Source organism: Diorhabda carinulata, chromosome X (genome assembly GCF_026250575.1).
Source record: "Diorhabda carinulata isolate Delta chromosome X, icDioCari1.1, whole genome shotgun sequence".
Lineage (NCBI taxonomy): Eukaryota > Metazoa > Arthropoda > Insecta > Coleoptera > Chrysomelidae > Diorhabda > Diorhabda carinulata.
Window position 1 is genome coordinate 21,070,587 of NC_079472.1, and position 72,089 is coordinate 21,142,675.

Below are 72,089 nucleotides of genomic sequence, written 5' to 3' on the forward strand. Positions count from 1 at the left end.
TCACACATTTTTACTTTTTTATTAATGGCGAGCAAAATATTCCAATTAAATAAAAAGTATTTAATGTCAATATTTTTTTCCAATTATCTCATAAAGACATATTTCCCAAAAGTGGGTACATAATTAAATAAACTCCAGCCGAAAATATCAAAGTCACTGCAAATATCATAAAAAGTGGAATATAAGAAATAGGGAAAGTTTTTAAATTAAGTAAAGATGCCAAAAGAGCGTAGATAATTAAAAGTATTAAAATAAAAAGAGGGCATATTTGAATATGTAATTTATTCAAAATTTCAGTACCCTCCTCTTTCAAAACATCACAAGAATTTACATGTAATTATAAAACTCGAGGTTTGTATACGTAAATTTGGACTTCTCTTTCTCCAGAATCGGCTTAAACTTCACAACACGATAAAGGCGACTGGAAAACAAAACAGAAACCACGCACTGCGTCATGTGGAAAGCAAGTGGAAATAAGAATATCCGAAGAAGTGGTAATCCGAAAAGAAAACATATAATTAGTAATCACAAAGCAATCTAAAAATCAAATTTCGGTAGTAGATGTATACTTCTACTGTATGGAATAATAATAAGAAATAAAATAATAGCGGCCGTTCGTTGTGTCAACATTTCTTTAAAAATATATCAGTCTTCATTGTTTTTCGAAACACTTATGGTATATGTTCTTGGATACCTCTATCCAGCTAAAAATTCCAAAATAAGAAGTAAAAGCATAATAGTTACTTGGAAATAGTAATAATAATAAATACGTGACTAAACATAGAATTTATTGTACGGTAGACTAAGAAAGAGCATCACGTGTCGCAGAAAGGGCTAGAAAGAACACCATCAACGACCCTAATAACAACAAAAGTATTTTGCTTCTTATACAGATCTACTTGCGATACCCACTACAGGCAGTTATTCTCAAAGTTTGCTGATAATATCGATTACCTGCAATCAAACATCCATACGCAGATATTGTTGTCGCTGGTGACTTTAATGTTCATCACGTCAGCTATTTGAATTTTCTGAACAGCACCGACGATGAAAGGTGGGAAGCTGAAGATTCATCGACCGACCCAACTTATCAATGAACCAACCAGAGTCTCCGAACGAAATGATATAGTTCAACACAATGTTTCCTTGGAATGATGTTCTCTTCAATTCCAATGACCCTTCAATGATCGGGAGACGAGATTTCTTGGCAGGTATGAAGCCTATATTCCTTACGCCTTCAAAGGCTTTAAATACAACAATCCATGGGTTGGTAAAATCTCCACTAGAGCAGTCAACAACAAAAATGCTGCTTATCGCAAATTGCTCTCAAAACCTAGTGCCGAAAATCATACAAACTTTGTTGTTACGAGATATACCTGCGAACATACTATAGATATGATATAATGAGAGTGAAAAACAAGCTTCTCAATTGTTGAAATGGATCGAGATCTTTCTGGTCTGTAATAAAAGCGGTCAGCCAAGGCTTTTTTCAGTGAAAAAATTTAATGCAGCAAACACCAAGGCTGCTGTTTTCACAAAGAAGGCTGGCAGTGCAACTCAGGATTTGCTCCTGTCTGGAGATAAAATAACACCATCATCGCAAATTTGCTTATTGAGTATTGAGGTGGGTTTATAATATGTCTACGCGTAGTCACGTGACTTAGCTAAGACAGGCTCACAATAACTTGGAACCCTCTTTAAGAATAGAAAGCTATATACCCCGCAAGAGCTTCTAATGCTCTACAAGTCCCAAGCATACCCTTAATATGCTCGAATCTATATATAAGAAAACAATTCGACTTATGAGCGACCAAGAGTTAACCGGAAACTTGAACAGCTTAGAGCATGAAAAAAGATCTCTGTTTTACTGATACTACTATGGCGGATGCTTTTCCAAGCTGTCCAACATAAACATAATTTTACGCCTACTTTTGAACCGAGCTGCAAATGATGCAATTCTTTTGATGGTTGATGAAATGGATTGTTAAAATTTCCATCACGTTTTCCAAAATCTAGCTTCCAATGAATTTAACATTTAATATGAAAGTGAATGGAATATAACACAAAACTGCAGAAACGGTTAATCTGGCTGAGTTCTTACCACGCTTAGCACAATTTTGACTAATCACGAATCTTAGCGATAAGAAATGGATTTGTACTTGAGATGAATTATGACAGGGCCATAGATGAGTTTGCCGAAAATATGCTTCAAAGGTGAAATTATGTTGATTGTCTATATTTATGATCGGATTACATCATTTACCTATAGCGTATGCTGTCATTTTCGTGAACATTCATATATCTTTGCTCTATTGAAACATGCTCTTTCTCAGAAATTTCATTGATCAATACTCAACCTTTATAAAGAGTACATCTCTTCAAATCATTGATCATCATAACTTCTTAAAATTATGGTGTTAATTGAAGTGATTTAGTAGTTCTGATATTTACGTAAATAAAAAAAATAGTTAAGAACGAAAATAAGAACCAAAAGTCAATCAAGAACCAGTGCAAGTATAAGCAGCTTTTAATTTTCATAAGGATCAATGAAGAAAGAGCAGTCGGTCTAACGGTTGTTCTGTCGGCCTATGATCATCAAAGAGGATCTTAAGGCTATAACGATTATGTTTAGAGTAAAGAAAGAGCATTAGTGCCAAGGGATCTCAACTGCTACTACTACAATGAATGTTTTTGCTTTTCGTCAAATTGACATAGATATAGAAAGATATCTCTTTCGCTGACTCCAACTCTGTATGTACTGTTTATACCTGTCTCTTTCTGGCTGAAAATTCATTTGAAAACCTTTCAGCGTGATACTTGTTAGAGCTTTCATGTAAGTAAATTTAATATACCCCTTACCTATTCAAGTTCGTTGTATAAAAGTTTTGTAGAAATTGTAGATGGAAATCAAACTATCGCTGCTAAAATGCAATTTCAGGTATTTGCATATTTAAAGCATATTTTAAATAGTTTATGTGTATCCACTTATTAGTTAACGGGTTAACATTTTTTGTATTTTTCATAGAGATTGGGGTCACAGAGTAATTTCCAGAAGAAAATCGATCACAAAAAAAGTACCTACGTAATGTTCTCTATTCATGTGTAGGTTTTGATGTTTGTTTGAAAAACAAGCTACATTGGGTTGGGTAATAATTTGGTTGTACTGGATGGAATTACAATTATTGATCGGACGAATTTTTGATTGATTCAGGATTACAGCACGACAGCTTGGTAGAAGATAAAACCATACATAATCTCTTTTGAAACATGTCAATCGGTTTGTTATGATTTTTGCGAAATATTTCTAAAATTTCGTTAATTAATTCGAAGTGTCTATTGGCACCCTTCGCGGAAGATTCCGTGACTATAATTTCAACCATAGTGACACGGACATTTTTAAAGAAATGAGCCGAAGAAGCTTTATTCGTGTCTCTCATTTCAGCCGTGAATAATAAGTTTTAACTCACGGATGAATCCTGTCCACGGATAAATACCTTTCACGGAAAAATACCACCTACAGATGAGATCTGACATATATGCCACTTCTAAAATATATTTTGTTCATTCATTATACAAAAAAATTTATTAATAAATAATTTGATTGTAAGAATAACCTTATGTATATCTCAGAATTTATTCCCTGACTCTTATTCTTAGCTTGCTGATTCTGCTCATTCTGATCCGTTTCTAAGATAATTTCCGAGTCTATAAGGTTAAAATGATGACCACGGATTTTTCCGTGGGGGGTGGCCATTTCGGATCACGCGGTAAGACTTAGAGATACGGAAAAAACGTCTTTCTGAACCGTGTCTCCAAAAGCCACGAAAATTACTGCGCAGTAGCTACTTACGGTATTTAAAAGAAATTAATTTGTGACTCCCTACTTAATACGAGGAGTTTTAAATAGCAGGGGCAACAATAATTAAATGTATTTGTGTTAATATTAATCTTTATATTCGATGAGGACATTTTTTTAACATATTTGCAACTATATTTTTATGTCTAGTACTCCCAATCTATTCTAATACCTTGAGGAAAAAATACCGCTGCTATGTCACGCAAAGGCTACATCACCTCTATATCTTGACCACAGTTAGAGTTAGAAACAATTCCTTCTCCAATTCATAATAAAGGCAGAAAGGTTTATCGTTGTTTTATTTTGAAGAAGCACTTGTTTGTTCATGAGATAAAACTTTTGAATACTTAAATGATTTACTTAAATATCTATCTTTCCACTAAATTTCAATTATTTTTGTCAATACGTTGTCAATTGAGATATTTTTGGGTCATTATTAAATTTAAATTCAGTTTCTCGTAAATACTCCGCGGTACTTTGGCTAGATGCTTCGGTAGGCGTTAATAAAGAAGCAGACCGATAATTTTTATATAGAATGTGCAATTAAATTGTATGTAGTTGCAAACTCAATATCTAATATTTTATTTTGAATAGGAAATTAATTCCTTGAGCAGTGATTCTATTTGCACTATAACCAAAACGATATCAAATATCTGAGATACTATTAGGTGAGTAGATAACAACAATTTTTTGTATGAGTAAACTTCATCTTCATGTTATATGTCTCATACGGGAATATTTGTCCCAACCGTAATCTCCTTTGGGACGAATATTGCCTGTCGTGTGTAAAATTATCATCATCAACGTATAAAGATAATTTTTTTTATAATAAATCGACGTAACCGTATTCTGGCATAAAAGGAGGTGGAAGAAATTTCTAATAATATTAGTGATTTATCAGAGGAATTGGAGGAAGATCCTTTCCATTATTCTGATAAGGTAAATATTTATTATCCTCCAGGGGTATGAGATCGCAAAAGAAAAGGTGGACAAAAAAACAAAACAACCACCTCCTCCTCAGGTCCAAAATGTATTGTGTAAAGGCCCCCTACAACCATTTTCAGTCCAAAATTTCTATTGAGATTAAGAGTTCACTTCTTCTGAATTTAGACCATCTGCCACTGAATTAGACATATTTTTGAAGATATTTCCTCTAAGTTTGATTGCTCATATTGCTGATTTCACCAAAAATGCCTTCTTGTCATGAACAAAAATATAAAGGAAACTGAAGCACATGAGATTATGCTGATCATTCGGTATATCCTGATGATGTGTTATAACCGAGTACCACAATTTTATCATTAATGGTTGTCTAATAAATATTGATAATAAAAAGGCTATTCGAAAAGATCGTTGTATTTTGATTTTATCAAAAATGTATTACGCAGATCCAGAAAATCCCGATGTTTGTCAAAAGCGGATGTTTCAACGCGCGAGAACGGACAGGAAACTATGCCGTTCAAGTGTGAAGCAGTTTTTTCCTAAGAAATCAGTGAAGAATCAGTAATAACTCGATTCACAACTTGAATACATATATGATTTGAATATATATAATTGTTTTTAGCAATTAATGTTAGTTGTCCATGTAGTTCGTACTTATGAGGAGATTATTAAACATGTTTTATTTTTTTAATTTTTAATTTTAACTGTTGTTTTTCATTACTGACTTGTAAATGAAACAAAGACTTTTGTTGATGTAGAATTATTAACCAAGGTAGAAAAATGCAGAGCCTACTCGATATGCAAATAAATCCTTTTTTGAATTTGTAATCAGAATTTTCTTTTTTAAGAAATGGGACAAGTTTAAAATATTAATACCTTCTCTGATGATGAGCACGAATTTTATCATTAATTACCCAGCTGTATGAATACTTTGTAGTTGCTCTAGATATCTTTTTATATTTTCAAGTATCCTTAAGTATCCGAAAATATTGATGAAAGTACTAAACGTGATTTTATTTTTATAGTTTTTGCATATCTTATATCTTGAACAATTACCTAGCTTTTCCCATTGCTTTATTTTTTTTATTTCCGAATATATTCCCTTAGGGAACCTCATTTCTTTTTCATATCTTCTTATAATATTGAAAATAATTCAAAAGAAAATTTGCACGTATCTCCTAGAAGTTCTGAAATCATTTTAATATCACCAACCTGTCAGTTTCTTTTTCCTTTTTTTTTTTTTCAAAAGAGAATAAATTCTTGTTCCACTTTCAAGGAAAAAACTCATCTTATTCAAATTGAATTTCAATGCGCAATAAGTATCGATGTTTCAAAGTTGTTTGATATGCAAAGAAGGTTCTGAATGTAAGTAGACACTTTCTTGGAAAAGGTCCTCTCACAGACTGAATCTATTTTTATTATTTTGAAATTTCTCTTTGAATATATATTTAAGCTAACCATTTATAAATTATTTCGCCTCTACAGTGCCTAGTTGCTACTAGACTTAATATTAAAGCAAGGTTCTATTTTCACTTTCACTGGTGTACTTAAAAATAATGGATATGAAATCCACTCGGATTCGGAAATTTAGAACAAGTTAAAGTTTTGCAAATTGTTGTAAAAACCCTTAAGAGACTTTTTCATATCTTCACAAATCCCTCAGATTCTGAAAACAAGAAGGTTTAAACTTGTGTATTTCTACAGTTTCACAAGATATAGTTTGAGAAATAATAAACAATTGCTAAGCAATAGAAATAAAAGTTCTAACAAGAAACATTAAAAATTTTATCTTAAACGTTATAAACTTCATAAAAAAATAAGGCGAGAGAGATTCGGACTACCACAGCAGATTTGCCAATGTTGCACTGAAATATCGGAAAAATCAGGTTGTGAATTTTTTTTTAAATATACTAGAACTAATTCATACAAAAAGTGCGATCAGTTATCCGATAATTTGATATCATATATACAGTAAAAAAGTTTCTGGCAGAAATAACAATAACAAAAGCTATAGTCATCGGAACCCTCTAGGTTTTCAAAACCAACAAAATAATAGATCATGAACATCAATTAGACCCAGATATATAATTTATCATATAGATCTGAAGAATATTGAGGAATCACTATTTTAATCCCATATACAATGTATTTCTATTGAATTATTTGAATGTGCAAGCATCGCATTTCTACGTCTCAGACATTTAGATGCCGAGGTAGTTATTTTACAGGATAAAATATGAAAATATACTCACATTGATCAATTCATTTAAGAAATTGAAAGAGGGAAACAAAAACAATTGAAAAATGGTTTTATGAAAGACCGTTTAGAACGCGACGTATTGACTCTTAGTTACGATCAACCGTATCATATTATCTTTATTCAAGAACCAATATATATTCGGTTGTACATTCCAATAGGACTAGTAACCGCTCAATCAAGAACTTTTTGACTTATTTATGGTGATAACTCAATCTACGTTCTAGCCATTTTCTTTTTAAACTAAAATTCAGGGTTTCCATTCTGTTATTTTTCATCCGTTTTACGTCTCCTATCCATCGTATTCGCCGTGATTTCATATATCTGGTGATAGTCTCTTCATTTAAGATTTCTCTAAATCAGCGTTCATTAAGATTCTATATTGTCCGTACTTAACTAGTTTGGCCCATATATTCTTCTTATCATTTGTCTTTCGAAGCTTTTCTTCATCAGCTTTTGTTAGATTCGTCGTTTCTCCTACATAGGTTACTGTTGGCCTTATTGCTGTTGTGTAGATTGTCATTTTAGTATATCTACTGATTAGCACATCACTATATTAGAAGCCGAAAATTTATGATATGCTCGGTAGCCTGCTTAGATCCTTTGTGTAATTTCCTCCCCTCGTTCATTATGGTTATTAACTGTTACTCCCAAATAAAGGGTTTTACAATAGGGAGTTAACAGTTTTGAATTTACTTTGGGAACGCACCTTTTCACTTAACATCAAACTGTCACTGTCAGTTTATTCAAAAGACATAACCTTTTCATCATAATTGAGGGCACGAACGAACAACGTCTGCAAATCTTCAAAATTTACTACAGAAAGTCGGCGGCTGCTACTTTAAGAGCGTTAACTCCGATTTTCGGTGGTAATTCTCGACCTAGTAGACAGCCAATAAGAAGTTTATTGAAAAAGTTTGAGTCTACATATTCGTTGGATGATGTTGCAGTGCCAGTGAGCCCACGGGTTGGTCGAACTGTCGAAAATATCTCTGCCGTTGAAACGTCCGTAGCAAATGATCCAAATCAGTCAATTCCACGGCGTTCTCAAAGAGTTGGGTATCGCCAAGACCACTTAATGGCGAAGTTTGCGTGAGGATCTTACTTTATACCACTACAAGATGAGGCTCACTCAAGAATTGAAACCGATGGACCATTCAAAGTGACGTACGTTCTCCGATTGGGCTCTGGATGAGATACGCCAAGATGATCAATTTCATTGCAAAATCATCTTCAGTGACGAAACTCATTTCTGGCTCAATGGGTTTGTCAACAATAAAATTTGCAGTTTTGGGCAGGTGAAAATCCACATGTGCTCAATAAAAAACAACTTCATCCACAAAGAATAACTGTTTGGTGCAGTGGACGCCACGTTACTGTGAATGGTGATCGTTATCGTGCCATGATTATCGGCCACAAGCCACACAACACACGTTACAATCGATTTATTGAAGAACAATTTTGATGATGATAAAGAAATGGACAAGTCGATTGACCGCCTCATTCGTGCGATTTAACGCCTCTAGATTTTTTTCTTTGGGGCTACGTAAAGTCATTGGTCTATGCTAATAAGCCGACGACGTTGGAAGAGCTCAAAGCCAATATTGAACGAAAAATAGCAGCAGAGTCATGGAAAATTGGGTCCAACGAATCAATCACTGCAAACGTGCCCGCGGTGGCCATATGCGCGAAGTCGAGTTCCATTCATAAATTTTTTGAATATAATTCAACTGGATAATTAAATTTTTGGAAATATCTCAAATGGTTTTCATTTTATTTTGAAAAAAATTTGTCAAGTCCTTATTGTAAAACCCTATATTTAAAATTAACCCCTTCGAATATATATTTTCCTGTCTTCTGTTTGGCTCGAGTTTTTTTCTTCTTAATTCCATATACTTAGTCTTCTTTTCATTCAGTTCTAGTCCCCTTTTACTAGCTTCTTGCTCTATTTTCAAAAATGTTTCCTTTAGGCTCTTCACACTTATTATTATCGCCAGATCATATGCGTATGCCAATACTTGGATGTTTTTAGTGATAATTGTACCTGTCAGCTTGCAGTCTTTTATTACTTCATCTAGTGAAATATCAAATAGAGTTGTTGATAGTCCATCTCTCGTAATTACATGTGATTTACACTCAGTCATCATGATTCTGGTGAGCTCTGTTAATGTTTGGGTGACATGCAATTTTGACATGCCTCTTTTCAAGCTGTCGAAAGCTTGTTTGAAGTGTATAAATAGAATGTGGATATTCATATCTTGATCGTAATATTTTTCTATAAAATTTAAAATATGACTCCCGGGCTTAAATCCATATTGACATTATCCACATCAAATGATCTAAAACAAAGCTTATCGAGTTTTTATTTCATCTTTAGTATTGAAATTTGAAAAACTACTCTGAGAAAATATTTGAGGATGTATTGATATCTAGTTAGCCTAGACCAGTTCCATGCATAAACAAATTGTGCGTTACCATAGCAACAAACAATAATTTATTAGAAGTGTCAGTGTAAAGTTTGTCGTCAAAACAGTAAACCCGAGTTACGCAATAAATTTAAAGAAAAAAGATATCCACCGAAATTGTGAAAATCGAAAAATTCGATAGAGAGGAATTTAAGATATTGTGAAAAAAAATACGTGGCAACTATAGAGCAATATGCTTATTTTCGGTAAAGAGAGTTCGGCTCTATAGACAGAAAAATATATAGAAAAAAGAAATAACAGAGAAAGCAAAGCAAAGAGAAAAGGTTCATATAGACGTGAAAACATCGAAAATGTTTGGGAAGGAGATGGCGGAAGGAAAAGAGACAGTCTTAGTTCACTGCTGTTTATACTAGTCATGGCTTAGATCTGTCATGTCAAAGATCGCGATCGCAATGTGTCACAGGAAGAAGAATCAAAAATCAATCTTTGGACCATTTCCGTTGTTTAAAATCATTTGGCACAGTGAAGCAAAAAAATTGGATGAATATTCTAAACCTCCGCAAAATTTGATTACGGAATTCAACATTCGTTTTAAAGACTTTTTCAACAATCAATTCTATTTTGAATCTTCACAGGCAAGTTCATTTGCAAATGGAGTTGATTTTGAAAGAAATATTGAGATTGAGATTAACGCTCTTACATTTTATACACAATATTGCAAGAGTTTGGATAATTACCCAGAATGAAAAAAGCATGCACCACGCATTCTCTACCTGTTTGATAGCACTTATTTATGTGAGCAGATGTTTTCCGTAATAAAAATAAACAAGAACAAACATCGTACAAGACTTACATATATCAATTCTAAAAATAACTAAAACGAATATGGTATCTGATATCAATGAGCTTGTCAAAAACAAGAGAAGTCAGGTATCTGGATCCTCGAGATCAACATAATTACCTACCATCTTTTATAACTTTAATATGATTTTTTACAACCGTATATTATATACTTATATAATTTAATAAATAAAATGTTATAATAATTCAGTTCATTTTTGTTAATTTCAATCTGGCCCACTTACGAATTTAAAATTTAATATATGGAACTCTGCAAAATTGAGTTTGACTCCTCTGGCGTAGATGATTAAAACAGAAGGTAACCATAAACTGGAGACAATAATAGACTGGCTACAGAAGCCTAGAAAGGGTGAAAATAAACGATTTGGTATATGCAGACGATATGAATACATCAACCAAAATGTATAAACATAATTAAAGACAATAGAAGACCTGAGGGTGAGAGTGAATATAGAAAATTGTATAATGAAGATAGTAAACCACAAAAAAAAACATCTCAATCATCTAATAACGAAAAGAAAGAGAATATGTAGAGTGACATTAATCGATTATCTGGAAGTCATCTTCGTAGAAGATGAAAAAAAAAATATAGAGATAGCGAACAGAGTAAGAAGCACCACAAAGCCTAATAAGAAAAGTAAGAGAAGCAAAAAGAAGAATTAGAGGAAGACCGAGGAAAACTTGGCTAGAACAAGTAACACAGGAAGAAGAAGAATAAGGAAAAATAAAATCACAAATGAATGAAATAATAGAGGACGAAAAAGAGTAAAGAATGGAGAATTGAAACTAAAACTTAAATACTCTGACGCTTAAATTTGCATAAACTCGTCAGTCGATAAATAATAATAATTGGTAATTAAAAGCTACTATCTTAATCTTAATATACAAATTAAAACATAACAATATATAAATAAAAATAATTTCAAATCTGTTACTATCCAATGATTAGTATTTAATGATAATAGTTAAAGTTTTATACAGAGGACATTAGCGTCATTATCACTAATAACAAGGCCGTAAAGCTAACTCGCTCAGTTCCTTTGAGATGTTTAAACGGTGTCGCGACCTGCATCCCTAAAGGATTTAATACTGAGAAACATTTATTTAGGGTTCGCCTACAAGAACCAGTGTCAGCGGACAACTCGGAAGGGATATGATCAGATTTTAAATTCATTTTATAATTCATTAAACGTAAAATACTCTTGAGGTGATCGATTAATAATTTAGAAAAGTGTATATAATCTGTTTAATTTTTTAAACAAAGCGGCTACTGAAGTGTGTGCTGAAGCAGAAGAATGAAGATTCAGAAGTAGATTTTGGGTTTATGAGATAAATTTGGGCAGAGAAAAAATATTGATTTCCATAATTTATTCCTAGATCTGTTGGTTATTAGATCTATATTTCCTAATTTCCTTTTCCATATTAAAATATAGTCGCAGACCGTCGATGGTTTGCAATCCTCCAAGAATACGAAGCTGATTTTAGTAATTATCATCATTAACCGATACAAAATTTCTCACAAAGTCTGTGTTCGTATTTGAATAAACATACTTTGAATAATGGAAATTAATTGTATCCAAATTATATAGTTTATATCATGAATGCATACCAAATTACTTTTCTAATAATATTTTGAAGTATAACATTGTATCAATATTCCAGAATTGAATAAAGAAAAATAGTACATTTAGAATCACGCCAATACCGTGCACTGATTCTGAGCGGATTCTATGTTAACTGTATATTTGGGCTTTTTGTCATTAAACATTTCTAAGCATCGTGAAAATAAATGCATATTTGAAAGTATTTGTGTCGAAATGACCGGGTAGAATATTCTAAGTAGTCAATTAAAAGAATTTTACTCATTGTGTCTGATACCGCCCTTTACATGGTTAAAGCTGAGCAACAACTTCAAGTGTTGACTAGGTAGGGAATTTGGTTGAAAGCGGCTTTTATGTTAAACATTTCGATGCTGTTAAGGAAATGATCTAAGAGATTAATGGGAAAGACAGTACTGTTATTCTAAAGGCACGAAGCATTGTAACAAAAGATTCATTAGCAAATTAACTAATGTTTATCAAAATGCATTCAGCAATTTAGAAAAACAAAAAATGTCTTACAAGTAAAATTGGTAAGTTAGTAATTGAAAAATATTTTAGAAAAAAACAACGGCCTCAAAACCCTCGAGGAATTTTTGAATTTAATTTTGAGGTTGAATTTTCAATGTCACTTGTCAGATAAAAAGTAAAATTTCCGCAGAGATAACTTGGAGGAACACAAAGATTTTTTGTGAATGTAATGTAAAGTGAATGTAAAGAAATCGTATTCTTTTAAATTAAAAATACACAAAATGTGTATTTTTAATTTTTCTGTTTATATTTAGGACATTTCGACATTTCAAAATGTATATATATATATGCACATATTTCATCAAAATTTATTGCATATGAATTCACTCTGTAAATATAATTGAAAATATATTGCCACTAAATATTCCAAAAATTAAAAACAAGGGTACAGGACACCGAATATCACCATAACTATTCCACTCAAACCATCAACGGTTTTGAGAGAGAGAGAGAGAGAGAGAGAGAGAGAGAAAGAGGGAAACGCGTTATTGTCAAAAAGTTGTTGCAATTTGTAGACAAATGCTTGTAAAAACTGAAAAACCAAATAAAATTTTAATATACAGAAGAAAACCACAATGAGTAACAAAATAATAGATGAAAGTAATAGGTAATAATTAGTATATAAAATTAAACCAGTATGCAGCATGTTCGGAATGAAATATTATTATTCGAATAGAAGTTGCTTACGGAGTAGAAGACACTTTCCAGTAAATATGCCCTCAAATTATTGCGAAATGCAAGAAAAGATGATATCGATTTGATTTCAATTGGCAAGTGATTGTGCATTTTTTTGCATTGTAAAATATTGAGCCCTTAACTAATTCTGTACGTGGAGTAGGTAGTTAAAGGTGGTCGTGCTTCGCATTCCTAAGTGGATTGCCGTGCAACGTCCTTTGTGAAAATGGAGAAGCGTGCTTTCGAATTAGACAAACGGATAAATAAGGCAGGAAAAGTTAGAATTTTTAATCTTTTAAAGAATTCTTTGCAGTGAGTAAATATCTAAGAGCTTTTTTTTTGTAGTTTGAAGATTCGTTCAAATTGGGTCACACCACTCGTGCCCCAGAAGGGAATTTTACAGATTTAACGACTTCAATGGTGGTGTTATTTGATAAAAAAAGGTTGCAATGTATTTTTATATAATAAAACTTTGGTTTTAGAAACGTCGAAACAGAGAAGGTTAGAATCGCACCATGATTTAAGGTCACCAGATAAGGTCCTATGAAGTGCCGTGAGATCCAAGAGAAACTAGTGTCGTCTGCAAATAGATATATTTTACCACTGATATCTAGATACGCAATGTCGTTTATAAACAGAAGAAACAAAATAGAGCCTAGTAATGAGCTTTGTGGCACTACACATTCTAATGGCTTGCAAGAAGACAACAAACAGACTTCTGTTTGTAAAGTATGACTTGAACCATGCGAAAGGTGTTCCACTGAAACCGTAGTACTGCATTTTATTGATTAAAATATTATGAATAACACAATCGAAAGCCTTAGAAAAATCACAAAAAGTTGTTGCAGTTGAGTGATGGATGTTTAGGCTAGAGTAGACATTATTTGGAAGGTAGAAAATAGCATAATTTAAAGGTAGGGAGGAAGCTCCTTGAATTATTAAACGTATCAACTTGTCGGTATTTGAAGGGTAGTTTTTGAAGGGGTATTTTTCTTTCAAACCCTATTCGATACATCCTCAGTTACCTCTCTGGTGCAAATATTGAGGGTGGATAAACTTGGAAGATCATTCCCCTTCCCATCAGATTTTATTTAGGGAATGCACATCAATGAATTATTAATGTTCGGGGAATAGGTTTGATTGTGAGAGATGGTCGAAGGGGGCTTTTATGATACGAAATAAAAATTCTACTAAATTAAAAATTATCAAAATTCACGTAGACATTGAAGTCAACCCGAATTTGATTATTTAAAATTGCTGTTTGGAGGATTTATCGCAACTCTTTTCGTTCCAAGTTGCAACAATTGTATGTTGTATCGAATAGTTTGAAGAACGTTTCATTCATAATAATAGAACAATTAATTTGCTACCTTTGTTCTTGTGTTTATACAATATATAAAAAAGTACTCGTTTTTAGGGGAAACAACTAATTCAAAAAACTGATATTTTATTACCTGTCAATAGGAATTTCAGTATAAAATACTTAACCAAATTATGAAGAACCTCTACTGGGTGTTGCATAATGACAACGCACTATGGGTTTAGTCTGATGCATCTTTCAACTTCTAGAGAGGATTCTATCCTTACTTATAACCGGATCTATCACCATCTGTCTTCTTTTTACTGGCGAATTTCATGCTATTTGTTTATTCCAATGCTATTTGACAATTACAAAGATTTTGTCATGAATTTGGAGTGCTAATAGATTTTTATTGATAATATTGCAAATGGCTGGGGGTGTTTAGACATTAACAGACTATTAAGTGTGATTGAGTGTATCCAAAAATAATGAGCAAATGTGAAAAGATTCCCCTCCTTATGAGTGCTCTTGAATATAGCTCAAGTAAATAATAAAAAGTTCTGTAATTTAGATAAATACTGAAAGTAGTTGAAATGTTGATATTATATGCTTTTAAACGAAATTTTGGTTGATAGACACCTTAAATGATAATTTATTTTATCAACAAAACCAAGAGAATAATATATTAATCGAAAATTTGGTAGAAGCAGATTAGTACTAGTTTTTATGATTATTTTAACATGAAACGCGTTCGAGTTCCTGAAGTTAATTCCATCGACAACATTAATGTTGTTTTCGTTATCATGAATGTGCTATCTTTTGAATCTTATTATTATTGATGTTATTACAATAATTGTTATTTGAGAGTCTGAATCTACAACATTCAGATTCAAATTTTTTTTATTGTAAAGAGGCTATACAAATAACGCGTTGTTACTAGCAATTGTTGGTATAGCATTTTCATCGAAAGCGCTTTGATAAATTCTTGCACATACAAGTAACGGCAAGTAGAAATAGGATAGCGACAAATACCAAAATTAACGTTTCAATAGACCATCGGGTAGGGAGACAAAAATACAAATGACAACAGCAAAGCAATCAAACATGTTTGTGTTCGTTTTGTTAGACATGTTACAGATCAAACTTTCGAAAAACAAACCAAAGCTTTGATATTCAGTGGGTATTCAAATGATACTGATGAATAGCAAATTTTTTTCTTTTTTTCTAAGTTTGTATTTAATAAGTTTTCTTGGAAGTTGAGCTAGTTGCTCCTGCTAGTTGTATCAATCAGCATCAGGTATCTGATTTCTCAATTTCAAGAATTTTCTTAAAATACATGTGAGCACAGGTGAACATTAGAAAAAAGTAATATCTTGTACATTTGATAAACTCAATTTAAACAACCTTATTATGTATTAGACCTTAAACTAATATTTGAAATCACTTTATCTTTATTATCTGAAGTAGCTTCAGAGTCGTATTTTTCTTAATAGAAAAAAAACTGTAGATAAAACAGTACTTACTGAACAATGAAAAGAATCAATGAGTGAGTAATTTTGAAAGTTCAGATAGAGTTTCATTTGGTAAGCAACTGAGTTTATTTTCAAAGAAAAAATACAGTTTTTTCTTCTAATTTTAGAATGTTTTAAGAAAACGTAATATTTGTAAAGATATTACATAACGTATGTAATTTGGAATAACAACTATTCCCAATCGGTTATTTACGTACAAGAATAATATATACATGTTGTCCCTCTTTAAACGTATGAGTCACCGTCGATTGTTATAAGGTAACAATGACATTTTAATTGCTATTATTATAGATCGTGTAAGCATAGTTGCCAAATATCAAGTTTTATTAATTTCAACCTTTTTAAAAAAAATCTAACGGATCAAGATCAGGTAATCTCCCGGGCGAGCAAGTCTTTTGAAATGGGAAGCCGCAACCCTGTTGAAATCCGATGCCTTAATTCGTGACTTTAATATCTATAAAGCTATAGAGCAAATTAACTAATTGCGACGTTAATTCGTCTTGCAAGTGTTCCGAATATCATAGTCCATTCACGTTTTCGTCGAAGGTTATTGGTACCATAACATTTTTGTTAATTTACTTCACCATTTAACAAAAAACGTAGATTCATTACAAAATAGAATGTTTTTTGGTAGATCGTTGTTTGTTTCTAGTTGATCGATAATTTGTTTCCAAGTACACTCTTCTGTCAATATCTTCGAATAACTTCTGGTGGATTTTGAGTTTGTAAAGATGCAATTTATATGCTTTAAGAATACTTTCTATTGACCACTGTCTAATTTCATGATTATTAGTTATGTACCTGTTGATTCTTCACTATGATCAGTATTTGTTTTCCCTAAATTGTCTTTTTATTTCATTCAGTACTTTGCTATATCATAAAAATTCCAATTAATGAAATAAACTGTATTAAATCAATTTCTCCAAAAGAACTTTTCTAAAGAGATAATTCCCCAAACATCAAAACATTTAACTATGTTAAGTTAGTTGTCCAAGTATAGAGACATAACATTTTACAATCTATTTAATTATTGTTAAATTGAACTTTATCGATTTATCCATTACAATACATGGAGTTCACTTTCTATAGATCATTATTTTGCTTTAGAATATACCTATACTAGTAAGGCTAGTAAGGAGTAGTCTAGCATCTGTTCATGTTCATGACACTTACCTTAATAAAATCGTTTAATGTTGATGATATAATAAATGCATTTCTTATGAGAATGTCCACTAAAAGAAGTAGATATTTTTTTTCGGGACATTTTGAAGCAGTCAATAAAATATATCAATATTATTTCGAAAACCTTTGTAGCTGGACTTAAAACAGCCTAAGAGTAAAGTTTTCTTGACCTCTCGCCTTGTTTTTCAAATAAATCTTCCTGTATACATTACACTGATTGTTCTCTATATTTGTTTCACTCAAAATAGTTTTTCCTCGTCGTGTCCCAGGTGCTTGGCCTTGTTAGTTTAGGTGATTTCTTCGGGATGTTAACTGTGTAGATATTATAGTGTACCGAGAGAAAATTACTTCTGGTGTTCCGTTTTTCTCAATCTATATTAGTTCGAATATGATCCTCTTAAGCTTGATCCCAAATTCATGAAGACTTTGGAAAATCCAGTTCTTTCTTATTGAATACCAGTTAATGGTGCCAGATATAGTTTAAGGCTTTGCTGATATCCAAGAAGCTGACTCTAGTGGATTGGTTTTATGTGAAATATTTGGTGGCGTCTACAAGGATTCTACTTCGGTGCATAAATATAATTCAAATTGCTATAGAGATAATTGAAAATATCACAGAGCAATCTGAAGAAGAAAAACAAATAATTTCTCAAGCAGTGTTTAACCGAAAAACCAAATATTGCAATTATTGAAACTGACCTATTTGAAGGGTGTTCCAGTATATTTGAATCAACTATTATAGAGGTAAAGCTGAATTATAGAAACTGAATGTAACCAATTTTTTTGCATATGTCTTCTAAAGGGCATCGCATTAACAACGACATCCAAGGTCGACCCCATGGTTTAACAACCTATATATTTCTGATAGTTAATTCAAATTCTTGATACGTTACTTATAATAATTAATTACTTTCTATCAACCAGAAATAATTTTCGAATATCTACTAAAATGAATTGAAGTAGAAATAGCACGATTCTGCATTATTCGGTGCATGTATGCTAATCATTCTTGTTTATTCAAGACTATTTACTGAAGCTGAAGTGTACTTCAATTTCAACCAATCGATTATCTTGAAGCTATTGCTTTTAAATTATCCCGTCGTTCAAAGTATGACGATTTAATTCGTGTTTATGATTTTATAATGTTATACAGAAATTGCTACTAATATTGCTTTTGCTTATGTGTGATTTTTTCTATATCTAGCTCCGAAATCTAAAATACTATCTTGGTCTTATGATTTTATCCAATTGTTGGGAATTCGACTAGCATATTAGCTAGAGAAGTATTTTTTCGAAATACTTCCTACTATTATATATTAACCAGATTTATACCAACTTTTAATATTTTTCTTGCCTTATATAGTTATGAGGAAATGCAAGACCAGTTTAGTGGTGTCTGGATCTTTGTTTTGTATATATGATCGTGATCTTGATCTTACAGTATGATGAGTAGTCTCGGTCTTGGTGATATAGGATCTAGTCTGGGTCTTGATCTTGTCTCAAGACCCTTTCACTTTTTCGCAGAATTTTTTCGACTCAATTTTTCAATGAAATATTTAAAAACAAACAGTTCTCAAGCGATTCAAATTGAATAAACGATTATGAAATGAGAAATAGACAGTATTTGTCAACATTAGAATTGTAATGTGAAAACACTGGAAAAGCATTTCGAATCACGTTAGTGTTTATTTGAAAGTAATTGAGATATTAACATGATTGCTCATAAGTATATCCAAACATAAGCATTTTGTTGGTTTCTTCGGAAACCTAGCCTTTTCTATATTATGACATTTTTTCCTCTCAAAGTAAGATAATGAAACTAAAATTATTATTTAATTATGAAAAACTGCACATCTGTCTTGAAAATATCAGAAAATAGCAATTTTGACAACAATTTTATCTAATTCTTTGTGGTAAATTTATCTTTTCTCTCACATATTCGGAGTACGCTATGCAGGAAAAAGAATGTTCAAAAACCAATAAAAATGCAATTAGGGTAGGTGAACATTACTAAAATTATATGTAAATATTTTAATCAAATATTCAACATCACACAACTAAATACTAAGTTTTAATAATCCTAAACTATTTATAAACTTGCAATACTAGGTCTTGGTCTTGTGTATGTTTTGAACTGCCCGGTTTTGGCCATGGTGTGAACCTAAAGCTGCTTTTGATCTAGCTTTTTCTACAAAACTAAGAGCGCAAGATCAAGACCAACCTCTCTCATCACTAGTTAACTGTTCGTTACAAAACTAGCTACAATCATATTGTAATGAGATAAGTTGTTCACTTAATTTATTGTTCTCTTCCTCGAAACTTGCTTGCTTATTGGTTTTCTGTGAAGAACTAAAATACGAATTCCTTAAAGGAAATTGACAGGTATATAAGTTGACATAAGGATTGGAAACAGCCTTAAGTTTATAAATAAGCAAAGCAATTGTATCTTTACCGAGGCTGAACATACTAAAAATGCAAAAATACGTATAGAAGCAAATTTCGGCTTTCCGTGAAGAACTCAAATCTGTACTTGAGAGGTAAACTGTCGTTACCACAATATTTTCGATTTTGGGGTTAATGATGTAACTGTACGAGGTGTATATTTTTCAGTGGATAGTTTCCGTATCTACACAGCGGATGAATGGCGTCATAGCCAATGTGAATTCAATGTAACTGTCATGATATGATAGAGGTAAGCTCAAGTAACTTGAGTTACAACTGTATTACTATTGAATACTGATTGTGGTGGAGATGCAAGTGTGTTAAGACAATTCATCCCCTGAGAAAAAAAGCAACACTGTCAAAAGCTGATAGAAGGTAACAGGAAAAAAGTATAGGAAAAATCGCTACTACTTTTTTTGTTTACATTTTTTATGGTGTTTCTGTTTTGTTTTACAAATAGTTTTGAATATTAATAATTATACTCCATTATTTAATCTTTTATTTATGATTCGATTGATATTTGTAAAGAAACAGTTATTGTTTTCAAAATGAGTGAAAAAGTCACTGCGCAATGTGGGATGAAACAGTGGGTGCTCGTGGTGGTTGTGAAATAGCATCTTGCATTTGTAAATAGGCACAATAAAATTCAGGTGCTGAAATAGTGGAGCTGAAAGTTTAGTCAGATAGTTGCGCAGGTCAAAGGGCATACTCATCTGGAAGTCGATACAGTTCTTTCAGTGATTGAGAGGGCCAAAATGCTGGTTGGTCAGACACAAATGATGGTACCATGGGACTGGCAACAGTTCGTTCGCCAGTGCCGATTCAAAGATTTAATAGAGGTGTATGACATGACCCTCAAAGACTTTAAACACTTCATCGTCGCTTTTTGAAGAAAAAAAAAGAACCTCTTGAACACAACAAATCTAACACCAACAGAGAAAAGTTTTTACTAAGTGAAGCAACTCAGATCATCTGAACCAAACAAGCTTCTTTATAAAACCAACTTTGAAGAAGATTATAAAATTGTGGAGCTAGAGCGTAATCGGCGGAGGAAAGAATCCAACTAAGTGTGGCCTACAGAACTACCAATTATGAATGCAAAGCCTGGGCCTATCAACAAAAATAAATTTGAGAATTTACAAAAACTGCTGATATGTGTTCCTTCTTGCTTTCAACACTTTTATAAAAACATAAATTTTTCTGCGGCTGCCCTAGATTATCCAGATTAATGAGGATTTTTTATATTTTTGTCTGTACAGTTTTAATACACAGTTTTCTTCTAATAAAATGAGTTTTTATAACCTTCTTTTAATATTTAAGCAGTTACGACATTTGCTGCTCCCCCTCAAGTTAGGGGGGAGAAATCATATGATAATATTCACTACTACATAGTTAGTTCATAACTTCTAATTCATCATTGAAAATCATGAACAAAAATAAAAAGAAAAATTTAACATTAAAACACTAAACTCTTTAAAAAGTTTGCAAAATGTCAGTTACTATAGTTTACCTCTGATAAATACTACTGGAGACATCGCAGGTATTCTTAAGGACTGGGAATAGCTTCAATTTTAGAAATAAATGAAACAATTGGATATTTACCGCCGTGGAACAAGCTAAGAATGCAGAAATTTTTCGGAATTCTGTGAAGAATTGAAATATGAGATTCTTAAAAAGACTTCGCAGGTATTGGTAAGAACTGGGCTTCCAATATAAAGCGAGTTAATAGCACAAGATCATCACAAATTACTTAAAATACTTCTACGTTCATTATTAATATAAAATAATAGATTGAACAATTAAAAAATTTATAATTTCCAATGATGTTATAAGTGATTATTCCATTTTATAATATTTATAAACTTTCCACTGATCCATTTACGATATAAAGGCAGCTAAGGAAATTAAAAACTTCCTATAACTAACTTCAGCACATCATATATCATCTTACAAAAATTACCCTAATATCACCCTAACCGACTATATAAATATTCCAACTTTATGAAACCTCCCTTTGCCATATATTTTCTCGTCATCCTGTAAGAAATCAAATAGAAAATATTCATTTTCCTTGCTATAGAACTAATATAAAGTGGAAGGGTGAGGGGAAAGGGGTCGGATATGGGTGGTGGGATACATGGAATGAGGAAGAGGCACGTGCTGCCATGGAAACAGCCTAAATGATGTATCGATCGGTTCTATCTTTGTCCGTTTCATAGGATAGCGATATACTTCATCTCGCTTCACGACGGGCACGACATCACATATTCAATGTATTACTTTTTATATCTCCTTGTTTTCTTTGCACTATTTCTGCTTTAGTGCGAGAAAAATTGGTAGTTATTAGGAAAGATTTTATAAATAGTACAGTCATTATTTAATAAAAACTGTTAATATTACACAAGTTACGTATCTAACAATATATTGTAATTAATTCAAAATATTGGTAAGATTTTTATTGAGGATAGCCCGAAAGAACATCAAATAATTCAAATACAAAAAATACTTTTTTAAACAACTCAAATTTTAGCGGTGATGTCACAACTAACTGTCACTATACATATTCGAGGTTTGCGACGTCGAATACCTCGAAACTTCACATATTCAGGCTTTCACTTAGATACCTAGAAAAAATATTTTTCACAAAATTTGAAGAGATAGAATATTTTTATTTAAAATGAACAAATTGTACGTGATTACACACTTATTACATGATATTTTAGTTTGGATAGAAAATTTAATTCCTTGAACAGTAATTCTATTAATACTATGATGATATAATAATTAATACAAAAGAATATTTGAAAGTCCAACTCCATATGATGTAATTTTGATATTTAAAATGTACGAGGTATGATGAAAACTACGATGAATCAATTTTTCTATCAGCAACATCTACATCAACTAATATGTCTCATAACTCGTTAAAACATGTAGTGCCGATTGAATGACAAGTGTCAAATAAGATATTGAAAGTCGATTATAATGATAATTTAGTAACTTCGTTACTACATTTGTTACCAATGTAATTAGCAGAATAATAAAAGAAAATGAGTCGATTAAAAACTATCTTCGATCTCAAAAACTGTTGGGATTTTGAATGAATATAAAAACTTGGAGTGAATATTTGGAAGTGCAATAAAGAGACACAAATCTCAAGCGAGTAATGAAAAGACTTGGAAATGGGCTCTCTTTTTCATCATGACAAAACACTTTGCTATACATTTCTTTGCCAGTTTTAATACCTTATTTGCTATATTTCATCCCATCAATAGATACCCAAAAATAGGAATATGCTAAAACGGAAGTGATTTTACACTATTCCTGATATTGAAAGGACCATGATAAAACAAATTTCAGAAAAAAGCTGACATGTTTACAACGTTGTAATTAGTACATTCCCAAGAGCAGATCTTTGGAGGAAATTAATTTAAATTTCACCCTTTTCAGATCGTTAAGAGAAACTGTTGGTTGCTAAAATTTCATTGATATTTTTGAATTATTTTTCAGATTCACGCATAGATGTTTGCGATTTTTTCCACGTAATTAACAGCTTTCCTGATCTGTGGTAAAGTAATAATAAACAGAAGCAACTTAGAAACACCAGGAGATAGATTCTAGTTATAAGTTCTGTAATATAATTATTCATTATTTTCCTTATTTCCAGAAGCTACATGATATTAGCATGGACTGAAAGTAGCCTTGTGCTTTATTTATAATCACACAATCACCTTCTCCATTTTCATGCTTCTATTGAGTAGACTCCAATCACAATCTGTTCCGCTTCCTATTTAGTATGGGTAATAAACTCTCGATAGCTCAAACAACTTCCACTGCAAAGATATCTTTGATTACGCAAAAAGAGAAAACAAGCCAACTTATTTTCGTTTCTGAAATGATAGATACCTTGAAGCAAATAAATCATGAATTTATAAAATTGAGAAATCTATCCATTTAAGCAATGCAATGAATCTATTACTTGTGAATACCAACAAGGGATGCTGCAGGTAAAATTCTAAATTTAGTTTTCTAATATTGACAGAATGAAAAGCAAAAACTTTCTTTAATGAGTATTACTGTATAAATGATTTTTCATACCATTTCTCTTCAAATACGCTTCTCCTACCATTTTTCCATTTAATGCATTAAGAGCTTGACATAAACTAGAAGTGAAAGAATTTTCTGTTTATATTTGAGATCACTGTAAAATGATGATTATATGCAATAATAATTAATACTAAAAATATTTTATATAAAAATAACATAATATGCATTATATTATGTATTATGGTACATTATATTTTACTATTATATTATATTAAATATCTATATATATATATATATATATATATATATATATATATATATATATATATATATATATATATAATAATAAGTTTATTCGTATACTTGAAATTTGAATGTTCAAAAGTCAAATTAATACATTTAAACAGGTTTGTATACTCCGATATGGTCTAGTGGCTAGGATACCTGGCTTTCACCCAGGAGGCTCGGGTTCGATTCCCGGTATCGGAATTTTTTTCAAAAATTGCTTATTGCCTATTTTTAGCTGTATACTTTGAACTCCTGCGAACTCGTTGACAAAATACATGTACTCCGATATGGTCTAGTGGCTAGGATACCTGGCTTTCACCCAGGAGGCTCGGGTTCGATTCCCGGTATCGGAATTTTTTTCAAAAATTGCTTATTGACTATTTTTAGCTGTATACTTTGAACTCCTGCGAACTCGTTGACAAAATACATGTACTCCGATATGGTCTAGTGGCTAGGATACCTGGCTTTCACCCAGGAGGCTCGGGTTCGATTCCCGGTATCAGAATTTTTTTCCAAAAATTGCTTATTGCCTATTTTTAGCTGTATACTTTGAACTCCTGCGAACTCGTTGACAAAATACATGTACTCCGATATGGTCTAGTGGCTAGGATACCTGGCTTTCACCCAGGAGGCTCGGGTTCGATTCCCGGTATCGGAATTTTTTTCAAAAATTGCTTATTGACTATTTTTAGCTGTATACTTTGAACTCCTGCGAACTCGTTGACAAAATACATGTACTCCGATATGGTCTAGTGGCTAGGATACCTGGCTTTCACCCAGGAGGCTCGGGTTCGATTCCCGGTATCAGAATTTTTTTCCAAAAATTGCTTATTGCCTATTTTTAGCTGTATACTTTGAACTCCTGCGAACTCGTTGACAAAATACATGTACTCCGATATGGTCTAGTGGCTAGGATACCTGGCTTTCACCCAGGAGGCTCGGGTTCGATTCCCGGTATCGGAATTCTTTTCCAAAAATTGCTTATTGCCTATTTTTAGCTGTATACTTAAGACTCCAGTGAACTCGTTGACAGTATACATGTACTCCGATATGGTCTAGTGGCTAGGATACCTGGCTTTCACCCAGGAGGCTCGGGTTCGATTCCCGGTATCGGAATTTTTTTCAAAAATTGCTTAGTGACTATTTTTAGCTGTATACTTTGAACTCCAGCGAACTCGTTGACAAAATACATGTACTCCGATATGGTCTAGTGGCTAGGATACCTGGCTTTCACCCAGGAGGCTCGGGTTCGATTCCCGGTATCGGAATTTTTTTCAAAAATTGCTTTGTGACTATTTTTAGCTGTATACTTTGAACTCCTGCGAACTCGTTGACAAAATACATGTACTCCGATATGGTCTAGTGGCTAGGATACCTGGCTTTCACCCAGGAGGCTCGGGTTCGATTCCCGGTATCGGAATTTTTTTCCAAAAATTGCTTATTGACTATTTTTAGCTGTATACTTAAGACTCCAGTGAACTCGTTGACAAAATATACGTACTCCGATATGGTCTAGTGCTAGGTATAGATAAATTCGTTGAATTCTGTTATGTCTTCTCGCATATAAGAGGTAAACAGACAAAAAGTTTGGTTAAATTTTCAGCGTCTCCACAACAAAATATAAAATTTCAAATTATCAGTTTGTTGATGTATTTTGAAGGAACTATCATAACCTATAAAACATTAAATAAAATATAACTCTTCTCACAATAAGATTTGTAATAAAATGTTTATTTCTTTCACAACCTTTATCTAATGCTGATTAGAAATATAAAAAATTTATTTAGGTATAACAAATATTTCTTCACAATATACTTAAGCTGTACCCACGCCTATGGAAGAATAAATATTTTCCCTTCAATTTCCACCATCCCTGTTCCATTAAAGATCGTATCTAGATCTATCAAATGGCTGATAATGTTAAATTATTGTGACATTTTCATTAACTGATATAAAAAGCTAATATTACATTTTCAGATAGGGTTTAACGTATCAAAAGATTGTATTGTAATTTTAAATGTGACAGGCTTCATTTAATTTTGTTCAATATGTGGCGAAGTTTCATAATTAAGTTGCAACCATGCAACTGAAAATTATTTGAATCTTTTCTCGAAAACATTCTAATGACAAGTGTTAAATTTTGCTTTTGCAGTGCTAATAAAACACATTCGAATGTGTTCTGAATACGTCCAATGTACCCTCGGACCATCATACTCACCATTTTTGTCATATTCACCATGAACAAACCTCTAACCAATGTGTTTTTCTACTTGAATTGGAGAAGTACCTACCTCAAAACTAGAATCAAAATTGTATGGCAATATTGCGGATTCACTTACAAACATTCAAAAATCGAAGTTAAATGAAGAGAAAAAACTAATGATAAAATATATTATTAAAGGACTTGTTCCTTATGTTTCGAAATTTCCACCATTTGTAATTATTATGAATATAGGGTGGTGGGTAGTGGAGGGTGATTTAACAATTTCAGAAGTTGTCTCCATGTTAGAGAAACTTTGTAGGTATGCAGTTACTATACCAAGGAAAGCAAATTCATCATATACATTCATAATCACCTTTTACCTATATTTTTGTAAATAAAACAAAAATTCATATTAAAGTCAGAATTTAAACTCATTTTTCAGTTATGTTTCAGGAGTACTCGTCCAGTACACTAGTGACACTTGACCAGGTATATGGGCATCGTGTTTATAGCTACCGAGGTGCCACGTGTGACGTGACCAGGTGAAAGTTCATCATTTTTGATTTGGTATACAACGCATTTCTTATTATAATATCTATAACATCACTTTTCTTTTCAAAAACCGAGCTCACGTTGTTCATTAACGTAATACAAGGAATGACTTCGAAGGAAAAATTTTCAAGATGCTTCGATTTGAACACCACTACTTTCGCTGATGACACGGTAGTTATAGTCTCGAGAGATAAACACGAAGAAGCTGCCGAAAAGTTACAAACATCCATTTACCGAAATAGCAATTGGATCAAGAGATGGCTTATGAAACTGAATGAAACTAAATTATTTTACATCAACGTTACGAATAAAAAATATTCCAGAATAAGATACTGAAGAACATTATCGATGCACCCTGGTACTGCCGAAACAGTCCCATCCATCGGGATGTTCAGATGAGACTAAATCATAATCAAATTTCCCAGTAGCCACGAACATCGGCTCCTTCATCATGTGAACGTCAAGGCAATCCAGTTCCTAGACAACACAAACATGACTAAAAGACTTAAGGGGAGTAAACCCTTCGATTTTAGTGCGGATAAGTGTACCTTGCTGGTTTTAGTGTTATTAAAACATAATCTAAGGTCAACTAGTGAGTGAGAGAGAGAGTTTTAAGTTTTCCAATCTTAGTAATTTAGGTTAGAATAATATTGCTCATTGATGTCTTTCTGATCAGATTGTAAAATCACAATACATTATAAATTGAAAAAAATTAGAAACTTCATGCATTATTTTAAAAATACTGCTTATTACCACTATATTAATTCACACAAGTACACTGTTTGATGTGGATTTCCATAACCAAGTTATTCAGAAGCTGAAGGTTGAAGGTAAATAGTTTTTTATCGAAAAGTACTGTGGTCAATTCGAAATCAGTATCAATGTATTAGAACATGCTCAAAAGTCGATACATCGTAACATAGTTATTTTAAAATTCGATGTACAGGTATATATTAACATGCGTAAGAATTCGCGAAAATTACGAAGCGACATCTGTTAATTTTCTTCAAATCTTCAATAGAGGTGAACAGTCATGCCAGAATAGGAACTAATTTTGTTGTTTTATAAACAATAGAAAGTGTTATATGAAATTTTATTCTAAATAGTAAAATAATATACCTGCTTTTCTAGATAAAAACAACCACACAAGATGCACTTCGAAAACAATAAAAACGTGGTAAAAGTTGTTAAAGTCTTATTCTAGTAACCAACAAAACTCTTGCTCACGTTTTTGGTAGTTTCATGTATATATTCAAATCTCTTCCTTCCGTACTTTACATGAACAATTGCATTTACAACCTTTAACTACATCATTCAGATTAAATATTATATTACGAGGCTGTTAGATCTAACGACACAAACTTTTAATGGTTTTTGAATTTGTTCCTTCTAGTTCACATAATAGTATATATGTTGCTGTAAAACAGTATATTCCATGATTTAAAAATGGTTACTTCAATTTTCGTTATTTTTAGACCGATTCTTAAACACAACTTTTTGTTCTAACCACAAAAACACGTTTAGGGAATAACGGAAATTAAAAAAATAAAGAATATTCTACTAAAATCACAAGTAACACATAAAAAACTAAACAGCATCACCCTTTCATATGTACGACCCTCATTTTAACCACGAAGATTTCACATTAAGTAACGAAACATTTTTGAGAAAATATAAATTGATCTATCATTTAAGAAAGATTAAAGAAGAAAACTAAATATTTCAAAAATAAATAACACGTTAGAATCTAATAGCATTACTTAAAAGTATCCTCGGTATAAATATAACTTCTAATGCCAATTAGCAATCGAAATCCCACAACGAAACATTCATGCCGGGCGGTAATCGCGTTTAAACGTTATCAATCTTTTTCGTCGGTCGGTAAGTCATCGGTTTTTTTTTCTTGTTTAGTTGGTAGTTCTGGCGGCGAATAAGCTATTGTTAAGTTACACAATAGTAGGTATTATCGGAAAAGGATCTACATATTTATTGTGTCATTAACGCGAAGAACATGCCATAGAATTTTAAATCATTCAAATTAAGTGCCTTAGGTTAGAATATTGTTTATTACATATGAAAAAAATTAATTGTTTTCTATTCCTATTAATGGGGATAAGAATAATTTAATCATTGAATTTTTTAATTTTGAAAATTGTCAAATTTAATAATATAAACAATATTTGAATTGAGAATTGAACTCAAAATAACTTTTAGCTCAGATTTCATTTAATTAATGAAATATATTTTCTTACCACCTTATTTTGGACCTTTGAGTCACTGTGGGAAATAACCACTCTAAGGTCACGAATAAAAATAATTTCTGAAGTTTTTTTTTCGACTCCCTGGAGAAAAATTTTTCTCTCTGTAACATTATTACGATTTTTTAATTTGTTTTTAAAAAAATATACGGAAACCTTTATTTGAAAACATTTTATTTTTTTTATTATAACAATTAAAATTGAAACAACAATTTATATTATGAACTCTTATTCCTCACGAAATACGTCTTTGTGTTAAAATATTAATATTTCATTTCATCTAAAGACTCATTAATGATGCTTCTTACGAGGTTATTTTCCAATAATTTTAATTTTCAATTTCCAATTTTCTGTTGACTCAATATAACCCATTGATGTACTTGGAATTAATGTTAATTGCCGACCAATCATTATTTGCCTAGCCAGTTCCCTTTTTCTCGTGAATGATGCGACATTTCTTAGCGATCTTCTCAGAATTCCCACCTCCACGCTGCTTGAGTTTCACCAAATAACCACCAGCATAAGTAATGTAACCGAAGTCCTTAGGAAACAATGAACTGTACAGCTTTACGGATTCTTTAGTTTTAGAACCAATTTTTAATGGAATCTTGACCATCGTGCTCTTTCAAATTCAAACAGATGATTTAATTGCATTGATGAAAAGTCTAGAATGCGACGTTTCAGTTTATATGGAAAAGAAGGTCAAACAACCACACATCCATAAGGGTGCACTTCGAAAACAATAAAAACGTGATAAAAGTTGTTAAAAATTATTCTAGTAGCCAACAAAACTCTTGTGCACCTTATTGATAGTTTTGTATTTATATTGAAGTCTCTTCCTTCCCAACTTATATGAACAATTGCATTTACAATCTTTAACTACATCAGTCAGATTAATTGTTATATCACGAGGCTGGGAAGTTAGACATAACGTCTGTGGATACAAACTTTTAATGGGTTTTGAATTTGTTCCTTCTAGGTTACATAATACAATATGTCCCGCTTTAAAAACTGCTTCACCTTCTTTTAATTGTCTGCTTCTGACTCCAGTATATTCCATGATGTTGTTCTAATCACAAAAACACATTTAAATTAAAAAAAGAATAATCTAATCAAAATCACTAAAAACCCTTACAGATGTAGTTATTATTTGAGTAGCCAGTTCCCTTTTTCTCTTTAATGATGCTACATCTCTCAGCGATCTTCCCAAAATTCCAACCTCCATGCTGCTTGAGTTTCACCAAATAACCACCAGCATAAGTAAGTAATGTAACCGAAATCATTAGGAAACAATGAACTGTACAACTTTACTGATTTTTTAGTTTTAGAAACAATTTTTAGTGGAATCTTGACCATCGAGTTGATTCAAATTACATTAACTGATTATATACTTTGATGAAAAGTCTAGAATGCGATGTTTCAGGATATATGGAAAAGAAGGTCGTCTGTCATGAGTGTGACCTTTTTATTTATTTGTACAGTTCGTCAATGTATAATATAATAATAAAAAAATAGCCTTTTGCACAGCCGTCCGTCTAATGGTAACAACGATATCTCCTCACAGGAAGCATGCAGCGACCTTGGAATTTAGTATATAATTCCTATATAGCTGTAGATGTGTTGAAAGGAAAGAAGCTTTGGGAATTTTAGTAAAAAATTTATTAAAATAATAAAAATGTAATCCCACTTATCCAATTGGCCAAATGACGTGAATCAATATGAATCTACATCAATTGATATCATAAGACATCAATCAATATCAAATGACACTAGACTTGGCTTCAACGGACGTCAATTCATGTCATTTGAAGTCATTTTTCATCTCAGAAATCAATTAGCGTCAAGAATGTGATGACTCTTTTACTTGTTATAACTCTAAAGTATTTAAAGCATTAAGCAAATATTTTTTGTTCGTGCCTTTTGCACCCTTTCGCACAAAGGGTATTTCTTTTCAAACATAAATACAATTATTTCTGCTGTATCTTACAAATTCCGCCATCACTAACTGTGGTGGAATGTTAGATGGAACTTCTCAATATTCAATTGAATCTGCTGTCATGTCTTCCTCATCCTTCAAATCGTTGCTGGTTTATCCCTGTATACATTACGATCTAGGCTCCAAACGTGAGATGAACTGTTCACCGAAGGCGGCTCTCATTTTGGCCATTGTTTCTCGTGCCATGTGGCATGTGGCACCGTCTTGTTTAAACCACGTGTCAGGCATGTCCAATTCTTCAATTTTGCTTGTTGGCGTATCCATTCAAACAGAAATGAGCTTCGTCGCTGAACACAATGTTTCGAAAAGTGGATCTCTCTCCAAATTTGCCAGCGCCAAATGTTAGACGTTGTGGGAGATTGTGTGTCTTCAATTCTTGGACCAGCCGTATCTTATAAGGTTTTACAGCCAAACCCTTTCGCAAAATTTTCCACGTAGTTGGAGTAACAGGGGCCCAATTGCTGCGGCGGCGAATCGACATTTCACGGTCAAAAGTAACACTGGCGGATACAGCTGCAATATTTTCTTCGGTCCTCACTGTCCGTTTGCGTGTTAGTGGTTTAATGTCCAAGATGTAAACTGGGTTCGAAATTTAGTCACTAGTTTCCCCAGTAGGCCGACCAAACTGCCCATAAATTGGAAGAAGCGCGCGATGCACTCTCTTAAACAAGTCGATTCATGATTATATAATAGACCAAACTGAACAGGTTTGACAATGACACAAGACATGATTCACGCGTGATCTGTCAAAACAAGTGTTGCCTAAAAGATACCAGCAAAGAAATCGGTTGCTAAAAACAGTTTCTGCAATTGTTATAAAAATAACTACGAAACTAGATGTTTTTGATTATAATTATTATAATTGTTTCATATAGTGACGTTGAAATATTGATATTTTTAATGCAAATATCAATGTAGAACCCACACTACATATAATTATAATGTAGTTAACCTACGTGTAAAATTACTCCACAATTATATCGAATTAAAGTCGATATATAGTTCGCAAATTGAATGATGTGTGACAAAATTTACGCATCAAACTGTTGATTTAATGGAAACACGTTTATACATGAAAATTTTGAAGTAATAAGCTATTTGGCGAATAAATCAGCGATAGCACCATTTACACCCGAAATCCATTACAGTGGCGTACTCTAAAATAATAGTGGCGTTTTGGAATCTATTGGAATTTGAATTTTCACAAATTAACTCATTAATGACTTTTATTTTTGAATGAAACTGAAGGAATCGCTTACTTGTTAATTGTCAATATTCGTAAACATCTCATAGAGAAAAAATGTCGTTTACAAGATAAATAAATAATCTATTAAAATGTTAGAATTTTAGTACCCTTACCTTCCATTTTTCCAAGGACGTAATTTTATTTACCCGTATTTTATTAACCCCATGATTGTTGGGTTCTACCCTTGCCCCCCGACCACCATTTTAAATAAAGGGGTGAAAAGCTATTTTTGACGAAATCTCGCGAACTATTGTCCCTACAAAAAATTCATCAAATCGTCAAAAGATAAATTGTGGCAAATCGCTTTGCCTACAATTTTGTTTTGCCATTAACCGCGAATTTAATAAATTATGAGCAAAAAAGGGCTAAAAGTTTGTCAACAATTTCTTTTTTCGCTCAATAACTTTTTATTTTTTGATTTTTCAATAAAATTACCTCAGAACAATCTTTTAGAATGTTCTTTGAGGATTAATCACCAAATTTTGATAAAAACAAAATATTTGTTAAGCTTTCCTTCACCCACCCACCTCACACATCCCTCCTCAGAAAACCGCAAGGTCTATTGTAACATTTCAATGGACTAAAAGTGCAATTGTATGAATGACATTTACTGGAGAACGAGATATAAAGCTTAAAGATAAATTAATGAAAAATGTGTACCATCCTTTATGTTCTGTCTTAAGAAAACTTCCTAAAAGCTTTGATTTTGCTTAAGAGAGTAGACCTTTGGATTCTTGTTTGCAGCGATAAAGTTTGTCTATTGATTCATATCAACAGATTTATATTCGCTATGAACATTCACTACGTTATTCCGCCAATAAGAAAAAGAAATATTCGTATTCATCAACTAACATCGTTTCAATGATGGTTAGAAATATAGACGAGGTTGTGAGAGATTATCAAGAAAGCTATTAAGAAGGCTGAACAAAAAGTGCCAAAACATTTACATTGTTCCGATGAAATACCGATAGAGCAAACAGCCGCAAACAACCGCAGACACAGTACAAGTGTGTAAGATATCAGATGGACATTATCGTCTACTTAGGTTATTAACTTCTTTCTTTCCCTAACCTAAACAAGAACAATAGAAATTCACCGGTTTGCACAAAATGGAATGGTACTTAGAGTGCCTAGTTTCTAGAGACAGATAAGAAGTTTTTACATACATGGGATGCAATTGATCATGGCTCAAACATCACCTTCACTTATCATCAAGGACAATATGACAGTACATCAATCATTCAAGATATATTGGACGCTCGATCTAACCAGACAAACTTCTAATTCCCCCAGGCTCAAATTCATTTTATTTCTTTGCCCCTAAAAACACCGAATCTATCCCGAATTAATGGGTGAAAGGTTAAGGAATAAGGTTAAGGAATAATATATCCTGAAGGAAATTGATCAAGTGATTATGTGAATTCCCAGACTCATACATAACGTATGCCTTTTAAAAAGTATCACGTGAAGTTATCGCTTTCACCACTTTTAAATGTCAGTTGAAGATTTTTTTTATCGGCGCCTCTGATAAATCCACACAACTGGAGCTACATAATTTTCGCGCAACTTAATAGCCCGACGCATTATATTTTCCAAAAGCCAGTTAATCCGACATAATGGAATATTAAAATAAATATAGCCTACGGTATATTCCCAATTTAAATGATTTAAAATTCAATGGCATGTTCTCCGTATTAATGGAACAATAAATATGTAGATCCTTCCCGATAAGATTACTTATTATTCACTTTGTTGTTACCTTTCGAGCGCAAGAAGAGATGTTCAAACAGGCTAGACATTTCTTTTGATTTTTCTTTTAGGAAAAGATGTTTTAAATAAGTAGCTTAAAAAATAATACTCTGTTGAATTTCAATACTGTTAGTATTCTAAAAATGTTCGCGGTTCGAAAATCTACAAGTCAAATTGCCGTACATCAATTTCCTCTTTTTTTTAATTCTAGAATAGAGCAAATTACACGCAAAAAGCGTAATTTGATGAAAAGTATTAATTTGAAATAGAAAGTAATAAATTGCGGGATTCGGAACGCAAATTTACTAGGTTATTAGTTTACATTATTGGCATGTCCATCTCTACACTCTTGCCTCAGATGAGCCTCTCCTACATATTCCATCCCAATTTACTTAGAAGATTTCCGAAAAACGACCATAAATTGTGAATTTAAGAATTAGTTAATTATACTTTTGAAAAATTGTCACCAAGTAACGAAAATTTTCTCACTTTGTAAAACTATAATCGGCTAATAAACGTATATGAGGAATCCATTATTAAGAACTGTACAGAGCTGGACTTAATGTAAAAGCGAACATAATTTCAGTAAAATTAAATGTAAAGATGAATTTGTTGTTTCAAAGATGGAAAGTTCCATTTCTTCCAGAGCTACATAGCACTTTTTGATGAAAATTACTCATAAAACTAAAAAATCTTTGGTAGATAAAATTGTAAAGATTATTAATTGATTTTTCTTGTTTTTGTTGCTATAATATATATATATATATATATATATAAAGGATATTGAAACAAAAAGATTGTGAAGATTTCGCTATTATACATTTTTTTGTCCACTAAACTTCCTTGTTTGTTGGTGACTCAATTCGCAGCTTGAAATGAATTTGCTGGTATTGAAGCACTTCAAATCCTGTCCAAACACTACTTTACTCAAAATTACATAGATACTTTCTTTTTCACAAGGGTTTATCAATTTTTTTGACTACGAAAACAAAATGAAGCAGACAGATGATTTTCGGCAAATACTTTACCCAATATTTTAGTTTGGATAGGAGAATAATTCTTTGTACAGTTATTCTGTTTGTACTGTAACCAGAATTATGCTGTACAATAATAAATTTAATTCCCTTAACTGACATATGAAAGAAGAGAATGTCAAGAAATTTATTTCGCCAAAAACTGCATATACATTTCCAAATGAACATTACATTAAAGATGTAACTTATACAACGTTTTTAAGTATTAATTTCATGCTCATAATTATTCATATATTTTAATGAAGATTGTAAGTAATAATAAATCTATTTTCTATTTTAAAATGCAAATGTATAATTGCAGAATGACTTACAACATATGCTAAAGGATATTTGATTTTGAATAAAATGCGTTCTTGTGATTTATAACCTCACATCAGTTGCGTCTGCCTTCTTAGGGTAAGATGGAGGAATGGCGGTCACTTAAGCATTGATCCGTTTTTCAATTTATTTTAGGGACTTACGGCATAGTAATCATCTATTTAGAGAGGCTATATATTGGACCAAAGATATATATCAAGCACATTATCAATCTATCACGGGTTTCATATTTTTCAATAATTGTTTAAAGCCCTTAATTGACCACTATGGCGCGGTTCATGGCGGTCTACAGTTGGGGTATTACTGGTCATTCAAAATTAATACAGGTTTGATTCTAGCATGTACTAAAATAAAATAAAGCGACATTTATTTTATATCATTTTTATTTTTTATAATGTAATCATATTTATCTATCAACTCTTGTTAAAATAAACCAAATATATTGAAATTATTTAAATTTCTACTTCAAAAATCACACATTGAGGCACATAGGAACTGTCTTTTACTCAGTTCTTAAGTATATTATATTTATTTCTTATATTTCTACCATAATAAACAGCACACTCTGCTCATCCGATCTTGTAGCGTACTGCAGTAGGTTGGGCAGTACTTCTTGGCTGAATTTCCTTCACTAACAGCTTCAACAGCATTTTCTAACTCCTCTTTTGTGCATTTCCCTTTCGTTGTGTTACTTTTTCCTGTGTCGCGTCATCTAGCTAGTATAAAAATCAGTGGATAATCAGATATTATTTAACAAACTTATATTAAGAAGTCTTATAATTCCATACGGGGTAATATCGGCCACTGACCAGTATTTCCCGCTTAGAATGATTGCCATAACCCCAAAATATGAAAACAGTTTCTTTTGTTTGTCACGAAAAACGTTAATAACTTTCACAAAATCTAACTAGCACATGGGATACTATAGTAATTGTTTGGTAATGAACTTATTCAACGGTATAAATCACTTTAAGCTTACCTTTAACTGAATTTTCGATTTTATAACAACAAGTACCTTTACACAACTGTCAAACTCACTACGCGCGATACAAAATGGCACCGATTGGTGAATAATTTAACTCGGCCTCATACTAGATGGCAACATTAGTAGCAATAGCAGAAAACTTTTAAAAGTTTAAGATTTTAACGTGACCGGCATTGCCCACTGACCACCATTCCACCATCTTACCAAACAAAATGAGATTATCTATGAAAAATGAACATTTATTAGAAACTCCAAATGTTTAGCAAGAGACGAATTTAAAGTTAATTACGAGGTAAGTATAATTAACATTGGTATACAGTTAAATTGTAGGATTGACAAAATAAAATTGTGAATAATTATCAAAAAGTTGAGAAATATGTTGTGTAAGTGTAAGATGTCATATATAACTGGTAAGTTATTTCGTAACATCAAGATAAGGAAAAAACTTGATATAAAACATTGAATTATTAATATCGATAATTTAAATAGTGTTAAATATAAACAAAAAAGTGAAGAAATATCGTTTACCAAGACAAAAAAACTGATGAAAATACAGACCAAAATTGATAAAAATACAGACCGGAATGAATCTAAATAGCAAAGAAAGAAAGGCAAAATAACGTAACCCAACCCGAATAAGTGTTGGGGGCTGAACTGTTTAGGTGTCTAGGACAACGGGATACGGAACTCGTTGAGAAACGTTAAGAAAAGAAATAAATACTAAAAAAAGGAAAAGAAAAGAAAAAGACAAAACAATTGCTGGAATGTTCTTACAGATAAAAGAGAGTCTCAACAGCTCAATCAAATAATAGCCGGTGACAATGACTATGCTAAATTCTTGGGAAGAAAGACATTTGAAATAAATGCTGAGGTAAGACAAGGTGATGGACAAGGGAATGTAAAATCGATGGATGTATCATTAATAAATCAAAACAAATAATAGCATATGCTGATAATTTAACTCTAATAGCAAGAAGTCGAATGAGTAATTGGATTGATTTTCATATTATTTTTCTCTGATTAGATTTATAATTCAATATTGCTTCAATTCTTCGGAAATCATTGCTGGATATACACTTACAAACCTCACAGCAATACTGAAATAGTTTTTAGTCAGTCGACTGTAACCGATTAAAAATGTCCAAAACTTGATTCTCTCAAAAAAATTTCCCAATTTTATTAGTTAATAATAAGAATTGATTATAGAACTCTATCTAAAAAAATATCTTTGTGCTAAAATTTTTTGTGATTAGCTTTAAAATAGAGAGAAGTTATAATAAAAGGTATTTAATAGACATAATATTTTTAAAAATACGCAAAAAATAGGAATTGCTTAAATGTCACACGTTTAATGTCATCTAGAAAGTGTAAATATGATACTGACGCATTTATAAAAATAAGAAATATAAAATTTGATTTGAATGCGTGTGAAAAACTTTGTGAAGCTTACGAAGCTTATTTTAAATGCCCTGTTCGTAATTTAGATAAACGGGCTTCACAAGTTGCTTGCAGTGATTGCTAAAGATATTTAGAAGGTAGATCAACAAGTTTTTAATGAAAAAAATACACATACAAACGGAATAAGAATCTCTTTCTCAATCAAGCTCTTCTCAGAGTTCGAATAAAAATAGCGATGGAATTTACTCATTGACATCTAAATAACAGGCGAAGTCGACTTGAGACGTTCTCGACCAAAGAAGACATTGTTATTGTAACGACATAAGAGGTTTGTTTGAAGCAATTAGGTTGCCCTATGTTCTCAGTGAGTAGCGTTTATTTATTGACAACTCAACTAAAAGCTTGAAGAACATTTATAACATAACGGAATTGAATCTCCATCTCTTCCAATCGCTCATTCTGTACATCTGGAAGAAAGCTATGAGAGTGTAAAAAGTTTACTAGAAGCTTTGAAACAATGTAAGTGGCAGTTCATTGGAGCTCATTGGATTTTGACATGGTAGGATTCTTAAAGGGACTACAGGGTCCTGGCCACTAAGAAGTGAATTTTGTATTAGGAAACGGAACGTTAAATGTTTTAATTTTATTAATTTCGCCTTCGCATAAAGTTAAGCCTTATTAAGCAATTCGAAAAAAAAACGAAAGATAAATACATTTTTGAAAAAATTTTTTCCAAAAAACTTTTTGCTAGTGAATAATTTCCAGAATTATCTACTAGTCCTCAACAAAAAAGCTCAAACAGTTTTAAAGTAGTTTTTAGATTTGCTTGAGCTAGTTGACAACATATTAAAACATTTGAAAAAATATGAGCTGCTGTCTTTAAAAGAACGTATTCTCATTTAAATAAAAATTTAAAAATAACATAAACGCGTATTCAGAATAACAAGGAGAACGGTCAAGAAATGATGGACTTCGACACCGTTAGGGCCAATATAACGAAAATATGATAAGGGATTACATTTGAAGTCTAGTGAGACAAAGTTCTTATGATTATGAAAGAAAATATGTTAGGAATCGCTTCTAAACTTTTCTCTACTATTTTATAACTTGATATGATGTAGAAAGCTGATGAAGAATTATACCTTCATACATGCATTAATTTTTTCATGAACAAAAATTTGACCTATAAATTTTCGAAATTATCGATCTACTGGACACCAAAGCAAACTTTTTTGGGCTATATATATTTTTTCGTTTAAATTGTCGATATATCTATCGGTATTCCATACTCTCTTTTCAAAGTTCATTCATGTTGACCTATATAATCGAAAGCTGAGCTAAGAAACAAATCTGAAAAATGGAAGACTTGTCATATGCCTACACCAAAATAGATAAAAGTCATTTCGAAAAAAATCGTTCCAGCAACTGGAAGACACCTTGAATTCTCTATTGATTCTAATAAATAGTTTCAAGAGGCTAATGAGTACCCGTTTACCTACTTTGAGTCCTTGGGATAATATTGAAATTTCCTAAATTTTCTTGACCTAAACTAAACATTTGATTTGGTTCCCTGTATATGGTTATTTCGACAAAGTATATAATGTCTGTATACAAAATGAGAAAACTAACAAAAAAATCAATGTTTTCAATTACCCCTACCAATTAAATATTAAACGAAAAATAAATGAATCTGTTCATTTGGATGTAAAATAGAACAAACATTTTTTGTAATTATCTGAGTTGTCATTTTGAATTAAAATTAAACGGATTAAAAATTAATTTCGTGTATTATCTGGAAAATTTAATATGCGCATTTTTTATAAAATATCCATTAAAAATTTGATATAGCCATATAAATTAATCTGAAGCTGGAGCGGAATTATCATCAACATTGATTCAATTTAGATGTTTTTTTTTTCAAACTTCGTGTTTCATGTCGAATTTTACCGTTTTTTAAATCAAGTTGACTATATTGCCAAAGGCCTAAAAATATCACCTTAATTTCATTTTATCTGCAATAATTTTTATATGTTTGAATATATCAACATTTAACTTACCAGGAATAGTATACTGACTGACAAAATTTTTTTTACATAGTCTCGCACACTATTTAAATTTCTTATATATATCTAATAATGATAATAATACGAGAACTGCTACTTAAGTTTTGAGATATGGCAACACTGATGTGAATATGTCAAATTTGACCTTGCCATCTTAAAGTTTGACATTACTAATAGTGTACGAATGCTATTTGAGATGTTTACAGATGCTTGAAATATTCATCTGGGTCAAAAAATGGAATCAAAACATCGTCGTGTGACATACCGTGAAATTGAGGCATAATTGGTCATTAGTTCCACTTGTATACATTCAATATAGCATGAACATTTGACTATCAAAAAGATTTGTCGGCGTTGGATACCGTATAGTTTGATAATCGCTCAAAAAAGTCTATCTATAAGATCGTAACAAGCGACGAATCATGAAATGAACCCAAATCTAAACAACAATCGACTGTATGGGCCTTTCAAGCCAAGCCAAATCCAACCAAAGTTGTTGTTTGGCCATGAAGCACTGCGAAGTAAATGGTCGCCTTTTTTTCGGAATAACTGGACATATCGTCACCGTTTCATTAGAGCACGGTCAATTCTGAGTGGTACACCAGCATTAGTTTACCAGATGTTTTGGAAAGAATCAGGTAAACCAATCGCAGAAGACGAATCATTCTCCACCACGTCAATACGAGCTCATCAATTCAAGCACCAAAAGCATCAAAACATCAAAACGTTTCCTTTCTTATTCCTTCTTATTCCTGTTGATGCGTTCAAATCACATGTTTTGAAGGTAACTCAATCGGATGCAAAATATTTTGAAAAACAATAAAGCCCTATCCAATTATGAATATGTGTTTTTATTTGTCTCAAAACTCAAGTGGCAACCCTCGTATCATCTTAATTAAAAATTGAAAAAAAAGTATCACATTATCTGGGGGCTCAGAATTTATCTCTTATTATTGTTGTATTGAAATACGTGTCTTCTATTCGTTCTGTAATGATCGCTTATGATGGTGAACCTTCTCTTCAAATTCTTAAACATTATAAATGCATTCTTGTATTTTATAACTTTATCTACCTGAATTAATAACTAGATTGATGTAATTCATAATATTCCGTTTGTTACTTCTATATTGAATAATACTAGAAAAAGAAATCAAAAGGAAAAACCAAATATCTCGTATCTTTCCTTCCGAAATACTTATAAAACTGTATGTATAGAGATTTGTAGATTTAACGTTGTACTAATATTGTCTGTAAGAGATTTCCTTAAATACGTTTTTGAATTGTAAATATTTTAGTTGAGAACAGTATTAAAACAAAGTCAATATTAGTTGCTTGTAATCTGTAGCTACTCGTTCTTACTGTTTAATATTCCAAGCCTACAAGAAAATTTCTAACGTTTTATCTTTTTTCTTCCTCCTTTCATATAAATGTTAAACTTTACCATTGAACAAACAAACAAAGAATATATTGAAAATAATAACATAAATGAAAGAATAGTGGAAACTTAACTGAATTGTGATGGAAAAATATGTAGTGGACGTTGTAGAAGTATGAATGCTCACAAAACTTAACTATTCAGGTTATAGTAAGAAGTCTGAAATTAATAAATTGGTTAATGGCCCAAATATTGTTATACACGTGCACAAACAACCAATGCTCGGTTTCCCTTGACGTACTTCCACTGTACTTAGCTGTTCACCATTCAAAACATTGTATATTGTTATTAACCATAGCTCGCACTCCATTTTGTGAGTACCCTAGTCATTAAAAACGAAATCAATCGGTAGCAAAATTAAAACGGGGATATGTATTTCGATAGAAAATAAATATGAATGGGGTGGCTTTGTCAGTCCTAATTACGTGAGTAGCCCCTTTCCACTCCTCTTTGCCGCCCCCGGTTAGCTCATGAAGGGTTTCCAAAATTGGAGGATTCTCTAGGTTCAAATACAAACTCAACTACAATTGAAAAAATGGTTGAACATAATCTTATCTCGGACAACCGAACTCATTGAACTAAACAATATCCAAATTTTTGTTCAGTCATAATTCAAAGTATGTATTACCTTTAATTTGTTAAGATTTAAAGCGTTTCCAATGCCATATAGTTTTATATGTTTTATTTGAGAATAAATGTGCTGATGTAGGAACACATTAATCATTAATATCATCAATATCATTAATATAATTATTTGATTTTGTATCTTAAACCATACACTGAATATATACACTACTTTTTATAGTGAAAGGATATTTCCAGCAGTTTCTTATCCTGTATCTTCCAACAAAATAAAATTTTAATTAAATTTAATAGTTATTGTTAAGACATTTAATAATTAGTTTCGATTCTGGCTGAGTCCAGCGTTCAACAATTCCGGCATGGTGGCAATACGTTATGACAATTTATGGGTTTTTGCCGATATATCTAACAAAAAATAATAGTGTCCGATATTTGTTTACATTATACGAGCGCATGTTTATATTATGTTAGTCAGTTCGAAAAGTTAAAACTTGCCAATACCGGCTGATAAATTTATTATTCTTCCAGCATGACCACGATCCCAAGCATTTCTCGAACCTGTGCAAAAAGTATTTGTGAGAATTGAGAAGAATGAATGTACTGAAAGTAATGATTTATAAGTCTCAGTATCTCCACCGGTTGAGTTGTTCTGGGAAAAATTGGACAGGGAAATCAGAAAGCAGTATCCTACTTCCACTTCAAATCTTTGGAATATCCTGAAAAAAAAATGGAACCAAATAGACGAAGATTATTTGTCGAAACTGTTACAGAGAACGCCAAAATTGGGCACCGAAATAATAAAAGCAACATCGATGAATCAAAAATTTCGTTATGTAGATAAATATTACAGATTGTAGTTTTATTATTACTATATTTATTATTATTACTACTATCTATTATTATTACTATACTTATCTAAAAATATCAAAATCGATGGTATTGTTCTTGTTTGTTGTGTCTCACACAAACTATAAGGTGAGCAAAAACTTTTGACTCGTAGTCTATATCTGTGTCCTCGATTTCGAACTCTGTCTTTGAAGAAGACCGCACTTGTACAATACGTGGAGAGGAGTTTCTTTCTCATCCTTGAATCTGGAATATTTATTATCTTGAGTGATTACCACCTTCTTGAGGTGCTTTATCGTATATCAATGGCCAGAAATCAATCCATCTATCAACCATAGCTGATGTATTTCCAGTCAGATTCTAATGTTTCCCAGTATCTCTGAGAAAGGAATTAGTATGTCGTACGCTGGTGGTTTCCATCCGTACGTTCAGCTCTTCGCCTGCTGAACTTCTGACAAAAACTCTCTCTATAACAAAAATACATAAAAAACAGACACCAAAACTACACATCAAAAAAAATTCATCACTCGAATTAGATCTTTTCTTGTCGAAGAAGGTTTAGACGTCTAGACCAAGAAGACAAGAGTGTGTAGCCAACAGGCTAGCTCTTAACAAAAGATAAGACTTCCCAGAATCTCCCATAGAACTCAGAGGAAAAAAAGGAGTCTACGCGCGAAGCATTGAGGCGAACGAGGATAAGGACCTGTCAAAATGACAGGGGGTGGTGGAATGTTCTTCTTCGCAACCACCCGTGGATTTATCCGGAGGTGGATGCTTAGAGAGACGGAATATCTAACGCGCATGTGTGTTTGTTGGGGTAGGGACTATGAGCACTGTGAACTGTTGGCTTTATTTTATTTTATTGAGAATCTTGAAATAATCTCAAAGCTATTTCTCAAACTGGAGAAAAAATCTGAAAAATTATAGTTAGTTACATAAGTCAGAAATTAAAACCATGCAAATGATAATCAAACTTGGTTTGTCTGAAATTGATTATAATTACCGTTAATACACTTTGGATAAATATGAAATTAAACGATATAAATTCGTTATAAAACGTCGTTCTCAATTCAATACTATATTAAATTTTCAAAATATCATAACTTCCATAAAATGCTTCCATTAACAGACGGTATACATTTAATTGAAATCTTTTTATGGTCATATAAAATAGGGAATGTGAATAAACAATAAAAAATATTTGAAAAATCCGAATAACATTATCTTTTATTTTATTATCACACAATTATCGTAAAGTTGGAAGGCATTTCAAGCGTTTTGAGCAGTTTAACGAAGGACCCGAAATTAAATTAACGATACCGTTCGTTAAAAAAATATAAAAATTTAATATTGAAAAATTGTTATTTAAAATGATACACTTAAAACTTATCTTTTCGAATTTGATTTCCATTAGTATCAACTTAACAGTCGAAGGTACAAAAAATTTAGACGACTCCTTAAGATAGGTTAAGGACTTTCTAATTACATACCGGTCATAGGGATTTGATCAACACATTATCTAGTAAAAAAGAAATCCACAGATGTCTCTAGCACCGTAAATGTGAAAATCTTCTCGAATTCCAAACCAGTTTGCTGTTTATTTGCGGTCTCGACAGTATTGACTATCATAAGCTTTGTTCGCAGTAGATAATTTGGAAACATTCCGAATGTATGTATGCGCATGTTTTGTTCAGAATAGGTTCTGAACATCCATTCCTACTCGAATTCGAAAAGTATAATTTGAATTCAATAATAGATAGGAGAATACAATGTATATAATTAACTAGCCGAAGATTTATCACATAGGTTAAAAATTATGTCGTGGTAAATATCACAAAAAGGATGAATGTACATGCGCTCGATTAAAAATTTTTACCCATGTCCGAGGTTACATTGGACGTATTCAGAACCGGTTCTGAATTGGAAATATGTACTCCACAAACACGGGATTTTGAATCCTGAACATGTTTTATTAGCAACACGAACACACAATTTCGAACTGCTAATGTAAATTGGTACATATCGATTTCAGAACGAATATATTCATATTAGTTCTTTTAAATCTTTTTGGCAAATGCATAAACAAATCATCAACAGAATCACCTGGAATAACAATAATAATAATAGTAATAATAAGCTCAGAAAGATTACAAAAAATAATGCTTTAGTGGAATGTAACTATTGTAATATTTCTTCCGATGGAATATACTTACATATGGAGTTTGGACTCTACATTATGCAGAAAGTGTCAAGAGACATCTGCTTGTAGAATGTTTACTAATATTATCTACATCGGCATAGTCAAACGTACAACATCAATTATCAGAAACTAACCAATAAGTTCAATCTCCTCAATGCCTACAACACCGTACTAGATGCAAAAGATGCTCGAAAATGCTAATTTTAGACTCTACTAAGATAATTGACGAAAAACAAACCTTACATCGTGATAGTTGATAGAATTCAATCCTTATCGTCAACGTATCCATTCCGAACACGTACAACATTCTTAAAAAATACCAGGATAGCGAAAATATGAAAATAGTCCCAGTTATTTTGATAACAAATGGCGTCGTGCTTAAGATCCTGCACTATAAAATCGCCAAACTGCCGCATTTTTGAACTTTTCGTTATAGACATGTAATTGTTTGGTGATTTTTAATCGATTTTTTTCGCTTGATGCAGTGATAAAACTCTCATGCGAAAGTTTTGAAAGACCCCGTATATCAATTATGGAATTACTGTACAATCAAGGAGATTGTCTGCACTCTCTCATTCTATGAACACTAAGGAAAAAGAACAAAGAGCATAATGATTTGTTTGGGTACATATATTAGCAAATGTTTAAAGATTTAGTCACCTGTGTGGGAGAATTCAGTTCAGATGTCCATATGAAGTTAGGTCTTAACAAATGCAAAATAAGTAATAGGAAGATTGGTGAATAGACACCACACAGGGTCCAGGTACGTAAGCAACAAGGATTTATGAAGATTGCACAAATTCTAGTTTAGATCAAAAGCAAAATAAGAATAATCTTACACACTCGTACCTAAAACGAATACGTTTAATTTTTTGTTCCAAAATATCAGTCCAAAACATCGTAATGACAATAAATACGCTGACTCTGTCTTAAACTTTGGCATATAAAAACAAGGAAAGTAGTCTCGGTAAATGTTAATCTCACCATCACAGGTCCTCAACCGAAAGATTTCTTTTCGAAAACTAGGGGATAGAGGAATACCAGACCTAAAAGCTAGTCATTATCAACAGCTTTGTCGTATGTACTTCTATAAAAAATCTGAACGAAGTGCGTTGTACAAAGCATTAGTAAAAACATAAAAAACGGCTACTACGTCTTGCACTGAAAATACTTGACATCGAAAACACCACAAATGAACAACATGGAAGAGTAAATCTTTGCATGGCATAAATCTTGCAAAAATCGAGGATGAAGCAATATGCAAAGATGCATCACTTGCGTATCTCCCATCAGGTAATATATTTAACTAACAAAAATGAAAAAAATTCTAAACGATCCAAATTCAGGTAAAGAATCCACGAAATTCTGTAAAAGATTGGACGCCGAATCTAAAATTCATTAGAAGAGAATCTAAATCATAAAGTTTATCTATATCATCATGTTAGAGTAGTATATTTACCATACGAACCTCCAACCGTCTGCGAAGACAAAGACGTACAAACAAAAAAAATTCGAAGTATTCTTAGTCACTCAGCTCTGACGATCAGGGAACTTTAGTTTTTTCAGAGAATACAATGAGTTTAAACATGGGCACTAAGAGTTCTGCTCTCCACAATTCATAATTAATAGTGGGAAAAGAGGCAACACAAGATAAAAATACGAATAAGTCTTTGAATTCTAAAATTTAGCTGGTGAAATAAATGAATTGACAATAAAACGAAATAAAGTCCGTACACAAAATCAATAAGCTGGAGGCAATATTCATTTCAATGCGAAATTTGTCATTCATGCTCGAAATTGAATGGGAATTTATGATTGAACTGAATATTGGGAATCCAACGGAGCAGAAAAGAATACGACTCTAATAATACATGAAAAGATCTAAAATGAAACAGAATTCCTAATGAAAACGAATAATAAAATATACGGTATATATTTATATTAAATGACGTATATAACGACTAGTATTCTCCTGTTCAATTATTCATCAAAAGTTATATCTATAGAATTTTTGATATAAATACCGATATACTCGTCATTAATAAAGTGTAAATTACATCATAACACTACCAATTAAAATATTAACTAAGCTTATAATTTGGAACTTTCAGGAAAATTCAGGAATATACACATTAATTCAAAAACGAAATATAGAATAAAATTATTTCAACTACTTTAATGATACATGTCTTGATTATATAAAATTAATATGAATATCTATTAAATATACAGTGCTCATCAAAAGTCCCCTCCCCCCTCTTTTCTTTAGAGCTGTGTTGCTGTAAATTTGTTTCTCTATATCACTAAAGCCAATAAAATTAAATGAGACCTCGTGACCTCGTTTGAAAAATAATCAGAATACCTTTTCAATCACACTTTTTTTGAATTTATGATGTTTTTGATGGTTAAAATAAACATTGAAATTAGAAATTTAAGAAAAGCTCGTACAATAATTATTCAAATGAACTATATCTACTTCTTGGCACTAAAACATCAAATTATTAAGCTCTTGTCGGACTCGATAAAATATGTCAGAAGAAATTGCCCTACAATCTGCGAAGTTAAATTTTTTTTTTTTTCAAAATCAGACATTTATTTTTAATGGGACCTGTATATGTTTTCAGGGAAATATGTGAAGATTTATGTCACTCCAATACCTCACCTTTTAAGTACTAACATTTCATATAGGAAGAAAGTACTTTCGTCACAAAGTCAAATTGTCCTTACATAGACTGGCTCCTGGAGAATTTTACTAGACTAATTTTTACAGAATTGTAGCCTTCAGTTGAAGTCGTCATCTGAAAGTTGATGCATCATTTTTAATTTGTATGGGTGAAATTTGTTTACTCTGTGTACTGTACTATAGCTGAATTCTCAGGTATATGCTACTTGGACCGTTGAAGAAGAAGGCTTTACTTCAATTCATCATGACTATCTAACCACGCTTCATCTAGATAAATTATGTGTCTATTAGAACTTCGGTAGTCTTCGGTTATTGCCATCCGTTTATTCAGTTCTTTGTGTTTCAAACTACATGCTTACAAAACTTGACGCAATATTTCTAAACTGGTATAATAGTATTCTGGATAATCTGTTATATTTTACTTCTAATGTTCTCCTTATATAAACTATAAATTGACTACATATAAAATCTTGAGAAGCTTTGCCAACTGATACCAGTTTTTCTTTACATGTTTTTCGGTTCTGTGAATGATCCACAGAAACCCCTTTCCTAACTACGGCGATAAATGGAAAAGTTATTCACTCTAATTAATTCAGCAATTCTTGTTATGATTGCATAATCCTTTCTTAGACATTCGACTATATTCAAAATAACTTGCTGTGTTTGTATATCTAAATCTTTATTAAATTCATACCTGTCTTTATTCTCACTACACTGTGCAATTTCATTGTCTTTATTCGCCCAAGATCTAAAGAACGCCATACATACAGCTTAGGCCAATAGAAATGCATTTATGTTTACGATTCGATGATTTTAGTGGAGATGATGAGTCCACGTGGACTGACATTTGTTAGATGTTTACCGAATTTTATGAGGAGAATAAACATTATTTTTCATTCCTTAATTTGGTATGAGTGTCGTCCGTATTTATGAAATATTTACTGTTCCTCGCATAACTGTCTTTGGTAATTGATATTGGAAGAACTTTACCAGCTGAAGTTACCGTTTTAACGTCAATGTGACATCGGTGTGCTTAATTCTCTGTGTACGTAATAAAATGTATTTTATGATTTTTCTTCATAATTTTATATACAGGTATATTAAATGAGTAGAAAATATTTCCATAGTCTGTTGTCATTAGCCAGGCATCCTGTAGTTCATATTGCTTACCAATTTTAGAATGTAAATCTGTATCACTTCTTTATTTAGTAAATTTCAAAATAACTACCCACCAGAACTTAATCTGTTTCCTTTCTTATATTTGTCTAGAATAAATGTTGCCTTGAGACACTTCTTTAAACAATTTAATATTTGCATGATCCATTGCGTCGGACATAAAATTGAATGAGGTCTGAAATCGATAGAGGCACCATAACATTATGATATCGTTTTATTATATGGAAATTCGTCAACATTCCATAAATTTACTCCCGAAGATCATAAAAACGATCCGACTAAATTAGAATGGAATAGCTGGTCATACACAACGCCGAACCGTTGCTTCGGTTATTTTGTACATTATTGATAATACATTTTTCATGCATTGTTTAACCATATTTTTAGTAAAATATTCTATGACAGTGTGAAAGGTAATTATAGATGTTAATGATCACATAAGTCGTTATTCGTTTTTATTTACAATCTTCCATTTGGTTACTGCATTAAATATAAACATTAGCATACAAACACTCCGAAGTACAGACTTATCCGACATCTCGTTTTAAATTAAAAAAAGATTAGTTATTCCTTTCGTTGCACACTAGTGCGTCCCGCAGTCAAACGGAGCTGTAAAGGTTTAGGAGGATGGTCCCAGAAGTACCTAAGTATCTTTTTATTATAATAATAATCGTCAACCTAATCAAAATAGCTTCCGACATCGCCTCTTCATTGTTGGAAAATCTTGTGCGTGGGGACTGAACACGGCATATCTTGTCAACGATATGCCGATAAAGTCAACTCGAAAAAATCTACCTACCTCCTTCACTAGGAGGCAATAGCTTAACCTCAACCCCATCAAGCTAGACGGACTAGTTGTTGAGTGGAAATTAGAGGGGAAATATCTGGGACTCACAGTAGATAGTAAACTTCTCTGAAACAAACACGAAAAGGAGATAATCACTAAAGCCACAAAAGATGTGCAGAAACTTCGCAAGGAGGAATTGGGGCTGTAACCCAAAGATCCTACTGTGGCTGTACACAACAATTGTTAGACCAATCATCACATATGGAACAGTAGTTTAGGATACTAATCTAAATACCACGGGGAATAATCTCTGGTAAGTGAAAAGACTCTAAATCTCCAACCTCTTCATATAGTGCTGGAAAACATGACCGATAAAACATCACTTAGAATATTCAGAGACAGTATCATGGTAGCTTTGAAAAAAATGTACTTCAATACTAAGCTGTAGAAGTAAATGGTATCAAAACTCCATACAAAAAATGAGCAGAAATGCCATTAAATGGTATACGGACGGATCTAAAGCAGAAGACAGAACTGAAATGGGACTGCACGGGCCCAGAACCAAAGACTCTGAAAAGCTGAGCACTTCACCAAGCCAGAAATTCATGCAATTGAGATCATCATTCTTTCCGATAGTCAAGCATCCATTAGAGCTTTAAGTTCTAATATCATATACCAAACTCGTTTGAAGTTGCCTAGAAAAATAAAACGACCTAAGCAAGGAAAATAAAGTTACCCAACAATGGATTCCGGGACACAACGAATTGAAGAAGAGCCCTCCATGGGACTTGAATATTTTTTGTGTTATAAACTACCGAATATAGAAAAATCATTGGAAAATAAGCAAAACAAATATTGGATCAATCTACAGGGGCTAAGACAGGAAAACACTCTCCTGGGAAACTATAACCATAGGAGATCTGCTAAATGTATCAACCTAAGTAAGAACAATCTACGAATTCTAAAAGGAATCCTATCAGACTCCAGAGCATTACACCTTGGAACGTATGAAGTAATGAAGATCTCTGTCAGCTACATCCATCCCACATTCCGAATATTCTAAAAGGTATGGGATTTACATACATTTCAACGGTTCTAGTGGAGGCTTTTTGTAGTTTAAGTAACACATGTATGTTTGAAAATAAATCGCATTTATATATTATATATTTATCGGTGTATGGCCAGCTATACACGCATAGTTTTGTATCGTTTGGAAAATACTTATTTCTTTACGATCCTTTCAGTCATTTATTTTCCCTCACAAATTTGCTAATCGGCTTCTCTGAAGTTTTTATGAACTGAATATACTTTGCGAAAACCGTTTTTAATAATAAAATGTTGAAATTTATTGTGTCATTGACAATGTAGAATTTAGATTAGAGATTTAAAAAAATATATTTTATGTCAATATTGAGAACATTCATTAAAAATATTATAACAGACCCTGACGAAGGAATTTCTCAATAATAATTTATTGATAATTCCAAAAAGATATTGGACAAAAAGAAATAGAGTTTAACTGTACTGTAATTGGATCTTCAGGAAATTGAATCATTACGCTCTGTGATACACAACAAATTATAAAACAACTCAGTGACATGGGAGAGCATATTCTTCTTCTTGTCTTATCCTTATGCCTTTTTAGGCGTCAAACTTTCATTTCCGTACCTTGATTTCGCCCTATTTCTTGTATCTCTCACCTTTCTAGTCTTCCTTTATGTTTTCTCATTGTCTTACGTACCTGTCTTCTTTTCCCCACCATTTTTTTATAAATTTAATATATTTTCAAACTTCCTCTTTGCTTTCTACTTGGTTTATGTAACTTCATTATTTATCTCATCAATCTTTGAGAGAATTGTATGACCAAAACAATGTAACTGTTTCTTCTTCAAACTCTTAATTATTGATGTTTGCTATTTCATATTTCCGAATTGTCCAATAATCCGTTGCATTTGATTTATTTAAGTTTCTAGTCATCTTTATTTCTTCCGTTTTCATAATTACTTGTATCTTGCCTTTGTTTATTTTCATTTTCATTATTTCCACCTCTGCGTTCCATATATTCATCGAAATCTACATTCTATTTCTCGAGTAGCTCCTAAATTGTGTATCTAATTGTCTTCCATGTCTTTAACTCTTTCAACAATCTTATCGATGACTAGCGTTAGTCAAATGTCAAACTTCGCTTCCAGATCATGGTATATTAGAAATAATTATTTTTCTTGGATATCCCTTTCTAAGTTTTAACCTAACATTATTTTAATCATGTTTTCGAAGCTCAGATATATACTTTAAATGAAGTTTACATATTTCCCACAGATATTTATTCCTTTCTTTACTAATCCATTTAATCATTTCTAGTGTTATTTCATTCCCTCCGGAACCTTTTATCCTTTTTTATTTGATTTATTCATTCAAGCTCCTTCTGGATTATTTTTTATCTCTTTTTTTCTAATTTATACTTTGGTGTAGACTATCATTTTATTCACGTTTCCCATCTTTCATGGTAATTATTCATATTCTTTTCAATCCTTTTAACTTTTAACCTTCCTATTGTTGTCAATTTATTTCTTTCCCAAATTTTCTCCAACTTCCTAATTTTGTCGAGAACATAACTAAGTTCATTTTTCAAATTAATCACTTTAAGTATTTAACTTATTTTGTACCCTATTTTTTCGAAAACTTTCTAGGGATAAACCCGTGACAAACTCTTTGGGGGAAAATAATATTTAGTTACGCTATGAATCATAATAATAAATGACAGGATAATGGCTCATCAGCAAGTAGGGTGCAGACTACAAACTAGACCAACAGAGAAAAATGCTTCTCTATCAGGTCCTGCATTGGTAAAATAAGATTAATTGAAAATATCACTGTCTAAAATGATGTATGTTTTGCAAATTCAATTAAAATATGAGAGTAAAACTATGATTACACATCAGTGTCGCCATGTCTTAAAGCTTAAGTAGCAGCCTTCGTGATTTAAAATGCCTATATGTTATATAGTAATGGCAGGAAAAACAATTTTTTTCTCAAGTTCGAATGGAAACGAAAACATTCAACATAGAGTCTTAAAACTCTTTGTGATACATATTTAGAGTTTTATATTAAGATATCATAATGCTGCAAAAAAGAAACGTAGTTGTTTTGTAAGTAACTTACTTTTCATATAGCATCTGAACTCCAAATAACTGCATCACATCAAATTTTTAAGTAATCCTATCCTAATAGTGAAAACTACAAATTTTGCAAGTTTCGAATTACATCGTGAGTTCCTTAAGATATCGTTAATAGTATAGAAATTTAACTTGACCTTTGATTTGAAAATTTATATAAATAAAAATTCTGTTAAACTTTTTATGGTGTTGGTATTAAGAAACAAGATTAACTTATTTTCTATATAAATTAGAATGTATACTCTCGAAATATAAAACAAATTGTGAAAAGAATCCATCCTCACACCTCTCGCTTCATGCTACTCCGCTTTTATCCGTAGCAAACGGGAAAGAGAGAAAGTGCGACGTTGCCATTAAATTATAGCTACATTAAATGGGACATTTCAGTGAAATATGTTTTCCATTACGAGCCAACAGTAAAGATATGAGTGAAAAAAGTTTCAAAAAGATCGTTTGTATTATTTATATGCTTGATTCATTTGGCCCTTTTGGGACCTAAAAAGTTTCCCAGTTTGAATCCGTTTTTCTCTATACAAGAACATAAATTAGAACAATGACTATATACCTAGGGCGATATAAATACTACCGAAAAAAAAAATCGTTGATGTTATACAGGTAAATACAAGGGACTAATCCGGGTGACTTTGTGAGTATATCTAGCAAAAAGTAAACAAAAACAGGCCATCCATATGATCGATTTTTACATCATCATGTATGCAACAGGTTTATTGTTTATTTTTACTAATAGCGAACTCTGGCAAGCTCCACACAATACAAAAGTATCTCAGGAAACAAGAAAAATATTTTGAATAATTGATTTATTCTTTGTACACTTTAACGAATCTACAACAACCTGCAATAAAACTTAGAGAATCTGTACTTTATACTAATACAGAAAATATGAACCAAAATATGCTTTCTGCTACATATTTATAGAATGACACCCAAAAAGAAGAGATTTTTCAGACCACAGAAAGTTTCCCCCTTGATGCATTACTGAAGAGCCCTGTGTTTACAGCTGATATGTTTATCCTCTCAGAAAGTCGAAAATGTGGGATGACGGTAGCTGCCAAAGATCTTCTATTTCATAAGGTCCAGGTATAGTGCTCTGGAATTTCGTCATCTGTTCAACAAAATCTACTCGCCGCATTATCTGCTAAGTCTAGCGTCTTCAGGTGTCCATTGAGCCCACACAAAAAGGTTAATCAGACTAAATGAAACCAGTAAATATTCATTGTGCCATAGTAACATTTTCAAACACATTTCAAATACATTTCAAATACCTAGTGATAAAGCTCGAAGCAAAGCTCCACCGGAAAGCTAACATTAAGAAAAGAGTTTCGAAAATATATTAGTTCATAGGGAGAAGCTCCTCTATGTTTCTACATAATAAGATTTTGCTATAGAAGCAAATAAAAAAGTCCATATGTACTTATGGTATGGCGGTGCCCAAATAGACAAATTCAAATATAATACAACGATTTCAAAATAAAGTATTGCCGATGTCCTCGGTTATAAGTGTGATAGTGAACAAGCTATTTTCAATTTAGCCAAAAGACATGAAAATAGCCTTCATCAACATATGAAAGTCGAAGTAATCCAGTTGCTGTGCAACTCAGAAATATAACGAAGACCAAGGACCAAATCATTTGAGTGCAGATGGAAGTTAATATTTACATGATAAGTATACTGTAACCCAATCAGCTAGAGACTAGCTGAATCTTAGTTTACGACATTAAACGTATTAATTCAGGTTAGAATAAAATTGCTAGTCTATTTTGACCAAATTGTAACGTAATAAAATGCCTAACGGGTGGTTTATATTACAAAAAAAAATAATTATTGATATTTAATGAATTTTACTGTATTTATTACTTAAATTATGACGATAAAATGATATCAAGTTCACTCACTTAACCAATAGTAGGGTTTCAAATCGATAAGATCGTGTATCAAAAAGGGCAAACTAGAGATGAGAGTTTTAAAGTAACTTGGCTCTCAAAAACGCATCTCCTGCTTAAAATAGAGAATCTCTGCCATAGATAAAGGTAGAAGTTCTAGAATTGGAAATTCTATTCGGTTTATCAATTTTTGATGTTGTTGTAGTGGCATAAGTATTTGATTACGATGATAATAAAATTGAATGGTCAGATTTAGTTTTAATAAACCAATTTTCCTTTGTACATAGCTAAAATTTTAGATACAAATCCTGTTCCTTGCCATTGATTGGAACGTTTAAAAAACAAAAAATTGAAGATATAATCTCAAACATAATCATACATCTATTTAATGAAATAATCATAGATCCATCTATAGCAATAACGATATAAATCACAGCCTGTCCGTCCTCAGTATCGATTTCAAAGTATCAATTATACAATACTGATGGAAATAATAAGGATAATGACATGTTTTTGTTGTATATTTATTTTTAATACATCACGTATAATGGATATGCAATGCCCCAGTTGTGTAAATATTTTATTTTATTCTTTTTCTATTATAAATTATCGTTACTAACGCAATAACTTGTTTCCTTTTGTGAGATTGGAGTGATTTGTAACAGAAAAAAGAAACTAGAAAATTGTATGTTATTATAATTAAAATCTTTTCTTGTAAAGTTCCACGATAACTGCTAGTATTATAGTAATTTGCACATTCGCACGGTCGTGTCTGGAATAATTATTTGGAGTACATTGATTTGTATATCGCAATTAGATAAAGGATAGATCATTAGGAAATTTAATCTTCATTTTACTTCAATCCGGTCAAAATAGAACCAAACTTTTATCTTTGTAACCTCAATTCTTTATTGTGCGATGATTTGCAAACGACAATGATTTGGATTCTATTTCTTGGTAACGTACGTCGGGTTCAGTATTAAGTTTAGTACTCGATGGTAACCAATTTGAATTATATCGTCCAAGTAGAGCTCAATTCAACCAGAGTTTAAAAAGATAGAGGAATATTGGTCAATGATTTCACTTTTTTAGTCAATCACAGAGACCACCAAAGAACCAACATACGAACTATGAGATTCCAACAATCCAGAGGTACTTCGAAGTACTAAGGTTTTAATTTTTTGTGGGCCTTATTCTGGACTTTCCTTTTTTATTGGGATTTGGATATTACCATTTGGATAATTGTTAATTGGACTAGAAAACTCCTCTAGAGCTTAGAAAAGATTTGTGGTACATGTACGACGGACTTTTACCATATTCAGGGGATGCACAACTCTAACCAAATGTAAATTAACCACTACGCTCTTTAGATTCAATTCCAATTTTTTGTATAGGACATCATCTTAAGTCATCATTAACAAGAAAACTGAATATAGTGAAGTACAAACAAGCAAGGTATTGAACATGTTATAAGTGACCTTGAAGGTAGTGGAGATATTTTAAACAAAGTGAAGTATAACGATCCTGCTAACAAATATACGTAAACTAGAATTTGAGGAAAAAATTTGCATTTAGACTAACTTTTACTTTTAAATAACCTAAATTGTAAATTTTAAGCTTCAAAGCGAACTGTGTCTCACTCAATAACGAACATACAAGTAAAACTACGATAAAATTCAATGAAATTCATCATTTGGTATCAGAAAACTCAGACGCTGGAGATATTCTGTGTCCAATTACGTGACCTGACCGTAATTGAAAGTTATTATCTTCATTCTTAGATTTATTTCACTCCTTACAGTGTCATATCAATTATTTCTGCTTATGTTTTATCACATTATATGCCCCTTTTTGAATTTAATCGCGCCTATGCCCTTTGATATCATTCTGTCCAATTCTGTAAGAACTAATTTTATGAACACGGGGGCAAAATTTTATGTCCCTTATTATCCGAAAAGTTTATAAGCAATGAACTAGAATCACCCCCGTTAGACTCATAAACTTTTTTTATTTTCTACTCTCTGATGTATGAATGTAATTTTGTAACATTCGTAATAAATATATACACACACACGTCACTTTTCAACTGAATTTGTTTGTTTTTTTGCGCTCTAAATCTTCTTTGAGTGTATACTATAACATTATACAGTTATAGTGAATGATTAGAAGAAGACATTGATAAATTTCTTGTAATTATTTCAATTGAACCTCACTTTTTAAACCCTAAAAAGGAAGAAATTAATTTGGAACTAAAATCAGTTCAGGTAAATGACGTTTTTTCTGCCTTATTCACTTACTTATACGTAACCTCTTCTACCATAAGTGTAGGAGGTGATATTTCTTCTCTATTCAATTCTATCTTTTGTTTCCTGATTAGCTCGTCTCTTTTCTCTACGTTTTTCCTATTTCTCATTTCCATTTCCTTCCGGGCCTGAGTCTTTTCTTCTTTTTGTTTGTTTGTTTTGGTTTCCCGTATTACTTTAACTGTTCTGTTCTCCTTCATCGAGTCCCTTCACCTCTGCTATTTTTCTCACTATCTTCTATTCAAGTTATTTTTTGCATCAATTTTTTTATTAGCACCCAGGATTCGCAACCATAGATAAGCATAGGTAGTACGAGTAGTATTGATTCGTAGATTCTCGTTTTTGTACATTTTGTTAACTTTTTTTTGAAAAATACTCTGTACAGTGCTACATATGTAGATATTGTTTTGTTTACTCTATTAGCTATCTCTTCATCAATTCTTCCATGTGGTCTTGTATATATGTATGGATTTGGGGCCTCGTATACATTCATCTAGTCTTGTCGATTGTCCATAGATACTTCAGCCTGTTAACGCTCTTCATTTCTAGTTCTTGTATTTGCACAGTTATTTCTTGTGAATTGTTTTTGATACAGGGGAATTAGTTAGTATTACGCTTGGTGTGTGTTTCGATAGGCAAAGCATTCGAGAAAGCACATTGTGATAGAAACAAGTGATATTGTTGTATGGAAAAGAAATTTCTTAATGACTATAAGTGAAATGAGAAATCAAGGGAGAAATATATTTTATTTAGATGAAAGATGGTACTACAAGCGACATACATGTAAAAAATTTTAGCAAAATAATACTGTCAATAGTCGAAGACACGATTTTTTAAATAATTTATCTACTGGTTTAAATCCACCAACAGAAAAGTTCAAATGTTATTGTTCAAGATGGTTTATTGACTTATGAATCTACTCGTAACTTGGTGGACATGAATGCTGATGAATGTTTCGAACAAATGATTGATCTTCTTCATCCCGGTTCTGTGATGAAAGAACTGTATTCATTGCGAACTAAACCCGATTGAACTGATATTGGCATATAGAAAGGCAGTAGCTTCAAGATAAAATAATGCTTTTAAAACTGAGAACAGACAGTAAATCATAATATTGAAGAAGAGAAAATGTGAAACTTGGACAATATTACTGATGAAAGATCAGCCACTCAATATAAATATTGGTTGCAGCAGTTCATCTTCTGATCCCTATTTTCGATTCATAAGAAGTAGCTCTACTTATACTGGTGAGTATTTATATTAATATTATTATTTATGATCGTGAGGTTATTTGAAAGTCAAAATTTAAGGACTCATAACTAATTAACCAGTATAACATAATATTTTTCACACTCTAGAAACAGGCTAGTTAGGTGAAATATATTTATACATATTTCATATGAAAATACTCGAGATATGACTTAAAAAAATATTACAACTGACCAGTTAAAGATACGCCTATGGATTACGAATGCTCAATTATTCTAATACTCTCTCAGTCATAAAAATAAACTATATTTTAAATTGTGATTAGTTTCGTTTTTTGGGTTGTTATTGATAGCATCCTAATAACGTACCAAGAGCTTGAAAATAATTGTTTAAACAAGAACATTGCTACCAATAAATATTAGAATTCACTTCACTTAATTATGTAACCTTTAGCTTTATTTTTTTCTATTTTACTAGAAATTTTGATATGAAATGATAGCAAAGTGATTTTCAAATACATTTGCATTGAATACAATTGGACAAACTGACATTTCGGAAGTGTCCTAGTCTCATCCTACATTGCAAACAATAATTTATTGTAATCCCCTCGTATTTTGGTTGTTTGTATTTGGGTAATATATTCAAGTTTATCGACTACATTAGAATTTTCATCTCGTCTGTAGTTTTTCAATTGACAGCGCCCATAATGTAATTCAAAAAGAAAACAGAATCGAACAATCTGAATTGGAATGCAAATTTCCTCAATTTTCATCAGATTCAAGGCAAATAAAGAAAAACTTTCCCAATAGACAATTGGCAAATATTGGTTATCGTGCAGAAAGTATATTTTAGCACACCGTGAACATTTGTACTTTTTTTCTATTTTTCAAATTGCATGTGAAACAGAACGTGAACTTTTAATAATTGAATATCGATCATGGCTGTCTCTACTGTCGTTTGAGTTGCTTTGCTTACTATATGATTTACTTTGTGCAACCAATTACAAGTTTAGAGAGGGAAATTTTTTTGTGAGTTTACCTATTAATTTTACTTTATTTGTTGTAAAGTTCGAGCCCTTTTTCAAAGTACAAATTTTCTGTTTGGACGGGTTTTATAGTTTTTATTTTCCGCTTTTATTTTTATTCTTTTAATATACCTATACGAGCGCTTTGAAGTTTCCTGTGTGTTAATAAATTTCTATAGTCTACGGGTTTAAATGGCGGGTTTGTAAAAATATTCACCAAATTTTCGACAGCAGTTTGCACGCCTACAAAAATTAATACGACAAAACTTTTTCCATACGTATTCAACTTTAACTGATATAATTTTTATCAATATCGTTGTAGTTGTAAAACAAATCATAATCTATCGACTGGTTTCGACCTATATGTGTCTCATTTTCAAGACAACACACTCTTAATGATTCGAGTTTCTAGTACCAATTGAACAACAAAAGTTAACGCTCCTAATTCCTTTCCTAAGATTCAATCTGTCGCTATTTCCACTTCCATTTTTAGGTCTAATGAAATGTGTAATAATAGCGTTCCAGTCAATGTCTTGTGTAATCAAAAAAGGTGAAAACAGTCGAAATATAATTAATATCATAAATTAAACTTTTTTTTCGCATCAACCTCGCAGGGTTATTAACGAGTAATTGAGGTTTAATACATTCTAGATTTTATTACTTCGGGTCTCTATGTAGTAAATTTTCCATCGAATGTGGTAGTTGATTCATTTTTCGTTCATTGTCATATTTCAACCAGTCAATTAAGAGGTGTTTCACAGTGTGTTTCACACACATTCGGTACAATATTTTGTGATTTGCCGCTAGTAGATAGTCATGTGCGATTCTTAGACGAGAAAGGATTACTTGTTCACTTCTAATTATATTGTTGGAGTTGTAGTCGTTATATTTTTTAACGGATTTGTAGGGTTGATGTTGGTATTGATTTGCTATATCTTGTCATTTTTGTTAAATATTCTTCTTAAAATTGCTTTAAAATCGGTATGTACTATACAGGGTCTCCCACGACGAGTTAAAACTATCTATATATGGCAAAATACTTATAGGCAGATCATGAAAATCGACTGTAACTCAATTATCTTAAATAGAACACCCTGTATATTAAAACATTTTTGCAATAAACATAAAATTTTAGTACACTTTTGTCTAAGAACTTTTTTCAAAAAATGCATACTTTTTGAGTTATTTTTTTGAAAACATTTGACCAGTGCACTCCCTTATAAATTATTTTTTTACGAGTATACCCTTAAAGATATGAAAATGGTTTCTGTTCGGTTGCTTTTAGCAAGGTTAGACGTATTTAAATCTACGTTAAAAAATTCATTTCATTTTATACAAGATATGTATAAAAATTTAATAAATATCAGATTTCTTTATTTTTTTAAATAGAACCACCCGGTTTTTTCTATTTTAATGCATTCAGTGGTAAAAAATAAGGTAAATTCATGTATACTTTTCTATACCTAAACCTTACCGTTATCCAGATATTAAATGTTTTTTGTAAATGTTTAGTGATGCAGGTGTGGTCTAAATTTTATTTTGACCCGTTGTACTAGCACTAAGAAATAAAATATATTTTTCTTTTCAAGTAAATGTCTGTGAAAAAAATCAAATCAAATTATATTTATTCTATTCCTATTCCAACTTTTAGTCGTTTCCGAGATATTTGAGGTTATAAATTATTATTATTTTATTTTATTTATTTTAACGATTTTCGAAAGTATTAACTTAAGTATTAAGTATTAAATTTTTTCAACGTAGATTCAAAAACGAGTGACCTTGCTAAAAGCAAAAAATATGCATTTTTGGAAAAAAGTTTTTTGACAAAAGTATACTAAAATTTTCAAAAATGTATTAATTTACAGGGTGTTCTAATTAAGATAACTAAATTACAGTCGACTTCCGGCCTTATTTGAAAATATTTTAGTTAAAAAGATCGTATCCGAAAACCCAAACGTAGAAATTTTCACTTTGCCATATACAGATAGTTTTAAAACGTCGTGGGACACCATGTATAGTTACTCATTGATTGCTCGTTGTTGTATGCATTTTTTGTTAATCCATCTACTTTTTCATTCGGCGTGGGATGGACCAATATGAAATGAACAGTTATCTTGTTATTTCTGCAAGTGAGTAGCTCTTTCTCAATTTGAATAGCAATAGGATGGTTGGGATATTGTTGGCAAATTGCCGTTAGTGAACTTTAGATCCAATTTTATGAATTTCCTCAAGTGCATCTAGAATGGCAAACAATTGAGCAGAGTGGATAGATATAATAGGAGGGAGTGCAAAGGATTTTGAAAAAGTAGAAGGCGGCTCTAGTTTCATCTGGGTTTTTTGAAGCATCTGGGCATACCTTATTAGGAATTCTTATTTTATTATGTTTCTGATTAATTGAGGTGAGGTCTGTATTAGAGAGGGCTATTGTCAATGGAGGTATAGATATTTGAAAATTGCAGATTCATACTGGATAGATATATGTTGACTCTGTTATAGAAAGAAGGGGTAGTTGAGCTGATTGAAAATTTATTTTTAAAACGGTCAGATAGGAAGTTGAGGGTTTGTGGATTTCTTGTATTCGATAATACAGAGACCGCGTACGAGATGTTCAGATATTGTCTTCGATAAGCTTCGCATAAGCTTTGGATGGGACTTGTACGATGGGCATCTATCCAAACAGATTCGTAGTACTGTGTTCTGAATAACTTTCAGTAACTGTAGAATAGTTTTCCTAGCAGAGTTATAAACGATAGCTCCGTTCTCAACTCTAGATCTTATCAATGAATTTTATATGTGTTGTAAACTTGAGTAATCTGCACCCCAATTTTTGAATGCTAAGTAGGTAAATTGCAGGTTGGGATTTTTTCTTTAATGTCAGAATGTCAATTTCTACGCAATTTTTTTTTTTTTCAAAAAGTAGAGAATTATTAAGAGCCTAATTTTGAGAATTCATCCATTCCACTAGAAGTTTAAAATGAATTTATTTCAAACATTTAAACATTCTGCATCATATCCCTCCACTCAAGAAATATTGGAATTATCCAGTTAAACCAACTTTCATCTAACAAACTCTACCTTTTCAATACCTTTGTTAGTTTTTGCTGTCTAAATAGACTTCAACTTCGATAATACTTTTTCCATTTTAACAAAATTCTTTTCCCTGAAAAAGTCTTTTGAGGTCTGTAATCACTGAAGGGACTGGTCAAGCAATTAGAAATTTTGTTTCATTCGATCACAGTAATTTTAATGAAATAGTATTTTCTACTCTGTATTAGAGGACATTGTTTTCATTTCTGCACATAATGCGTTCAATAACTCTATATAGTATCCTCTGTTTATAATTTTACTATTAATAAGATAATAAGATAGTCAATGAATCAACTAACATGCACGCAAATAAAGATTCCGAAAGCAGCTGAGATATACTCTTTGATTCGGGAGAGAAATAACGAATCCACGTTGCATCAATTGGTACATATCGTCGCAAAAATCCTGGTTTTGCTGCTTTAGCTGCACCAAACAGAGCTTTGAATTGTCCATTCAGTGTTTTTTTAGCAGCATAAGCGATTTCAAGTTTTTCATGGAGAGACGTTCATATGGAATAGTAAATTTGATGCCTTCTAATATCTTCAATTGTATAGTACAATTTACGATCGATCATAACGAATTTTTTTTTATATTCTCTAGACCAACTACCAATTCCAGACAACCAGTGCGTTTAACAACATCGCTAGTCAAAGTATCACCTTTAAGTATTGCTGATCATAAACCACAATCTGAATAATAATTATTATCCTCGGTATCAGAATACAAGTATCTGATGAGTAAATTGTACTAGTTGGCTTCAAACGATGTAGTTTACATTTTTTCAGTACCTACGTCCCCAAATCAACCCCAATCTGCGTCTCCGAATCGTCTCCCACCCATCTCCAATCTTGCTTCGATTCATGATCTGATTTTATAGTATATTCGTTGAATCATGGAATACGTGTCGCTGAGTATTTTTCTTGTCGAAGCGGCATTCTAAAATTACTGGAAAAATGTCTTTCGTCCTGCAGATGAGTTAGACTGCAGAATACTCTCTTTTCCAAGCAGAATATACCCAAAATCTGCATTAACTGGTATATTCTACTAAAGTTTTGCGAATTTTCTCATCTTCTTTTTTTAAACAGAGTGCAATTATTTCCTGAGCATTTTTGCGCAAAACCGTTGCGATATTGTTTGAACTAACGGGTCTTTTGGTAGCGTGGTACTATAGTCCATTTTTATAAATGGGAGAGTGGTAAAATTATAAAGTATTCGTAATTTCGACAGGTCAGAACCTTTTTCTGTAAAGCTTATGGTTATAAAAGACCAATTAAAGCCCAGAATCTTGTATTAGCTCATTTATTACTCCGTCGTACATAAAAATAGACTATAACCAAAAAAATTGTGGTATGATGATAGAACTTAAGTTATGTACATACAATGCAAAGCTCTATTTTCATTTTTTCATGGTGTTTTTTTGAGAATAATCTCAATTAATTTAGCGCACTTATCTTCATAATCACTAGCAAAGTTGTTGGAGAGAGATATAAGTTTGATTGTACACGTACATCTTTATCCAAACAATCCAATATTTCTAAGAAATGTGTTATTTTCGTTACAAGCAAGCAATAAATTTCAAAGGAATGTATAAACTTCACATTTAATGGATTGCCAACAGCTGAAAAGAAATATATCTGTTTGTTTCCATCTAGACTCCCCATATTATCTTAGGTCAACTGAAGATTGTAATTTAAATCGAAATTGTTTACAAGTATACTTTGCTAATATTTTTTTTACTTTGTGTGTCCGTTTCGTTCAGGTGAGAAAATTACTCACGACTTGGCAATTTCGCAGAAAAAGGAAATGATCGCTGACGGGTAATTATTTGAGAAAACGGAAAACAAACTTAAAACAGTTTATTTCGCTTCTAAGTAAGGTTTTAGTTCTGAGATCGAGAGAAGTAATTTATATAATACTAATAATATAGTAAATAGAGTGCGTTCGCAAAAATAATGTCTCAATAAGTTTTACGAAAAGTTTAAAGTTGTTGTTTCGATTCATTTTATTAAAGCCGAATTAGGTCAAGTTGTTTTTAAAAATGCCTCAGATATAAGAGAGAATGGAGGCTATTTGCAGTGACTTGTGTCCATCATTTTCAATAATTAAATATTCGAAGTTGTTTCCCTGGTGATTAGAATCATTAGAAGTTGACCCACTTGCGGAAGCTTCTGTGCTACTCCAGAAAAAGTTGAATTAGTGAATGAAATTATTACATCATTTCTAAAGTAGCCGACGCGAAAAATCCAAAAAAATTGCAGCACATATCCAAAACAAGTATTACAACGATCCTACATCAGCATTCAAATATGACAAAAAATAGTAAAAGTATAAGGTGGATGCCTTGAATTCTTAGCGCAGTGCAAAAGTAGCGTCTAGTAGAACGTTTTTCGACCAAAAAAGTGTAATTCGATCAATTGTACCGGGTAATGAAACTAGTATCTTTTACTGTGATCTGACATTCAAAAAAGATTTCATGGAGTGGCATGATTGATTTTAAGGAATAAAATGCAACCGTGATCGTGAAACATTACTCTGGACTTACTAAAGCAGTTGCGTAAAAAAATTATCGAAAAAAGGCATGGCAAAATCCACCGACGTATGCGCTTGCTTCATGATAATGCTCAAATCCACACTGTTTCGCTACTGTACACGAATGTGGCTTTACAAAGATTAAATATCCACCATATAGCCCTGATCTCGCTTCACAAGACTATTTTTTGTTTGCAAAGCTGAAGGTCGCGGAGAAGAAACGAATACTTTCATAGTGGCATAGAAACTTTAGTCAGACGTTCTGAAAAGTGTGGAAATAAAGAAAGAATAAATCGAAAACTAATAACAGTTTTTTTTTTATTTATGGCCTTTCTTAAAGATTCAGAAGGTAATACAACTAAACGTCTACATTTAAAATATCTCTACCTAGGTTGCAATAATGATTATAATAGTTTATAACTATAATTTGGTATGGTCTTTATGGAGGCCCTGTCCAGCTACAATAGAATTTTAAAATTCGGCGAATTCTCGCTGCGTCTTCAACATTTTTATAAATTGCGGAAGCACCTTTGATGTGTCCTTTTAGAACTTTTTATTATAGCAGGCGAATTATTTACTGTATTTCTTCTTAATAATTTTTAGGAAAGTATGTTTATTTCTTTTGTTTTTATTTGTTCTAGAATTGTGTAGAATTTTATTTGTGGAGTATAAATAAGTTTATGTAGCGCATTAAGCTAGTTTTAAATAAATAGTCGTATGGAGAACAACAAATTAGTGAAAGTTAACGCAGAAATTATTTAAGTGATATTTATAAGTGAATTATTATAAGTGTAATGTATAGTGTAAATAAATTTAAAATATAAGAGACAGTGTTTATTAATTCATTACACGAATAGATATCATATAAATAAGAAAAACGTTACAATACAACTAAATATCTTCCATATTACAAAACCCTTACAAACCTAAATTCATAAAAATCGTGAAAGCCCTTCTTACTTAGATTGTATAATTTATACCCACATTGTAAAGTAGTTGAAATTCCCATCTCCGTATGTTTCTAATGATAAATTTAATGTTGGGTTATGAAAACAATTTTTATCTCCCATCTACACTTTTTCAAACATTTCCATTGTTTTTCACAAAAGAAAAATGATAAACTAAAAATAACATAATTACATTTCTTGTTTTCTTTTCATAATTTCTTATTATTGATATACCTTCAACTGTTTACTTAAGTTATTTCCTCTTCTGACAAGGTTTCTTCGAGCTATTAAACCTATACAAACATTGATTTTGGAGATTTATTTATGTAAAAAATCAAATTAAAACATTTGTTTTTCGTCCTTCAAACGTATCCAATTTATCTTACAATATATATCTTCAAGACTATGGGATATTTTTTTTATTATACTTGATAATTGATTTAAGCATAAGGTTAAGAATATGCATTAACGTTTGTTAAGATGTCGTGTACTGCTACCAAAGGAGTACGAAAGGGGCAAGGATGAATTTTCTTTCTTCCTACATTCATTATCGTTCAATTTATTAACCCTTTTTGCTAAGGTATATGGAATTAAAGTGAGTGTAATATACATACATGAGTGTATAAATTTTTCTAATTGCTCCTTCTTCTGTGCCATATTCATTGTTTCATTCCATGTCTTGTTTATTTTCTTCGGTGTTTTCGATACTGTCATCATCATCATCATCATCTATCAGCCATCTTCCATCCACTGCTGGATATAGGCCTCCTCTAGTTTAAACCATCTATCTCTATCTTGAGCTGTATGTATCCAATTTCCTACAATTTTCTTTACATCGTCACTCCATCTTGTTGGCGGCCTGCCTCTACTTCTCTTATCCATTCTTGGCCTCCACTCCAATATTCTTTTCGTCCATCTATTATCCGTCATTCGGGCTACATGGCCTGCCCATTTCCATTTCTTTTGGGCTATAATTTCAATAATGTCCTTAACGTTTGTTCTTCTTCTTATGTTCTCATTTGTAATTCTATCCCTTCTCGTAATTCCCAATATTGCCCTTTCCATTGCCCGTTGCGCCACTCTCATCTTTCCTGCAGTTTGTCTCGTGAGGGTAAGCGTCTCTGCCCCATAGGACATCACAGGTATAACACACTGCTCATATACTTTTCTCTTTAGGCTTATTGGTAAGTCTGATTTCAAGGTACTACTCAACTTGCCAAAAGCTATCCATCCTAACTGTATTCGACGCTTTATCTCACACGTTTGGTTATCTCTTCCTATCCTCACTTCATGGCCTAGATATTTATAGTCATATACTTGCGCTATCGCACCTCCATCGATAATTATGTTATCATTTGTTACCAGATTTGTCATAAATTTGGTTTTGTCTAAATTTATTTCTAGACCAATATTCATTGTGGTTCTTTTCAAATCCGTGGCCATCTGCCGAGCGTCTTGCATATTGTATATACTGTATTGATTACCAAATATTTCTCATCTGTCCTAAAGAGATCAAGCCTCCTTAACATAATATCATTATAGATTCTATTGCCACTTTTCTCTAATTTATTCTTTTCTTGTAACAGTCTTTTCGCAAGATTTATAGATGATTTGGAAAGATAGGACATTTAATAAATAAGCGAAACATATTTCTGTTGATCAAATACACATTTTGATAAGATAGAATCAAATATACCAAATTTATTATTTGCAGATAAATATTCAAACAATTTCCATATCGTTGAATTATCATAGCAATCGAATTTCCTTGCCTTTTGCAAAGTTTAAAGTATTATCCTTAAGATAAGACATATAAAAGATCTTGTATACTCAGCTTCAGCTGATTATTAAGCTCTGCAGTGCTGCTTATGGATATTTATACAATCTATATAATACCATGCATCTTTGATCTGCACTTTATTGAGTTGATGAAATATGTTACCTTATAATACCTTCATAAATAGCATTAAAGCCGATCAGATGAATAATCCACTACTCTTCAGCATTATTATTAATCTGTTAAACACGTATGTGTTTGGGCGCCACATCATAAGTACTGGCAGTCTAAAGCAGAGAATTTCGCTGCATTAAATTCAGCGCAAAGCGTGATAATGATGGTTAGGTGCCGATTAAACCTCTTCGTAATTTTGCCATTTTTTTTAAAAGATTAAAAGTGAACCAGTAAAGTTTAGTGAAGCTAAATATTTTTTCAATGAAGCAACCGTCCAAAAATCCAACATTTAAGCAAGGAAGTCAATAAAATCAACTTTCTACTAGGTAATTTTTTTGGGAAAATTGGAGAAATTTTTCAGCACTAGCCTTAACTGGGTATACTCCCAAGAAGTTGTGGATTTTAATTTAATCGTTCTATTTAATATTTGGGCCCCTTTTTGACATTAATTTTTTGAATAATGTTTTGAAACAAACATTGCTGTCGTTGTTTTCTATAAAAAATTTGCTTTTAGTACATATTCTTGAACCCCCTTGCAGGTCTTGCTGGATACAGGGTTATATTCAACTCGATTAGTTATAGAATCATCGTTGTTTGATTTGATACAAAAAAACTCAAGCAAGCAGCAGCTTCCCCACCTCATCAAGATACTTCTACCGCGGCTATGTAATAGCATGGGTATTTTGATTCTATAAATTTGTCATCGTTATTTTTACGGAATTTAATGCTGTCAAACTTTGAGTGAGTCAATAATAACTTTCATTTCATTATATTTTTCTTGTAACAGCTTACTCGTTAGGTTCCACGTGGTTTTAATCATAGTTTCTTCTGTTCACAACCCAATCCTTTAAAATCAACACCAATTGTTCCACCGACCGATTTCCATCTAATTGATACTTTCTATCATTGCTAAAGTCTATAAATGCTTTCCATAAAAATTTTCTACTGTAAACGGTATTTTTTGATATGTTCGATTTTATAATTTCATTAATATTCTCGTCAGTATAACAACCAAATCGATACATTTCGAAATAATAAATATTTCAAACGTCAAAATCGAAATAAATCAATATGTGTCCATGGCAACGTGTTAAAGTGAAAACAGCCCATGGTATCTGTTTTCAATATAATGCTGTACTCATTGGTTGTCTTCAATCAGATGACTACAAGTTAATTAATTTAACATTAAATTAACATTGTTTTTCTACTGGAGTTTAATGTTATTTTTTTTTTACTTAGAATACCCACACTAGCAGATTTAAACACACGCGATGTTGCAGTCCACTTACTAACCGTTAACCTGCTATAATGGAGAGTAGAGGTAAGGGGGCGTCCATTAATTACGTGAGGCATTTATAGACATTTTTTTAATGCCTTCCACGCCCCTGCTGACATTTCGTAAGATTTAGCTCAACCCCCTCTCGCATCCACCAATCTCACGTGAGATTTTTCAAAATATGTGTTTCTAGTGTAAATAATTCGAATTTATTCTGAAAAGAAAAAAAAGATCTGTCTGACGCACGTTTCGAGTTATCATCTTTAGTGGTGATGTAAACAGTACATTCAGTATGAATATCGCCAACGGTTCCAGAAATTCCAACTTAGAATTACAGTGAAAATTATACAATAAAATACTTAATTCGTAACTACTAAGATTCACAAACGAATATATATTCCAATTCAGTCCAGGGAAACTCGTTAACAGTCTCAAGAGTTACTATTGGAATCAACATGTCCATATGATTTTCAGTAAAATCATCTGTTCCTTTAACCTCGTCCTGATTTAGCCACTCTCTCGTAATAAAATTAGATCATTTATAACGTATTATAAATTTATTTCGAAATTGGGTTCTGCCGCAATGCGAATAGTGTACGATTTGGTGATATTTTAGTAAAGAAACATACTCAATTCAATATTATTCTCTCGCAATTTTACTGTGTTTTTTACGAAAAAATTACATGATATTTTCCGAGACCCCCTCTCCCCAAAGTAAGATTAGATGATATTCAGCTTGACCCCCTCCCTCTCTTGAACGCTTCACGTAAATAATGGACGCACCCTCTAAAGAGAACCATCTGAGTGTATCAAAAAGTGTCCGTTGAAAGGGAGTAAATTAAGAGCAAAAATTACTTAGAGGAGGATAGTAAACTAAATTCTTATTTGAAAGTCATAAATATTTTTAAAAATCTATTGATATACAAATCAATGTATATAAAATATATAAATTTGTTTAATTTCTTATTTCTTAGACCTTTTGATATGTTTATGTTTCTAAATGTTCTTGATTTTTGGTCTCTTCTGTTTCAAAATTAGTTTTTTTTTAATGAGTTTCAAAAGATAGATAAAAATTGACGTTTCTACTGATTTTAAGTGTTTATAAAAACATGATATTGACACTGACAATTTGCTTATTTATATTGATTCATATATCACCTTCATGGTGAATATCAAAATAAAAATAAAATCAAAATAGAAATTTGTTCAAATAAGAAAAATTTTTTCTTCATTCCTTACATCTCACATATGTAGCAGTACTTAATCAATCAAGTTATTTGTAGTTTTATTAGAATTTACAAAATACAAAATTTTACTTGAATTATTTATGTCTTTTTCATCATCTATAGCATTTTAGTTCTTATGAATGTGAACTATCTCTAAAAATTCTCTTTTATGTGTATTAGATTCCGTTTTAAGAATTTTTGAATCTTTATATTTGAACTTATGTTGAATTACCAAGGACAGACCTCTCAGAATTTCGAAAATAGACCAAGAGGTCATCAATACGATGATAAAAAAATAGAACTGCATGAACCAACCTTGAAATCAAAAAAACATAAATTCAATTAAAAAGATTCAAAAATTCTTTAAACGGAATCTAATACACGAAAAAGAGAATTTTTAGAAAAGGTTCACATTCAGAAGAACGAATAAGCTGTACATTATTAAAAAGATCTAAATAATTTAAGTAAAAGTGAGTAAAACTACAAATAATTTGATTGATTAAGTACTGCTACATATTTGAGATAAAAGGATTGAGGAAAAAATTAATTTTTCTCATTAGAACAAATTTCTATTTTGATTTTATTCTTATTTTGATATTCATTATCAAGATGATCTATTGATTAATTATATATTGTCAAATTGTCTGTGTCAATATCATATTTTGATAAAAGCTTAAAATTAGTCGAAACGTCAATTTTAATATATATTTCAAAAATTATTAAAAAAAAACTAATTTTGAAACAGAAGAGACTTAAAATCAACAATTTTTAGAAACATAAAATATATAATATATGGTGGTAATAAACAATAACGTCTAAACATTTGTTCATCATTTCCACTAGCGCTATTTTGATGATGGTCTTCGAACAATAATTTGTTGTGGACAAATGGACTTGCCTCCTTGCCTCTACACTCCATACCTGGTAAAAAAATTATCACCTTGTTGCCATTATGATTTTCTTCGCATATTGTTGACTATTCCGACCAAAAAATTTCCAAAATAAAAAACTTTCCTAATATGTTATTCAGAATAACCTCCTTAAAATTATGACAGGGTTATAAATTTTCGTTTGTACGTAAATAAAGTTAAAATTGATAAAATATTGCCGAAGTTTGTCGGACGAAAATTGCATCTATGCATTATTCATTGTAACCTAACTGTATCAAGAGTTTGCTAACTCTAAGATTACTTTCTTTGTAAGAGGAAGCAGGTTCGTATTGGATCGACAAACATACGTTTAATAACGAGATATTTTGTTAGTTTAAAAAATGCACGGAATCTAGTATAGCCAATAATGAAAAAAATAATATATGTATATGAATAATAAGTAAAAATATTTAATTAAATGATGAAATATACATATGTTTATATACAGGGTGTTTCAAAACGTTCGCATGCGAGTTACATCACTGCATTAAGCGAAAAAATTCCATTAAAAATCACCAAACAATCACATGTTTATAACGCATAGATTAATCGCAAATTAACAATAAGGTTTAGCCAATCAAAGCTTGTGAAACGTTTAAGTTCCTCCCTATCGAGCCCTGCAGAGGAAAAAATTCCTATATCAGGGCAAACATACCTAAATTACCCCAAAAAAAAAACCTTCCTTCCAAATCCTACCCAACGAATCTCTCTATGTTATTTTATCGGTATGTGAATTTTATTTCGTTTTTATTAGATTTTTCATACTTTCAATTTTCCTTTCATTCACTATTTATCTTTGGAATTGTATAATTTTTACTTTAATATCTAGTTTTATATTTCTTGCAGTTCTTATATGTCTTTACTTTATCTTTTCATGAATATAATTTGTATGCAGTACCAACAAATTGTTGGAGGGCGTTTACCAGATTTGCTTTGTGAGAAGATTTATTGCTCGTGTGATTTTTAGGGCGTAATATCGCGAGCCAATAAGTAAGAGCATAAGCGAGAGTATAAGCCACCCCACGACGATCATCATGAAACTCTATACATAGACTATTGATAATACGACAAATCAATTTTTTG

The 72,089-nt window shown here is 31.8% G+C and overlaps 9 non-coding genes across 9 annotated transcripts; all 9 read left to right on the plus strand.

The window, feature by feature from the left end:
* The first annotated feature begins 24,066 nt into the window (after positions 1–24,066).
* Positions 24,067–24,138, plus strand: Trnae-uuc (transfer RNA glutamic acid (anticodon UUC)). Its single transcript has one exon. It is a non-coding gene; the product is annotated as a tRNA-Glu (tRNA).
* An 80-nt stretch (positions 24,139–24,218) lies between these two features.
* On the plus strand, positions 24,219–24,290 carry Trnae-uuc (transfer RNA glutamic acid (anticodon UUC)). Its single transcript has one exon. It is a non-coding gene; the product is annotated as a tRNA-Glu (tRNA).
* An 80-nt stretch (positions 24,291–24,370) lies between these two features.
* Positions 24,371–24,442, plus strand: Trnae-uuc (transfer RNA glutamic acid (anticodon UUC)). The gene has a single exon. It is a non-coding gene; the product is annotated as a tRNA-Glu (tRNA).
* An 81-nt stretch (positions 24,443–24,523) lies between these two features.
* Trnae-uuc (transfer RNA glutamic acid (anticodon UUC)) lies at positions 24,524–24,595 on the plus strand. The gene has a single exon. It is a non-coding gene; the product is annotated as a tRNA-Glu (tRNA).
* Positions 24,596–24,675: 80 nt separating this feature from the next.
* On the plus strand, positions 24,676–24,747 carry Trnae-uuc (transfer RNA glutamic acid (anticodon UUC)). The gene has a single exon. It is a non-coding gene; the product is annotated as a tRNA-Glu (tRNA).
* Positions 24,748–24,828: 81 nt separating this feature from the next.
* On the plus strand, positions 24,829–24,900 carry Trnae-uuc (transfer RNA glutamic acid (anticodon UUC)). The gene has a single exon. It is a non-coding gene; the product is annotated as a tRNA-Glu (tRNA).
* An 81-nt stretch (positions 24,901–24,981) lies between these two features.
* Positions 24,982–25,053, plus strand: Trnae-uuc (transfer RNA glutamic acid (anticodon UUC)). The gene has a single exon. It is a non-coding gene; the product is annotated as a tRNA-Glu (tRNA).
* Positions 25,054–25,133: 80 nt separating this feature from the next.
* Positions 25,134–25,205, plus strand: Trnae-uuc (transfer RNA glutamic acid (anticodon UUC)). The gene has a single exon. It is a non-coding gene; the product is annotated as a tRNA-Glu (tRNA).
* Positions 25,206–25,285: 80 nt separating this feature from the next.
* Positions 25,286–25,357, plus strand: Trnae-uuc (transfer RNA glutamic acid (anticodon UUC)). Its single transcript has one exon. It is a non-coding gene; the product is annotated as a tRNA-Glu (tRNA).
* Positions 25,358–72,089: the final 46,732 nt, after the last annotated feature.